Below are 72,089 nucleotides of genomic sequence, written 5' to 3' on the forward strand. Positions count from 1 at the left end.
CTACCATATAACTATGTTACATTCTAAATAAAATGTCTATTCATTGCAAGTGAATCAAATGAATATCATAGTTCAGACTTAATTGAAGAATCAAAAGATGGTCAAACTGATTCTTATAATCTTATGAGTTCTGAATTTCTCAATTCATTGACAACATCAGGAATTCCAAGTCACATAATTAAACTGAAAATTGGGGCACCAATAGTGTTGTTGCGAAACATAGATCAATCCGAAGGTTTATGCAACGGAAGCAGATTAATAGTAACAAAGCTTGCAGACCATGTCATAGGAGCAAGAATGATTAACAACAATAAAAATGGGAACAAGATATATATACCTAGGATGTCTATGTCACCATTCTAGTCGTCTTGGCCATTTAAGCTAATAAGAAGACAATTTTCAATAATATTGTCCTATGCAATGACAATAAACAAATCTCAAAGGCAGTCATTATCCTCTGTGGGTCTTTACTTACAAAAACCTGTCTTTAGCCATGGTCAACTTTATGTAGCAGTGTCCAGGGTGTAGAGTAAAAGTGGTCTAAAGATCTTATTTCATGATAAGGAACAAAAATCTATGTCAACTACAACAAATGTTGTTTTCAAAGAAGTTTTTGACAATTTGTAGACAAATATGTGCTCAAAAACATATTAAGTTTTTTGTAAATTATGTATGTTGGGTTGACGAAAGATAATTGGTTTATAGTTCAATATATTAACATCGATCAACATACCTGAATATTTCATGTGTAACATTCATTATCATGTCCTTGCAGATGAAGCACAACCCTTAGTATAGTTTGGAATTGATGATTGAAAAGCGAATATGTGCTATATAAACACGAAAACTGTGGTACACCATTCACACAGATTCATATCTACTTTAGGTCCTTCACAACTCTGATTCAGTACTTATAGAAAGATATACGTACCACTGAATAAGCTATTTCTATTGACAACCCTCGATGTACTATATACACCTCCGGCCTTTAGTACAAATATAAATATAATGATATTAATTTACTTATCCTAAAACTGAATGATATCCTTTAGTACATTTCCTTAATAAAATACGGTAACTAAAAAAGAACAATATAGAATGAACTACAATTATTTAAAACATGAAAACATTCTATTAACTACATCATGAATAGCTTTGTAGGTTATTCCTTATGTTAAAAATGAGTTGATTTCAATTATGTATTATATATATATATATAATGGAATATAAAAATCAAAAAAAGGAAAACATTATTAAAGTACATGACGAAGAATGAAACAAAAGTAATGTATTGTATTAGAAAAGTTCAACATCCAAATAATTTATAAACTAAAATATTGTTAAAGATGTCTATAAAGCAAAACAAACAGATACATACTACATTTTGTAATTTAACTTTTACGAAATAGCAATATGGTACGTGACCTCCATTAGCTAATTTAATTATTGTCATGAAACCATCCTGTTTCATAAACACTCCAATCCTGATGGTATCTCCTTCTTGAAAACCATTTTTCATGCAGAAGAGTTTCCATATGGATCCTAACATGCTCTTCTTTGTCTTGCAGCCCATCTAACATTGCAAAAGAAAACCCTTCCTTTGTCATTGTATACAATACATCTAGTTCTGCTCTTCTTTAAGGCTTGCCTTACAAATTAAACTTCTAAATACTGAGATAAAAAAAACAAAAAAAGTTAGTCGTTACACAAAAACTTGAAAAAATATTCTCGAATATATCTGAGTTCAGAATATCATTTACCAATGAGGAAGACTTAACATCATTGGCAAACAAAGTTTTATCTGTTGAATAGAAGAAATCATCAGGTTTGTACTGCTCATTGTAATAACGGCGTTGAACTTCGGGTGGGTTGGAGCAGTAGAAAATATTTTTGTATAGATCATAATATATTCTAAACTGAAAATTATTAGACCCTAGAAATTTCAAATGAATGATATGAGCATTCTTCAACTTATAATAACTAGCCATTCGTAAAACGCCTCTACCAATTTGTAAAGATCCAGAATCATTTTCTTCCACCATTAGAGTGTGTTGTTTACCCATTGGATCTATCATTCTTCCTTCTCCTACTACTATTTCATCTTTGCAAAAATTTAGGAACAGATCACTTAGAACAATGTAATCCTGCAAACAATTGCTCCATGCTAATCACATCATCCATATGACATCAAAATAATTATATAAAGCATATACTTCATTTTTTACCATCTTTAGTTTGAAGGCACTTCCAAAACAGGTGAAGAAATTTGTGGAGAAAGAAGTAGACAGTGCAAAAATATTATCTTTTCTGACAGGATATTGTACCTCTTTCCAAATCATATTAAAAATCTAAAACTCAAACACAGTGTTGCTTGCGTATTGAGTAACTATGAAATGATCACTTTTCAGATTATACATTGCAACAATTTATTTACCACTGGAAAATGACTTACCACCCACGTTATCGTCATGGACTCTGACAGTAACAATGTTTCAATTTCTATCTATTAATTTATTACACCCCATACACATTTCTTTACCCCAATACATAAGAAAGATATCTTTGAAGATGACATCATCCTAATACAAGATATAAAGACTTGTTACATTTTCTATTTATAAAAGAAACACCATAAAGATGAGACCTTTCGCATGAATAGCAACAAACATAATCTATCTTTTCCAAAAATCGCATACTACAAACACTGTCCAATGTCAAGTTACAGAACAAATAAAAAATTAAAAAACCTTAACCTACCAATATTAAACACTAAAGATCATAGGTGTTTGATGAAGATTTATGAAGATCCACTCAAAGATGAAGTTTTAGTGTATTAAATCTGAAAATAACATGAAAAAAATGTAATGTTTTAGTGTTATATCATGTTGGTAGGCTATATGACATAGGTTAGATGTCTTGTGTGTCTCTTTTAATCTGTTAAAATGGGTTTTAACAAGTTAAAAGGCTTGTTGTATATAGTTTTTGGTATGAATGCATTTAGTCAGTTGAATTATTTTTCAATCGACTGATTTCACTTAAGTCAAGTGAAATCAGCTGATTGTACGGAAAATTCAATTGACTATTTTCACTTAAACTAGACTATATAAGCTGTGTTTTCGAGAGCAAAGGCGTAAATCTGAGTTTTTGAGCACGAAACTTTGTCATTCTTCTCTAGAAAACTCTCTTTCTCTGCAATACACAGCTGCAACTCGTGGTTTGAAGATCTTGGTTGATCTTGGAGGTATTTGGGCTTGTGAGTAGCTTAAAGAACACGTGTATGGTTGGCTAGGAACAACCACCATTAGGTTTGGATGTTCTTGTACCTTTGGTTGGTTTGCCTGATGTGATTTTAGGTTTGTAAGTGTGATTCTTGCAGGGTGTGTGTCTAGATTTTTGTGTGAGTCAAAAATCTTGTGTGTTTCTTTGTTCAAAAGTGTAATCTTGGTGTGATTTGTAAAACTTTTGAATATAGTGGAAACCAGGCTTAAGTTGTCTTGGTAAATTGGATATAGCTCTGATGAAGGATTATCTTGTTCCCTTTTAGAGTTATGAATATGGTGAAGTTGTTTAAGAAAGCTTTTTGAAAATTCCCACTGGACATTAAGATAGCATGCTATCTAGATGTGAAGGTTCATTTCTCAAGCTCATGAAAGGAAGAAGAGAGTTGGATTCAAGCTTAAACACACACGGCAATAACAACACTAAAGAGCAAAATGAAAGAAGAAACAATAAAAATGGAAAGCATAGAAGATGAAGAATGGAAGAAGCACGCCACTCATAGGGGGGGATCTAAGCCAACCAAGCCCTAGAGATGAGTGATGGTGCCGCCACTTGCAAGCAAGATAAGGCAAAGGTGAGTTCACTTCTAGGAAGGAGAGCTCACGAAAATTTAAAGGTTGAAACACAATAGTTTAGAAACAAAATGATCAACCCTTTTACAAGACAAGGAGCACCCTTTAAATAGGAGTTCATAGGGGTCCTTTAGCAAATACAAAAACATGAAAAAGGATTAACTAGCAATCCCTAAACCTAATGTGAGAGTGAGTCTTGGCCAAGTGAAGGGAGATGATTGGTGGAGGCATTCCCATGAGGATTCTAGGCCAAAAGAGGAAGGAGACCAAGTGACCTTCTAAGGCATAAACCACAAAGGCAAAAGGAGACAAGGTACATGTCTACTTTTGCTTTTGCTTTATGCTTTTTGCTTTCCTCTCTCTTCCACTTCATCCAAGTGCTCCAATCACCAAGTGCCACCTAGCCATGCTCTACTTTCTCTTAATTACCTACAAAACAAGACAAAGAAGGATTAGCATGTTGGTTTAAGTTAATCTAATCTTGGTCAAAGGTCAACTTTGGATCAAAGTCAACAAGTCAACCAAAATAAATCAACTAGAAACCAATTTAGGGAATTCAAACTAAAGTAATGCAAAACAAAGATAAAGGTGATGGAATAGAAGACTCCCCTCTAGACATGCTTCTAGTGATCCTTCTTGATTGAGCTTCTAAGGAGGTGGTCATGCCTTCATCATCCTCCCCTTCTTGGAGAGAATTCGACCACGAATTCTTAAACCCTACATCAAAAGGAGAAAGGTCACAAACATTAAATGAGTTACTTATGTTGTAGCTTGGGGGTAAGTCTAACTCATAAGCATTGTTGTTAATTCTCCTAATGACTTGAAAGGGGCCATCCCCTCTAGGGAGGATCTTAGACTTCCTTTGAGTAGGGAATCTCTCCTTTCTCAAGTGAAGCCAAACCCAATCTCCCTCTTGGAAGATGACTTCCTTTCTTCCCTTATTACCATCCTCTTGTTGTTTCTTAACTCTCCTCTCAATGGTTTCCTTAACTTGTGAATGCAAGTCTTGGATGTACTTGGCTTTGGTCTCACCATCTTGACAAGTCCATGCCTCATGAGTGGGTAGGGGAAGAAGGTCTAAGGGAGTTAGGGGATTGAACCCATACACAACCTCAAAAGGGGAATGAGAAGTAGTGGAATGCACAACCCTATTGTAGGCAAACTCTATGTGGGGAAGAAGTTCCTCCCATTCTCTAATGTTTTGCACTATCATACATCTTAGCATTTGCCCTAGGTTTCTATTAACCACCTCGGTTTGGCCATCACTTTGGGGATGACAAGTGGTGGAGAAAAGAAGCTTGGTGCCAAGTTTACCCCACAAGGTTCTCCAAAAATGGCTTAGGAACTTGGAGTCCCTATCACTTACAATGGACCTAGGTAGGCCATGTAGTCTTACCACTTCCTTGAAGAAAAGATTTGCAATATAAGTTGCATCATCAATCTTATGGCAAGGAATGAAATGGGCCATCTTAGAGAACCCATCCACCACTACAAAAATGGAATCCCTACCTTTTTTGGTCCTTGGGAGACCTAAGACAAAATCCATAGAAATGTCAACCCAAGGCTTGGAAGGGGTAGGCAAGGGGGTGTAAAGACCATGGGGTTGGACTCTAGACTTGGCTTTCATGCATGCTATGCAACCTTTGCAATGCCTATCTACATGTTTCCTCATGTGAGGCCAATAGAAGTGTTCTTTCAAGACTTCCAAAGTCTTGTTTGGCCCAAAATGCCCCATTAATCCTCCCTCATGTGCCTCTCTAATGAGTGAGGCTCTTAAGGAACCTTGGGGAATGCAAAGTCTCTTACCTTTGAAAAGATATTGATTGAGAAGGTAAAAGTCTTTGTAAGCCCCTTGGTGGCACTCACTAAGAATAGGGGAGAAATCAACATCCTTTGGATACAATTCCTTAATATGATCAAAACTAAGAAATTTAGTTTCAAGAATGGAAAGGAGGGAATGCCTTCTTGAAAGTGCATCCGCCACAATGTTAGCCTTTCCTTGCTTATGTTTGATCACATATGGGAATTGTTCTAAGAACTCTACCCACCTAGCATGTCTCTTGTTTAACTTGCCTTGGCTTTTCAAAAATTTGAGTGACTCATGGTCACTATGTATCACAAACTCCTTTGAAAGAAGATAGTGTTGCCAAGTTTGCAAAGTTCTCACAAGAGCATAAAGCTCTTTGTCATAGGTGGAGTAGTTGATGTGACTCCCCTTGAGTTTCTCACTAAAATAAGCTATGGGGTGCCCTTCTTAGAGAAGCACGTCCCCAATGCCTACATTGGATGCATCACACTCAATTTCAAAAGTTTTGGAGAAGTTAGGGAGGGCTAAGAGTGGTGCATTGATCAATTTTTGTTTTAAAGTTTCAGAAGCCTTTTCTTGATCTTTGCCCCACTTATAGGCCACACCTTTCTTGACCAATTCATTGAGAGGGGCAGCTATGGTGCTAAAGTTTAGCACAAACCTCCTATAGAAACTAGCTAACCCATGGAAAGACCTAAGCTCACTTACATTCTTTAGGGGAGGCCAATCCTTGATTGCCATCACTTTTTCTTGGTCCACATGGACCCCATGTTGATTTATTTTGAAACCTAGGAAGATCACATGATCCATCCCAAACACACATTTCTCCATGTTAGCATACAAGGATGCCTTCCTTAAGGTTTCTAACACACTCCTTAAATGATGCAAGTGGTCATCTTGAGACATACTATAAATGAGAATGTCATCAAAGTATACCACAACAAACTTCCCTAAGAACTCTCTAAGAACATGGTGCATGAGTCTCATGAATGTACTAGGTGCATTGGTCAAGCCAAAAGGCATGAGTAACCATTCATATAATCCAAACTTAGTCTTGAAAGAGGTTTTCCATTCATCACCTTCTTTGATTCTAATTTGATTGTACCCACTTTTCAAGTCTATTTTGGAAAATATGGTTGCACCATGTAACTCATCAATCAAATCATCTAACCTAAGAATGGGATGCCTATACTTGATGGTTATGTTGTTGATAGCCCTACAATCTATGCACATTCTCCATGTTCCATCCTTTTTGGGGACTAGGATCACGGGCATGGCACAAGGACTCATGCTATGTTGCACCCACCCCTTTTCTAACAACTCATTCACTTGTTTTTGAATTTCTTTAGCCTCCTCGGGACTAGTCCTATAGGCTGGCCTATTAGGCAAAAATGAGCCTTGTATGAAATCAATTTGGTGTTCTATACCTCTTAGGGGTGGGAGACCCTTTGGAGGTTCTTGAAAAACATCTTTTAACTCATCTAAGACTAATGACAAGTCTAAGGGACATCTAGAGTGAGGATTTTGGAAGGAGGGGGAAAATTCACTAGGATAAGCTAGGAAGATGGGTTTTTGGGCAAGCATTACCTTCTTCACCCCCTTGAGAGTGATCATGCTCTTCTTGGACTCATGCCCTTGCGCCTTCTTTTGCGCCTTCTCTTCTTTTCTTTTCTTAATCATTTGCAATTGGTCCTCATTGACTTCTCTTGGTGAAAGAGGTAGTAATGTGATCTTTTTGCTTTGGAAGCTAAAGGTAAACTTGTTAGCATGGCCATCATGAAAAGCTTTTCTATCAAATTGCCATGGCCTTCCTAATAAAATGTGAGTTGCTTCCAAGGGCACTAAGTCACATAATACCTCATCCTTGTAGTTTCCAATGGAGAAGTTAATAAGGACTTGTTTGTCCACTTTAATTTCACCTTCCTCACTAAGCCAAGAAAGCTTATAGGGCTTGGCATGAGGGATGGTTTTCAAGCCAAGCTTGTCCACAACCCTTGTGCTAGCCACATTAACACAACTTCCACTATCAATTATGAGGGAGCAAGTTTTGTTGTTGATTTGGCACCTTGAGTGAAAAATATTTTCTCTTTGGTTTTCAAATTCTTTAGGCACTTGGCCTAGCATGCGCCTAACCACCAACAAACCTCCTTCATTAGGTTTGATTTCATCCTCACTTGAAGATTGAGAAGTCTGGGAGGAAGAACTTTTAGGGGAGGGGGGAGAAGAATGTTCACTTTCAACCTCTCCTTTAGGGTTCAAGATCATGTTCCTTTTTGTTGGGCAATTTGAAGCAATGTGACCATAGCCCAAACACTTAAAACATTTGATGGAACTAGTTCTTGAACTTTGAGAAGAGTTTGCATTTTCATGGGAGGTTCTAGACGAATTGGTCCTAGGTGGGTGGTCTTTGGAAGGAGGTTTCTCATCCTTTCTTTCTTTTCCTTTCCAAGTTCTAGAGTAGTATTCATTGTATGAAGTATTCCTCTTGGCCTCTTGTTTCTTTTTCAATTGACTTTCAACTTTTAAGGCCAAGTGTAAAATTTTGTCAAGAGTGGAATACTCATACAACTCAACTACATCTTGAACTTCTCTTCTAAGACCACTCACAAATCTAGCTACCTTTTCTTCTTCACTTTCAAATTGGAGTCCTACTTTGAGAAGCATTGACTCCATCATTTTAAAATATTCATTCACACATATAGACCCTTGTTGAAGCCTTTGGAGCTTCAAAAGAGTCTCCCTCCTATAGTAAGAAGGAACAAATCTAGCGCGCATCAAAGTTTTAATGTCCATCCAAGAGGCCGCGGGTGGCTCTTGGTTAATATTGTCCATACACAATTGATGCCACCATGTCATGGCATAATCTTCAAATTCTAAAACTACTAAATCTACTTGTTCTTGATTACTAACTAAATGAATATTGAAGATTTGGTCCACTTTTTGCTCCCACTCTATGTAGAGGTTTGGATCATTCTCCCCCTTGAACTTTGGAATCTTGATTGGTGGAGGTTGTCTTTGTGGGAGTTGATTGCGCCTTCCACCACCATCATAGTCGTGTCTTCTTCTTCTTCCACCATGGCTAGAGTCCTCGGAAGAGGACCTCCTCATTCTCCTCTCATCTTCCCTAAGCTCAAGTCTTTGGATGTGTTCTTGTAGGAAGATCTCACTTTGCCTCCTATCCGCCCTCAATTGGTCAAAAGTTTCTCTCCTACTCACTTCCATCTCACGTAAGATGTTGACAAGGGTTATTTGTCCACTTTCTTGGGCCATAGGAGTCACCATGGGAGGGGAATAAGGTGAGGCCGACTCCTCCTCTTCTTCTACCTCCAAGATTGGATCCATATTCATGTTCCTACACCAAAAACTCACCAAAAACCGAGACAAGGAAGAGGTTAGCTAACAAACAATTCCAAACCCTAGACCAAGTGTGGTCTTCTCAAGCACCCAAGTGTTTTTGATCACACTCCCAAAGCACACAAGCAAGGCTAGCACTCAAAAACCTTCCAAACAAGTGAAAACACCTTTAAAGAGATGAAAACCTTTTCAAAGCTCAAACAAGTGGCTCGGCCACAACACTCTAGGAAGACAAGGAAAAGAAAACTACTAAGACAAAACAAAGATTACCTAAAGACAAGCAAGCAAAGCTAAAAAAAACAAGAAAGTTTAACTTCTAAGGAAACTTGTTTTTAAAGACAAAACTTGAACAAGACTAAAACAATGAAAAGCACTTTTACGGACTCTATGGAAAGCATTTGAACAAGCCAAGATTATACCTCAAATTATGCATACACCATGAAAGATCATAACCAAGTCAAAGCATGGAACTAATTTGCCAATATCACCCAAAATCCAAGTATAAATTTTGGTAGCATAACACCTAGTAAAAATGGCCAAATGGATTCACCAAGCATTGTAAAAGCTCTCGGCCAAACTGTTTTTGGTCTTGAAAACACTTTTTCTTTTCAAAACTAGGTACTTCAAATGATGAGAAGGATGTTTTAGGGTGTCTAGTTCCTTAAAATTAGGTCAAAATCAATTTCAAGGAGCATACAACAACACAAGGCATAGATCTCATGCAATAGTTCAAAAACTTAGAAACAAGAACAAGAAAACTCAAAGAAGCATATGACAAGAGACTCAAGCAAAAGTTAGACACATTTAGAGACTCAACATGACATACACAAAGACACAAACATGTAGCTATCATGCATTTAAACTCATGGATTTGAGGCTCAAAGAGTAAGTATCAAAAGACATGTTATCCAACCACATTTAGGAGCAAAAGAGTCACAAAACCGAAGCCAAAATTGCCACAACATAGCCTGAAAACGTTGTTTTTTGTATTCTCGGCAGCTCTGACCTTTGCTCACTCATTTGATCATAACTCTCTCCACAGAACTCCAAATGCGTTAATTCTTTTTTTGTTGGAAACTAGACTCACAGAGCTTTCTTTTGATATAAAGAACGTTACTTTTGGACCACTGAGCTAGCTGCAGTATTTTTTTCAAAAACGCACACGTTGCTGCCAGCACTATTTTTTATGTGGACCACTCAAAGATAGCTACACAAGACAAGGTTAGAACATGAAAACACCATATTCAAGGACAACCAAAGCTCTAGATACCAAATGATGAAGGATTATCTTGTTCCCTTTTAGAGTTATGAATATGGTGAAGTTGTTTAAGAAAGCTTTTTGAAAATTTCCACTGGACATTAAGATAGCATGCTATCTAGATGTGAAGGTTCATTTCTCAAGCTCATGAAAGGAAGAAGAGAGTTGGATTCAAGCTTAAACACACACGGCAATAACAACACTAAAGAGCAAAATGAAAGAAGAAACAATAAAAATGGAAAGCATAGAAGATGAAGAATGGAAGAAGCACGCCACTCATAGGGGGGGATCTAAGCCAACCAAGCCCTAGAGATGAGTGATGGTGCCGCCACTTGCAAGCAAGATAAGGCAAAGGTGAGTTCACTTCTAGGAAGGAGAGCTCACGAAAATTTAAAGGTTGAAACACAATAGTTTAGAAACAAAATGATCAACCCTTTTACATGACAAGGAGCACCCTTTAAATAGGAGTTCATAGGGGTCCTTTAGCAAATACAAAAACATGAAAAATGATTAACTAGCAAACCCTAAACCTAATGTGAGAGTAAGTCTTGGCCAAGTGAAGGGAGATGATTGGTGGAGGCATTCCCATGAGGATTCTAGGCCAAAAGAGGAAGGAGACCAAGTGACCTTCTAAGGCATAAACCACAAAGGCAAAAGGAGACAAGGTACATGTCTACTTTTGCTTTTGCTTTATGCTTTTTGCTTTCCTCTCTCTTCCACTTCATCCAAGTGCTCCAATCACCAAGTGCCACCTAGCCATGCTCTACTTTCTCTTAATTACCTATAAAACAAGACAAACAAGGATTAGCATGTTGGTTTAAGTTAATCTAATCTTGGTCAAAGGTCAACTTTGGATCAAAGTCAACAAGTCAACCAAAATAAATCAACTAGAAACCAACTTAGGGAATTCAAACTAAAGTAATGCAAAACAAAGATAAAGGTGATGGAATAGAAGACTCCCCTCTAGACATGCTTCTAGTGATCCTTCTTGATGGAGCTTCTAAGGAGGTGGTCATGCCTTCATCAAGCTCTGTGATTGAGTGAACCAATATAAAAACAACTATGAAATTCTCTCTCCCTTATCTCACTCACTTTGAATCTCTTTAAAAACTCAAGAAAACCAAGCAATTCGATCTTTGTTGTGATTTAATGTGTTCTTGTGTAATATGAGGTTGTATACTTGTTAAAAATATTGATTGGAATAAGTCTTGTATGTAAAAGATTGTTGTTTGAGTTGAATTTGCGAATTCTACATTCTGCATAAATCTCCAATATTTTAACCAATTGATTTGTCTTTTAATCGAGTATTTCATACCTTAAGAACAAATTATTCTGCTATTTTATTTTTTAATCGATTGATAGTGTACTGATTTGTTGCTTTTACATCATAACCTTCTAGTCTATTTGATTCAACTGAAAAGAGGTTTAAGCTTTCAGAAAAGTTTTATAAAGGCAGTCCAACCCCCCCTTTCTTGGCTTAAATCACCATTTCAAAACTAACAATTGGTATTAGAGCAAGGTTAATGAAAGGTATTCAAGTTTGATCAAAAATATTTTGAAATGGCTAAAAGTAAACTCCCTTTTGCTGAAGGTGCCTTTATTCATAGACCACCTATGTTTTGTGGCCTAAACTATCAGTTTTGGAAAATAAGGATGCAAATTTTCATTGAATCTATAGAAAAAGGAATTTGGGATGGAATAGTGATTGGACCATATACTCCTAAATGTCTTGTTGAAAATAAGCAGGTGGACAAGCCATGGATTGAATGGATTGATGGAGAAAGGAGAAGAGCTCAATATGATTGCAATGCCGAGAACATCATCACTTCATCTTTGATTATGGATGAATTTTTTAGGGTCTCCTAATGTAAGAGTGCAAAGGAAATGTGGGATGTCCTAGTACACATGAGGGGACGAATGAAGTGAAGAGAGCAAGGAAGCATGCCTTGATTCAAAAATATGAGCTTTTCAAGATGCAAAAAGGAGAGTCCGTAGCTCAAGTTCAAAAGAAGTTCACTCACATAGTCAACCATCTTATGGGTCTAGGCAAAGAATTTGACAAAGAGGAGCTAAACATCAAAGTGCTTAAGCGTCTTGATAGAAATTGGCAACCAAAGGTGACTACCATATCTGAATCCAAGGATTTATCCATCATCACCATAGCTGCATTGTTTAGCAAACTAAGAGAGCATGAGATTGAAATGCAAAGGCTAAGTGAGCTTGAATCAAGTAAGAAAAAGGTAAAAACCATAGCCTTAAAGGCTAGCTCCAAGAAGGGTAATGAAACTGAGGAAGAGGCTGCTGAATCAAGTGATAATGAGAACTTGAATCTACTAGTCAAGAGGTTTGGAAAGTATCTCAAAAGGAAAGGCAACAAAAGTAATCAAAGGAGGTACGTTTCTAAACAAAATGATTCAAGTAATACTTCTAAATTCTCATGTTATAATTGTGGAAAGCAAGTACATATCAAGATTGAATGTCCTAATGTTAACAAAGAGAATGAGAAGGTTGGTGACAGGAAAAAGGAGAAAAAGACCAAGGAAAAATGTGCCTACATAGCTTAGGAGGACAATGATGATTCAACAAGCACTTCATCTCAAGAAGGAAGTGTGGAAGCAAATCTATGCCTCATGGCTGGATATGAATCATCCTCATCAAGCCAAGTAAGTTCCTTGTCATCTAAAGATAAAAATGACTATTACCAATTGTTGCATGACTTTGAAGAGTTGCATAGTGAGGCAAACAAATTTGCTGTCATGAATAATCGGCTAAAAGGATTAAATAGTTGGCTAGAAAATAGAGTTAGCCAACTAGAACCAGAAACAGTCATCTTAAAAACTGATTTCGAACATTTGGAAGTGATTTATAATAATTCAATCGATTGTTCTAAAAAAACAGCTAGGTATAAAACCTTGTGAAAATTGCACTACTTTGAAAAATCAAGTGAAATATCTTTGGAAAACTTGTGCAAAGTTCACAAGAGGAAAAGCAAACTTGGAAGTTGTTCTTGGCTCTAAAAAATTGTGTTTTTGGGAAGGTTGAACTTGGTTATACACCTATCCATGAAAAGAAAGGTAAGAAGTTCTATAGTTTCTTTTCCAAGAGTGATCCAAATGTTATGCCATTCACTTCTTGCAACTATTGTATGAAGAAAGGTCATGTTGTCAAGAATTGCTATGCTAGAAAATATGATGTACCTAAGGGATTTATGAAATGGAGCCCAAAAGGATCTAGAAAGGCATAACCATGTTGGACCCAACCTAGTAAAGGGTACCATGCAATATTAATTTGTTTTGCAGGTCATAAAACATGAAAAGAAAGGCCTATGCTACCTAGATAGTGGTTGCTTGAGGCATGTGACAAATGACTCGTTCAAGATTGCAAAGTTGGAGTTAAAGGATGAAGGACTTATCACTTAGAGTTTACAACAAGAGGCTAATGATTGTTGAAGAGTTAGTGTATATTGTATTTGATGAAACTAACCTTGTGCGGCAAGATCAAGAGCCTAAGATTGTAGATGAGGAAGATATATTGTAGGAAAAACAAACTACTGTAGAATTGGAATCTACTATAGGAAATCAACCAGCTGAAAAGGAAATTCAGTTGGCTGAAATAGCTGCAGACAATAACTTACCCAAGGAGTGGATTGAACCCAGGGGACTATCAAAGGACAATATAATTGGTGACATAGAACAGGGAGTATCCACTAGACGCAAGCTTGCATTCTTTCAACATGTTGCATTTATTTCTCAAATTGAACCTAAGAATGTGAATGATGCATTATGTGATAGTAATTGGATTGTTTGTATGCAAGATGAACTTAATCAATTCACTAGGAATGATGTGTGGTCTCTTGTTCCTAAGAATGATGCAATGAATGTGATTGGTACAAAATATGTGTACAGGAATAAAATGGATGAAAATGGTAACATTGTTAGGAATAAGGCTAGGCTAGTTGCTAAAGGTTATAATCAAGAGGAAGGCATTGATTTTGATGAAACATATGCATCTATAGCTAGGCTAGAAGCTGTGAGGTTATTGTTAGCATATGCTTGTATGTGTAATTTCAAACTTTCTCAAATGGATGTGAAAAGTGCATTCTTGAATGGTTTCTTGAATGAAGAAGTGTATGTATCTCAACCCCCTGGCTTTGAAGATCACCTCTACCTTAATCATGTTTTCAAGTTGAAAAAGGCTTTATATGGTTTGAAACAAGCACCACGATAGTGGTATGAGAGGTTAAGAAACTCAAGCATGTGACATTTTTAAGCCAGTCAAAATACTATTTTGACCTACTAAAAAATTTCAAAGTGGAAGATTACAAAGAGGCTGCCACTCCAATTGCTACAAACTGCCTTATGGAATCAGATGAAGCTGGACAACAAGTTGATTCAACCAAATATAGAGGGTTAATTGGTTCCTTGCTTTATCTAACCGCTAATAGGCCGCATATACAATTTGTTGTTTGCTTGTGTGCAAGATTTCAATCTAATCCAAAGGAATCGCACTTCAAAGCCTAAAAAAGGTTTCTCAAGTATCTGAAAGGGACAACTAATGTTGGATTACGGTATCCTAATGAATCTAACATTGCTCTTAGTGGTTTTTCAAATTCTGACTATGCAGGGTGCAAATTGGATAGGAAAAGCACATGTGGTACATGCCATCTACTTGGATCAAGCCTAATCTCATGGAATAACAAGAAGCAAGCATGTGCAACACTATCTACAGCTGAGGCTGAGTACATAGCAGCTGGACATGCATGTGCTCAAAGCATATGGTTGAAGCATCAACTTATGGATTATGGTGTAAAGCTAGAAAAGGTACCTCTTTATTGTGATAATACAAGTACAATCAACCTAACTAAGAATCCAATTCAGCATTCTAAAACTAAACACATTGAAATCAGACATCATTTCATAAGAGATCATATTCAAAAAGGTGATATTGAAATCATGTTTGTGAAAATTGAAATCAATTGACGAATTCATTCACTAAACCACTTGCACGTGATAGATTTAATAAGCTTAGAACTAAATTAGGTATTCTTGACATGAAGAATGTATGTTGATATCTATTTGGCTTGTGAATCTTATTAGATCATGTGTGTGTTGCATTTAAAGTGGTAAAATCTGCATAATTTGAAAACTGCCAAAATTTCAGTCAACTAAATTTGCAAATTCAACACATAGATTTCACTTAAACTGTCAAAATTTGCATAATTTGTGTTTTGGAACTATTTTAATATGTTAAATCTCACAAAATAGTATATATTTGATTTAAATTGGTCTGGTGTGAATTTTTTGTGATCTGAAATTTTTAGTTAGCTAAAACTGCAAAATCAACACATAGATTTCCCTTAAAATAGCCACTACACCAAAAATTAGTTTTCTGGTACAGTTTTAGTAGACTAACTCTGTATTTTTATGTGTTAAAATCACTTATGCTGATATGGAATTGCTTGAATTGATTTTAATTGATTGACCCAGTCAAAGAATCCATCACATGACTGTTTTTGGAGTGTTGTAGCAGCATGTAACAACTATTACATCAGCTAAAATTTGTACAATTTAATTGACTGATTTTGAAAATCAACATGATGATTCTATAAATACATGCATAAGCATCATGCATTGGCATTCTCATTTGCTAGTAAGAGCTAAACCTACATTTCACCATGCCTAGAAGACAACGAACAACCACCTCAGATGATGAAAGTTCCACCCTACCTACTTCATCGTCTCCCAATGCCATGAATCAAGGAAGGCTTGAAGTATGGTTTGAAGGCTATGAAGACAGAATTCAGACCTTCTTGATTGAGATCAATAGCAAGCAAGTCATCCTTCCTAAGGTGATTTACATGTCATGGCTAAAGCAAAAAACTTTAGAAACCTTGAGCAACATCTCAAAGCTCAAAAATTGAAGACATTCCTTGAACTTTCGGGCAAGGTGTATCCGGATTTGGTGAAGGTGTTTTATGCCAACCTCAAGTTCAGCAATGGCATTCTCAAAAGAAGTGTCAAAGGCATGGAGATGGAAATCACTAGGCAAACATGGAAGGATGTGGCTGGCCTAAGGCAAAGAGGTGTGCAAGTTCGCAAGGGTGAAACTAATGTAGTGGATGAATTCAACAAAGTGCAATACTTCAACCAATGTGTGCGTAATCAAGGTGAGGAAACTAGAAATTTCCATGTAGGAAAACTTTGTGTGGAGGAAATGTTGCTAGTTGTGGTGGTGACCAAGATCATCATGCCTAGGGGGAGCAATCATGCAACCTTAAATGAAGGTGATCTTGTGGTGATGTACTGCATTCAAAATGGTGTAATGGAGGACTAGACATACACCATACGTGACCACATGATGAAGGCAAAGAGGCTCACAAATTTCAAGCTTCCATATGTGGTGCTCATTTCCAAGTTCATTGAGCATTTTGGTGTGGATGTGGATGGAAAGCTTGAGGAATCTACTGGTCTTCTAAATCATTTTTCAACACTGAATATCCACAAGATGGGATTCACCAAGATAGGCAACACTTGGCTGGTTGAAAGAGATCATGGTGCAAATATTGAAATTGGAGCAAATGATCATGAAGCGGGAACTAGTGGAGGAAACCCAGGGGAAGATGAACCACAGCCCATGGCAATTGAGCTTTATAACCCTCCGGAGAATACTGGACCAACTGCATAATGTTCATGACCTCTTTTTCAATGTCTACAACAGAGACAACCCTAGGAATGAGTGAAGGGGATGGCTCATAGGTCATGCATTGCATTTTCGTGTTGCATTTTGTGTGTCTGTTTGTCTGTTCTAGTTTTTTAATCGGCTAATTTCCAATTTCAATCGACTGATTATATCAGTCTCAGCTTCATGATGTAGTTTTCATTTCTATTTTTATTCTGCTCTTTTTATATTGTGTATCAGTTGCCCTGATACCATCCTATGTTACTGTTTTTAATGAAAATTTCATCTTTCCAAAATGATCTATGCATTTACTTTCATTTGATGAATCCAAAGGGGCAGAAAAATGAGTAAAATTGTGTTAAATTTGGAAAACCTGAACTAAATCTATTGGACATGCAAACTTAATCTAAAATCTGAAGTTAAATCACATTTTTAGTGATAGGGAGAGCATATGCATATGTGATATGTATGTATGTTTGTGTGCTTTTGCTTGGTTGTATGTTTGGAATATTGGTATCTTGTATGCAAAAGCTTTTTCAGGTTTCTCTATGGATCTTAGCTCATCAATTCAACTTAAGGATGTTGGTTTCATCAATTTAGGGGGAGATTGTTGGCACAAGCAAGCTTAAAGCAAAGAGTTAATAAAGCTACATGCATGAAGATCATAGGTGTTTGATGAAGCTTGATGAAGATCCACTTGAAGATTAAGTTTTAGTGTATTAAATATGAAAATAACATGTTAAATGTAATGTTTTAGTGTTATATCATGTTGGTAGGCTACATGACATAGGTTAGATGTCTTGTGTGCCTTGGTGTGTCTCGTTCAATATGTTAAAATGAGTTTTAACAGGTTAAAAGGCTTGTTGTATATAGTTTCTAGTATGAATGCATTCAGTCAGTTGAATTATTTTTCAATCGATTGATTTCACTTAAGTCAAGTGAAATCAGCTGACTGTACGAAAAATGTAATTGACTGTTTTCTCTTAAACTAAACTATATAAGTTGTGTTTTCGAAAGCAGAGGCATAAATATGAGATTTTGAGCACGAAACTTTGTCATTCTTCTCTGGAAAACTCTCTCTCTCTGCAATATACGACTGCAACTTGTGGTTTGAAGATCTTGGTTGATCTTGGAGGCATTTTGGCTTGAGAGTAGCTTGAAGAACACATGTATAGTTGGCTAAGACAACCACCATCAGGTTTGGATGTTCTTGTGCCTCTGGTTGGTTTGCCTGATGTGATTTCAGGTCTTTAAGTGTGATTCTTGTAGGGTGTGTGTCTAGATTTTTGTGAGTCAAAAATCTTGTGTGTTTCTTTGTTTAAAAGTGTAATCTTGGTGTGTGATTTGTAAAACTTTTGAATATAGTGGAAACCAGGCTCAGGTTGTCCTGGTAAACTGGATGTACTTCTATTATTGAGTAACCAGTATAAAAACAATTGTGCAATTCTCTCTCCTTCATCTCACTCACTTTGAATCTCTTTAAAAACTCAAGAAAACCAAGCAATTCAATCTTTGTTGTGGTTTAATGCGTTCTTGTGTATTCTAAGGTTGTATACTTGTTAAAAATATTGATTGGAATAAGTCTTGTATGTAAAAGATTGTTGTTTGAGTTGAATTTGCGGATTCTGCATTCTGCATAAATCTTCAGTATTTTAGCCAACTAATTTGTCTTTTTAATCGACTATTTCATAGCTCAAGAACAAATTAGTCTGCTGTTCTATTTTTTAATCGATTAAAAATGTACTGCTGTGCTGCTTTTACATCATAACCTTCTAGTCTATTTGATTCAATTGAAAAGAGGTTTAAGCTTTCAAAAAGGTTTTATAAAGCCAATTCACCCCCTTCTTGGCTTAAATTACAATTTCAAAAATAACAGAACAAAAATAAAAAAAAAAACTAAAACCACACCATCGTACTAGTCTGTTTCCAAACAAACCCTAAAAGATTAACATATATTACTAAATTGTATACAAAGGTCTTTATATGAACACATACGACTGATTAAAATAGATATAGTAGAAAAGGAGACATCATCACGACAGAACACTTTTAAAACAACAAAATAAACTTACATCATCAACACCAAGAACTCCAACAGAGGTCTGGAACCAGTCCTTGAAGTAATGAGGATTATTAGACACCATAGTTCGACAGGTTATCTGAATATCAAATGGCTTCTCCAATTATGTTTGACGATGAAGACAAAAAGTCAGTTGCCATTCCTTTCCACGTTTTAAAAAGTTTTACTCTGTTTTTGGAATTTTGACTTTCTAAATTCTTCTACTATTTCATTTATTTCAAAAGTAGTTCTTATAAAAAAATATTACAGTGTCAGTTATTTACTTAATAAAACTGACAAATTTATATACAACTTTACTTTCATAATATAGCCTGAATCAATATAAATCTTTTTCTATTTTACCTACAAATTGATTTAAAAAAGATTGTCAGATAATTAAAATTTAAAAATAACTATCACAAATAATAGTACTTGCTTAAAATAAACCTTTATAATTTTGTATAATAACACAAAACTAACTCCGTAACTATCTTATTATATATATTTTAAAACAACTTCATTGTTATACTGACATATCAAATACGCAATTTTGCATCAAAAATAAAGATGAGCATAATGTATATATGTATTCAACGTTGAGATTTAGATGTATTGTGATACAATTTTTTTATTAAAAATATTATTTATATAACATGGATAACAAATCTTTAATTGAAGATAAAGACTCTAATGATTAACTAGTATTAGATGTTAAGCATGACAACCATGTCAGAATATTTAAAAAAATGTACAAAATATCCCATAATTTATCAAACCAACACTACATCATTCGGTTACAAAACATATGTTCCATATCACTAATGGATTAGCAGAAATAGAAATATTAATGTTTTGCAAAAGTTAAAGGTGCAAATAGTAAATGCATCTTCAAATACGAATTACATTGATATACTTAGTCTTCTCTCTACAAATACCAAATCTTAGAACATCTCCAACTTGATCGTCATTGTCAGAACAAAATTTCTTCCATCCACTTGTCAAATAGCATTCGTTCCTGTTTCTGCGCGCCCATTTGATATCACATAATGAACAAATTCCATAACTGTTTACCAGATATATCGATTTTGTATTACGATCCAATCCACCAACAACAAAAGAAGTTTCCAAATACTAATTCAATGGACAACATATATAAAGTTACAAGAGTCAATAGCCAAGGTCGAATAAACAACACATATAAATAATAAAGTACACTTAGATGGTCATCGCTACTTACAAGCTTTGAGCTACTGATATCATTCTTAGTCAAAGTCTTGACTATTTAAAAGTGATAGTCATCTTCATCATGTGCCTCATCATCATCAGACTCACTAAATTGTGAACTACCTTCCCAAGTACTATTGTTCATACCTTTAATATAGTCGATCTTTTCACCAGACAAATTGAATGCTTTGAACTCAAATTTGTTCCTATTGAGATAGTGAACATGCAGGATGTGATTTGTTTCCAATTCATAAAAATCCATCACATGTCCAATGCCAGATTTTATGAAAACATCTTTCTCAATTCTTTCAATTGGAAGCATGTGAATCCTGCCCTCTGGATCCATCACCTTAATCATGTTGTCTGGAAACTATGTGTTGCAATACTTAGCAAACAAATCATCCAATGACGTATAATTCTGATTGACATATAGATAATTAGAGCAATGCCTATATAACAAGTTCAGTTTGTAAAATTGGAAAAATTGAGTCCAAACTAACCTTCATATGATTCAGATGTATTGTAAACCAACTGAAAAAGTGTTTCCAGGAAAAATGATCCACAGTAGGACGTATTTGAACAAAAACATGATATTTGATTTCATCATATGACATACTCATTATCCTAAACTGGAAAAACACAGAACCCAAGAACATTATGCCAATATAGTGTATATTGTCCAACTTATAAAAATCTAGAAGTTGATCCACACCACAAAAATAGCCCTTTATCAATCAAACCTTTTTCAAATGAAATTTTCAAAACATTTCCAACAGGATCCATGAAATAGTTCACTCCCACACTCAGCTCATTTCCCTAATACAACATAAAAAGTTCTTGAAACTCAATATATTCCTGTACAGAATCAGATTAAGTATTATGAACAACATTCTCAAAGAACACATAAAAATCATCCATTACATCAAATTCATTCCAACTTTCTGATTAGTTCTCAGAAACAAAAATGAAAAACAACAAACCTTGCCCGGATGAAAGCACCCTAAAGAGGTCTGAAAAGGTTTGCTTAACATTGCATCACCATCAACCATTACTTTAACCGTAATTCCCCTTTTCACCTAGGGTAAATGTTTAGTACTAAGACAGATAAATAGCAAACCCTATTACCTTTATAAACTACAACAAAATGGCAATCAAACGAAAATCTATTTAAAATAATAAGAGTTATTTCATTACACAACGGTCCATTGTTAGTCCAAATATTTTTATTAAATATTAGTATAGCTTTTATAAAATAACTAATTCAAATCATAATATTTTACACATATATTAATGAAAAACTAGTAATATTACTATAACAAATTATACGATAATTTAAAAAAAAAAGTTGAAAAAAAAATAAAATTATTTTAACATGTCAAAATACATATAGAGATCAATATTTTTAATAGTATAGATACGAAAAAGAAAAATATTTAACCACCAAAAATTTTATTATTACACAATTTAACTTCTTCTAACGTTATAATTGTCCCATTAATATAAAATTTAACAAAATTCCTTTCCTAAATTATAAATTCATTTCAAAATTAATAATATAAGAATCTAATAATTGCAAAGTATCCGATCCGACCGATCATCATAACCGCACGACCTGTGCATACGCACTGGTCTAAAACTAGTTTCAAAGACTAAAACTAGTTTTCGCTTCTCTTCATAAAAGTTGACATAGCTCTAGAATCTTTGAAGACCCGGTTAAAAAAATCGTCAAATTTAGTCACTAAACTTATCATATGTGAATAATTATTTAAAGCAATTAAATTAAGGTGAAGTATTTAAAATTTAAATAATTAATTTAATTAAATGACACGAGAAACTCTAATACAAAATCAAATTTTACATACAACAACTCTCTCATCAATCTTAGAACTAAAAAAAAGTCATATTTAATGAATGTATATATAAATAAATTTTAACTACTCTCAATCTTATACTATTTCAAAAATATCTTTATGTCTAAATATAAACATAATTTCCAATAAATATAAATAGAAATAATTTAGAAAAAAAAAATCTTTTACTGTATAAATATTAAATAAACTTAAATATTGTTCTTAATTATTGTAAACAAAATTTAATTTCACGTATATTTGAATACAGAGTAATATTCAATTTGTTTTGGTATGAAACTCAGATAAAGATGTACAATGATATAATAATGCAATATAGCTTTTGCTTCTTTTAATAAAATTTTCCCATTCATCCAAATAAATGAACAAACTCACCATTATTATCATCCATTTTAAAAAATATAGTTCATTTTTTTAAAATATTCTTCTTTATATATTAATCTATTTATTTCTCATTCTTGATAATTTAAAAGAAGAGACACTATTAAAAATGTAGGAAAAGATAAGTATCATCTCTGAAATTCTTCTTATATAGTCGCCTGATGTTTGTATTGATGTCTACTACCTTCCCTTTCCATTTTTATTGACTATTGCCACCTTCCATTGCTTTTTCTTTTTTTTACTTTGAACCTTTTCATATTCTTCAATAACCACCCAATCCTTTTGCACTTAGAAACAAAATAAATTAAGCTAAAAATCATGAAAACCCTTCCAATTACTTGACAATTTACATGAATGCAAAAATAATTCAAACCTATTTTACATTTGATATAGTACTATTACATATTTGATTTGCTACTCCACTTCCAAGAAACAACAGAAGTTATTGTACAATATTCCTCTATGTTAATTTATTCTGAAAGAGAAATGAATATGGATGAGCAAACATCATAATTATGAGTTTAGAGATTAATAAGGTTATGAGTGTGAGTTTGAGTGGTGGAGTGAATAGGATTGGAGAGCATACGAACGACTTCTCTCGGGGCCAAGAGGGAAGTAATGTAAATATACATCAATCACCTATCCTTAAATAAATCATTAAAACACTGTTAATGTGATCTTTATCTATCAAATCATAAAACATTATATGAATATGAAGAGAAAAAGAGAATTAATGGAACCTGGAGCAATGTAGCCTTAGGAGTAGCGATGGGGGACATGGAATGAGAGACACCTGGGTCATGAGGAACTTCGCGAGTCTGAAATCAGTGACATGAACCTCGAATACTATGCATAATTTCTTTATGTATACATTGAATTCCCCTGAATATTAGCAATGTAACGTCTCATTTCAGAAAAGGAAAAAGGAATTTAGTGGGCCTTACAGGCCATATTCATGATACAATGCAAAATGACTTGAGGTCGCCCTCTTATCGAAAATGTTCCGAGACATCCAATAAGTCCAACATCACTTAGGAGTCAAGATCAAGCAAAATTTAAATACTCTTCCTTTCCTTCACCCTCTGAGATGCCTTTTAAGGACAAAACTGTGACAGAGCTCAAACACTCCAAAGCGAACAATACTTCGGGAACGCGATGCTTAATCCTAACAATGACGATGGTTGTTCCTAACAATGGCTGTCGGACGAACTTGGGTCGAAATCAGAACATGTCTAAAACTAAAGAGAAATAAACTAGAAAAACAGGGAAAAAGAAGAATTCCAAAAGAGAGAAACATGAAAAAATCGAAAACCATGAAATATCTATGCAATATGATATTTTGACTACTAAATTTTGAAATATCTATGCATTTTTTAAGTGGTCTTAGAATATTGAAAATGAGAAAATAAAAAAATGGGAAACCACTTAGAAGATGTCACTTAAGGTTGTAAGAGAAAGTTCTCAAAATTTAATAGTCAAAAAATCATTTTCCTATTTGAAATTGCTTTGATAAAAAAACAGCACCCTAACCTAATTCCTCTTAATCAAAGCCGATTTGAATTATTTTTTAAAAATAATCTAAAATTAAAAACCACATAGCATTTACACAATTTAAATAAAAATGTTTAAATGATATGAAATTTGTATGTAGCGTTCAAAATTATCGACAAAGAAAAATTATATTTTAGCAATTTAATATAACTGTTACAAATATGTTGTTAATAAAAAATGTATATTTTTAATATATATATATATATATATATATATATATATATATATATATATAAAAGAATTACTACAATAAGTAAAATTTATATGTTGTAACATTTTAATAAATGTTACTAAAAATTATATATCGTAACATTTTAAATAAATGTTATTATGAAAATGTTACCAAAAATAAAAAATATTGTAATATATCAGTAAAGGCTTCTCAAAATTATATTTTTTTAATAATTTTTTATTTAAAATCTATATGTAAATTTCGTATAAAAGGTATGTCTTCATTAACATACTGTAAACCAACTTTATTTTCTGTCATAATTTTTTTGGGGCTGCCCCAATCTATTGGGCCTAAGGGTGGCCCATAGGGTGCCCCAAAGCCCCCTAAACCAGCTAACACTCTCATTCTCTCCACTTTTCAGAAAAACCTTCTCTTTCCTCTCTTAGAACAACAACGTTGCTCTGCTACGGTTTGGTCCCAAACTTGGTCAAGTTAGCTCAGTCTCATTTTCTTGCTCCATGTAAGTATTCTCCAGCTCATACTTCCCCTCTCCAGTCATATTTTCGTACTTCCAATTAGGGTTTCGTAGTAAGCTCGTTCTAAGATCTGTTCTGCTTATTTTTCCAACTCTTTTATCTGTTCCTAGAGTTGTTGTGCTTCGCTGTTTGGTGTCAAAGTATTTTGCTAGCATATTTCCAGGTAAGGGAAGCTAGGGCTTGCTTGTTTACTTCAATTTTTGCTTGCCTTGCCACTGTTTCAAGATTTTATGGCTTGTGTGCTATTGTTAATGTATGGAATGCCTTGTATTGTTGTTTGGGTATGAACGTATGGTTGTTGCAGGGAGAACAGTGACGAGATCTGATGCTTTCGCCCAAGCGAGCCTGTCTCACCTAGGCAAGACTAACAGAAACACACCTAGGTTCATACTCGATCTCTCGCTCAAGCGGAGAGCTCTCATTTTGAGTGAGGTACTATCTCGCTCAAGCGAGAGGGGCTCGCCTAAGCGAGAACTCCTGGGAGCTTGAGGCTTGTCGCTGTAGTCGTAGCCCAGACGAGGAACCTCACCTTTGGGCAATGGGTGGTCTCACTCAAGCGAGGAGAGCTCGCCTAGACGAGAACTCGCGATATCAGCAAAGCTCTCTCTTGGTAGTATCGCCTAAGCGAGGGCTCGTAACTTAAGCGAAAGACCCCTTTTGCCTTAGCGAGGGTCTGTGGCTTGAGCAAGACTGGTGCAGCAATTTGCTCTATGCCTATTATGCCCTCTCTTTTTGGTTGGTGGTCGCTTGTATGATTGTATTTCTTTATTAAGGCATGAATTTGTCAAGTATGCATGAGCTGAGTGGTTATGGACTGGAAAATAATGAGTTTGGTATGATCCTAGTATGGAATATGAATGAATGGTTGGTTATATATGTTGACATGGAATTGGTATGAGAAATAATGTTATATTGATTTATGGAACATGATGTTGGTGTGGTTAGGACGTAATTCCACGATAGTTTCGTGGTGATGCCTCATTGGTCAGGGCGTAATTCCATGAATCACTAGGTGAGATCTCATGGTGGTGCCTCATTGGTTAGGACGTAATTTCACGTTGGTTGCGTGGTGGTGCCTCATGGTCAGGACATAATTCCATGACCCCTGTTAGTGAGAGTTTCGTGGTTGTGCCTCATTATATAATTTAGTAAGGATTCAAGGTAAGGATTGCATCCTAACACTCTAAAGAGTCAGTTAGTCTCACGTAGAGCGTACTGACTCAAGTGGTGAGAGTAGCAGGAGGCCTGGGACACTTTAAGGCTAACCTTGTGAGTGGTAGGATGAGACCCTTTGACGATTAGCTCGGTAGAGCAGTAGAGGCCACCACAAGTGCAAGCATCTGGTGAATCCGACTAATTATATGTATTCGGATAAGTCGTGTCTTGAGTCTTAGTGTATTGTTTGCAAGTTATCACATGATTGGTTGAAGTATGTATCTTTGATTATGAAAATGTATGAAATCGTGTGATAATATGTTTTCCCTACTCTAGCTTATCCTTTTTGCTTGTTGTATGTTCTGTGTGTGTGACTTTGTCTCTTTGCGATAATCATCAATTTATTGATGAGAGCAGATGCGAGAACGCCTCATGGTCAACAAGATAATTGAGATTTCGTTGCATAGCTCATCTTGGGCCGAACCCCACTTTTTTTGAATTTAACTTAAGGTTGTAACCCATGTATTTCTTTGCCCTTAGGGCACTTGCTTTGCTACTGTCAAACTTCTTACTCTGTTTTATTGGCATCGTGGTGTGTCTTAGTACTTTACTTTATTACCTTGATTATTTGTAAGGAGTGACGTTAATACTTTGAGACTTTGCTCTTTATATTATATTGTGTAATGTTTCATTTAGTTAAATTTATTTATTAAATGAGACGTTACTGATACGAATTATACATATGAAAGAATAAAAAAAATAGTTTGTTGTTACATACAGAATAAATATGTACCGTATGTAACAAAATTTTACATAAAAAAAATTCTGTATGTAAGATTTGTATGTAATACTTAATTTGTCTACAAATTTTAATTCGCATGTAATTATTTTTAGACAATTTTGATTTTTTTAATGATAATACCCTAAATCATTAATTCAATTAAACCCCTATTTCAGTTGAGGTTTGCATTAATCATTTTCCCTTCATTAAATATTAAAATCCACAACAATGATTTCATTATTGCTTTGTCACCGATAAGGTATTATTGTAACATCATTATGTCATGCTTGTGCATGATCTTTGATGTGTTCCCACTAGCTGATCATTGTCTCCATCATCCATGATTCGACTCATATCAATATTTTCTTTAGCAATACTCATGATGATTCTATCATTCTTATTTTTTTTTTTATCACTAACTCATCATTGCACTTATGGCATCGTTGCCTATATTTTATACTCTTCCAACATAATACTTCTTTATATTTATACACACAATTCAACATGCTAGCATTATTTGAGAGCTGTTTAATATTTTTAATAATATAAAACAATAAGTGTGCATTTTAGAAGAATGAGTCTCTATATTATAATTATAAAAGGGTATTTTTTTCACTTTAAAATAAACACATATCACTTGCAATAAAAAAAATCAAGTGGGCTATTATTATTATTATTATTATTATTATTATTATTATTATTATTATTATTATTATTATTATTATTATTATTATTATTATTATTATTATTATTATTATTATTATTATTCGATATTACTAGTTTTCGAGATCAATCACATCTTGCGACTGAAGATATCATATCATATACAATAGAGCATGACAAATATGGTCCCAAGTTTATATTAAAAAAAATCAGCAATCTCATCATGATTATAATTGTGAAGGGCATAAAGCATAAATTACACATCCTTCAAAATTCAATGCCACATCCGAAAGGTTTTGTTTAGATGATAGAAGAAATAAAGCATACCAAAAATTTTAAAAAATAAAATAAAGGTGTGTAAGAATGGATATAAATATATAGTAGAAAATAAGAAACAAAATGATTCTCTACAGGAAAATAGAGAAAAGTATTTTTTTTTTTTATCCTCAAGAATTTCCTCTTCATTCTTATGTTGTGTCAAACGGGATCTTATCTCCATTCTCTTTATCTCTTTTTTAGCCTATTTTATCCAAAATAAGCATAGCAAAAGTCACTTTCACGTATGAAGCTTCGTACAACTTCAAATGAGAGTTCAATTCAAGCCAGGGATCATTATTTGGGCTTTATCCTCTTTCTTTACTTCACTCATAAATGAAATTAAAAAGGTACATTAATTATAAATGGTAATATTAATATACATTAACAAACAAATATTCTAGTTATAAATTCAACGCCTTATATTTCTTGGTGCATCAAGTAATAGATGATAGTTAAATTATTCTAGTTAATTGACTCAATCGTAACAAATTGATTATAATTGGTTTAATAATTGTTTGATATAATAGAAGTGTATCACTATTACATCATTTTCACGCGGTATGTAGTACGTAGTTGCCATGGGTTTTAAGATTATCGGTGAAATATATATTTTGCATTAATCTAAAATACCTATAATTATATAACTATATATAAAGAAAATTCTTTTTTTTCACATTTCATAATTATAATTTTATTTTTTATAATAATATTATTTGTTAAATTTTTAAAAATTAATATTTATTTTATAAATCTTTTATAAAATTATCTATCTTTTCTCATTCTTCTTTTTCTTATTTAAGTTATTTTCTCATTTTCTCTTCATCCATTTTATTTTATTTTTCATAATTATAAATTTATTTTATATATTAATTTAATAACATTATAATATCATTATTTACTAATATAATATTATGTATATTTAAAAAATTATGATTATGTAATATAAATAATTTAATATGGGATGACTAGGATAAATGGAAAAGTGGGCATCAAATCCGACATGGCTCTTTATTCATAACACACACATCACTATCTGATGAAAGAGTAGCACCGCTTCTTTTTCGTGTGGTGAAGTTGAAACTGGTCAAAGAATATTCAAGACGTCAATGGGCAAACGTGGAAACAAGGAAGAAAACAATTATAGAAAAAAAAAAAAAAAAAAAGAGGGATAAGGTGAGATTTGTGGAAGGAAGAAGCCACCACATCTATTCCAGCATACGTGTCTTTTTTTTTCTTTTTTTCTAACATTGCACACTTATTTGTAAGGTGAGACGGTTTAGGCTACCATGCCAATCATAAAAATTAATGGCTTCACAACACCCATTTATATTATAAACATTGATGTATATCTTCTGCTTCAAATGTTATGTAGTATATGTTTCTGAATTGGACCCTCTCCCACTTCGTTGGCATATATATTTCTTGTGTATCCGTTGTCATGATCATGAAATTTCCCAAGTAGCATTAGAACACCAACGATGTGAAAGGTGTTTTGTGATGTAATTCAATTTCCATTAACAAAGTTTTGAATGATAATGTAATATTTGAAGTAAGTAAGAAAAGAGAAAATAGTTCGACATGGGTAATGCCATTCTAACTTTATCATACGCGAGATTTGAAGAAAACCACATCATTGTCAATATATTTTCTTGTGAATATTGTAGTTTTGTAATTGTGAAAGATTATCATGTGGGTAATAATTATATAAATAACTAAATAGTGTAAACGAAGAAAATTTAGAAGTTGATCGAATCGCATTATTAAAGTCTTTAAGTTCTATAAATTTTTTACTTATTTTTAGTATCGAAGAAAATTTATATTTACGATTTGGATTTGAAATTTGTACTCAAACCTGAACACATCTTGATCACTTAAAATGACGATTGTTAGGATTAAAGAGCTAAGCATGATTATATAGATAACGTAACTGATCGATAGATAATTGATCTTTAGAAAGAACAAATCACTATAATGCAGATTTGCTTGAAACTTTAAGGTTGATATTATATAACTTTGAGAGGACTCAAAAGAGCATTTATTACTCATATGACTTTAGTGTCCGAGTATCTCTTACCGATACATTGTCTTCATCCTACCCAAAAACTGAGATCTTGACCATTGAGATAACTAGATATTTTAACAAACACTACTAGGAAAAATCATTTTAACGACCACTATCTTGGTTGCTAAAAGGTTTAAAATCGGCCGTAAATCATTCAGTGACTAAAATAACAACCAAATTGAAAGTTTATAGTAAAATAGCCACCAAAATTTTAGTCGCTAATTTGTCGCTAGAAATATTAGTTACCTTCTACTATGGAGACCAATTTAGCCACCAAAATTCTTATAGCTAATTCAGTTGCAAAATGAAAAAACTTAGTGACACTTTTTTCGGTTGCTAACATGTAAACATATAGCTAATTCAGTTTGGTGGCTAATTTAGTCGTAAAAGTAAACATATAGAAACACTTATTTTTCGGTCACTAATAGATAACTTTTTTATTTTAATTAAAATATTTTTCGGTATCTAAATCGGTGACAAAAAATAAAAACATTTAGCGACCAATATATTTTGGTGATTAAATCAGTGATAAAAAAAATCTATATATTTCAATAGTTACTTTTAAGTACATAATTTTACCTGCTTATATACAATATTTTGACATGCTTATAAATTGTTCCTACAAAGAATAAATAAGAGAAGTCAGACACAAATATCACCTTACCTCAATCCGCAATCTCTCTAGTTGGCTCTGCCTCGACTTGTGTATGTCATCTGCTGGTATCACGACTTGAACCCATGGGGGGTTACCTGCGGAGAAGACTCCGAGATCAAGTCAGCCAAAAGATTCTCAGAAAGTCAAATCTCGTGATTAAGGGATTAATGAATGCGTACCTTTAATTGTTGGGGTCCACGCATATTTATAGTTTATTAATTATGTTTGGCCTTGTCATGTGATGGGCCATTGTTTGGGTCGTAGGTGGGCCTAGGCCTGGCCCAGGCCCCTTAGTTCAATGATTGTTGGTCTTAGAGGTCTTGCTTGTAATACTAAGTTTGGAATGGTCGACAGTCGTTTTGTCTTCTGAAGTAGGCGGCCTAGGCCGCTTACGCTTGCCCGTTGATTTGTTTGATAACTGATTGCGTGCTTGCGGGGCTTTATGTAGGCAGGTTTAACCGTGTAGTTTTTTGTTAGGCCGCCTAGGTGTAGTAAGCTATGTTAAATAACAATCAACACAAATATATAATGTAATAAAGAGTAGTATAAAAATTAAGTATACATGTTACACACTAACACAAAAAGCCCATTAATGTCACCTCTTTAACGTCAGGTCAAAAGAAAACCAACGTAAAAAATGATCGATGGCGCTATTGTAAATAAGTGGACAATTTCGATGTCTACCCTTAGTATCCTCGACATCACTTAACGTCGGTCCAAGCACACCCCAATGTCATTCAAAAAAGCACGTCGGCGCCCCGCTCCCCCAATGTCCATTAATGGCAGTACCACTCTCCCCCGACGTCAATTTCTATTTTAAAACCAACGCAAAAACACAAACCTTTCCACTGTTGCTTCGCCCCTTATTCCCTCCATGCCGGCGACGACGAGGACGTCCTCCGCATGTGAGTTGGTTTCGTTTACCACATCTGAAAGTTGTTGGGTTTTGATTTTTTGATTGATTTAGGAGTTTTGAACTGAATATTTTTCGTTTTCGTCCCCATTTTGTAGCATTTTAAATTTTATCCCTATTTGGTGTTGTTCTTTGATGTGATGCCAACAAGGCTTATAGCTTGGGCAACGCCTAGGCCCAAATCATGCACAAGGCCCAATCCATGGCCCACATGCATCTCAAGCCCAAGCCCATCAAGAGGCCCAATAACAAGGAGCATGCTCAAAAAGATCCAATTGGGCTTCATTCTAGATGGCCCAAACCCACATGGGCTTCTCACACTCTTCACATTGGCCAAAGAAGATATAAAGATTTGAAGAGGTGTATCAAAGAGCAATAGAATAACAATAAGATTGGCCCATTGTTTAGGCCTTGCTTTCTAGAATAATAAGTCAAACAATGAGTAGTTCAATTGATAAAATTGGGCTTGACTAAGCCCAATAAGAGATTTGGCCATGAGCTATCAAAAGAGCCAAGGTGGACTAAGTGGAAGTCAACACTTCTTCCTACACCTCATGGATCCAAAGCATCTAAGGGTTAGGAATGCTTTCTCTTTTTCCAAGGCATCATCCAATGGCCAAGATCAAGCCTCCTTCTCCAAGCTTGATCTAAGGGCCATGATCAAGGCCCACTCCATCCAAGGGCTCTCCTTTCTCATGTGTAAATGGCTTCATATAAAAGCCAAAATTTCACTCATTTGTAGACACTCTTGAAATTTTATGCAATAGATGCAACTTGAGTTAAGAGCACTCCTCCCTCTATTTCCTTTGAGAGTCACCACTTTCTAGAGATTTCCTCTCTTTACCTCTAGCCACCTTTCTTAGGCTAGCATAGATTAGGAAATCCTATCACCTATTTCACCTTCCATTGCTTGCAAGTGCCTTCCAACTTGCCTCCATTCCTTCATCCATTTCTGCTGCCCATGGAGCTCTTCATTCACCTTTGGAGCTCCACCATTCTTCTTCCCCATTTAGCCAACAACACGTCGACACCCCTAAGGCCACTCTCCTCCAACTTTGATTTTGGTTTTGCTACAAGAGGTTAGATTTAATTATCTTCCTTTTTGCATTTTGTCTTTTGTTCATTGTTCATTGTATGTGTGTAATTGATTATATTTTTCTTTCCCGTTGTAGTTTAAAATTTTGAATATTTTTTAGTTATTTTTTTGCGTCTATTTTTTTATTTGAAATTTTATAATAATATTTTGATAATTTGGAAAGAAATTTATGTTTATTGTTAGATGTTTTGCCTATTTAAATATTTTCAATTTTGTTTGATTTTTTAATACTATGGTTGCATTGTTATTTTATATATAAAGATTTATTATAATTTTGGTTAAACACTGAGCAAACCTTAGTTCCCGTTTGAGATTTAGTACAAATGATTCAATTTTTAATCGTTTGTATTAAATCTTGAATTGTTCGATCGGACAGTTTGAAAGAATTGTTTTTCATAATTTGCTATAACGTGTACATTGAGGTTTATGCATAAATTTGATAAAATTTCAATTGAGACAATTTTGTGTTGTTCTCTAGATGTATACTTGATTGTGATCATGGGTCATCACTTTCATTTCATGTACTTCACAGACAAATGCATATGTTGCCAAAATTTTATCCAATTTATGATGTTTGACTTCTTCATATACGCATTAGCAAATTATGAAAAATAATATTTTTGAATGGGTAGGGCCTCACTTTGTGAGAGTTAAAAGTTTGGGATTGATGGAGTTTTTTACAAACATAGTATGGATGGAAGCTGTTTAAATGAATGTCACATTAATGAAGAGTATGAAAATGAGATTTCTGAGTTTTTGCAATATGCTTAAGAACACACAATATCTGTTAACGAGACATATTTTTGCCCTTGTGTTCGTTGTCTTAATCAAATTCATCTTCGGTATAATGAGGAGTTATAAACTTTGGACTTGGCATGGAGAAGTGTTAGACAAACCTACATCGTCACGAACAACATATTATGTAGACAAATGAATGGGTGATCATTTAGAAGACATGGTACGTGATGTTGGGGAAGAAAATTTTGTAAAAGCTCATTTATATGATTCTCTTAAGTCAGATCAAACGAAGATTTGTACTTAGGATGCGCTAACTTTACACGACTGTCAAAAACTTTAAAATTGTTCAGTTTAAAAGCAAGGAATGGATGGACAGATAGAAGTTTCACATAATTGTTGGAGTTGTTGAATGAGATGCTTCTAGAAAATAACACATTACCCATCCATAATTACAAGGCAAAGAAAATTTTATGTCCAATAGGTTTGGAATATCAGAAGATACATGTATGCCCCAATGATTGTCTTTTATACGGAGACGTGGTTTATCGCGGTTTAAAAAGAAAATTAATGGAAATAGTGGTGATGAAGACAAAGATGGTCCACCTGCTAAGGGATGTGGTACTTGCCTATAATACCTTGATTCAAATGATTGTTTTTCATTAAAGAAGATGCAAAAAACCTAAAATGGCATGTTAATGGAAGAAAGTGTGATAATGTTCTTCGAAACCCAACTGATTTTCCACAATGGAAGAAGATTGATGAAACATTTACAGAATTTGGTGCAGAGCCAAGAAACATAAGACTTGGACTTGTTATAGATGGTATGAATCTTTATGGGAACTTAAGTAGCAAACATAGTTCATGGTCAATTTTGTTGATAATTTATAATTTATCTCCTTTGTTGTGCATGAAGAGAAAATATATGATGTTGTCTGTAAGACCTGAGAAATTTAAATAATTAAATAAATAATTATTTAATAAATGCGGGTAGTATGAGCCTTTATGGCATTTAATGTGAATTTGTATGACGTGGAAAAGTACTAGCTCAAAGGGTTGAGAGTACTTAGTTATGTTGAGAGGACTTGGGTTCAAGTCCTATGTATGCTAAATTGTATGTTATTTTAATATGTGTATTATTTTAATGATATGTTTGAATGTGATTAGTGATAATGTAATTCTAAAATTATAGGAATTATCACGAAACATGTATTGGTTGTGCATTGGCTTTGTAATTGAGTGAATGTGTGTTCAAATCTTGCTAAGAATGAATTTAACTTTATTTTTGCCAAAATTTCTTTTAGCATGGAATTGAAAAGGCAGAGAAATCCTAGCTGCCAAGAGAGGCAACCTAGTGGGCTGTGAGACAACTAATAATGGTCTTTGAATGGTCATTAACACCTAATTCAAAGCCATTTTCGTTTTCCCTAGCATTAACAAGCATTAAGGCTTAACTAATGGTCTAATTAGTGTAGTTTTAAAGAAGAGAGAGAGGAAAACGTGAAAGGGCAGAGGACAAACGAATTTGACAGTGGAAAAGAGAGTTTGTAGGTGATTTTTGTGTAGAATTGATAAGAGCATCAAATGCATTGAGAGAAGGCCAATGTTGGATTTGTGGTGGCACAAGAAAAGTCTTGATTTTTTCCAAATTAAGCAAGGATTAACAGGTTAGGGGAGTTCCTTCACATATATACATGCTTTATGGTTGTTTACGTATTGTATTGAATGAACATGATGCCCTGCATAATCCAAATCATGTTGTTTCTGAGTTTTTGGAAAAATTCCAAAAACCGCTTAGCGGCTTTGAATGTGTCACCGGGTGACACATGAGTGACTAACCCAACTCTGGGTTTTTTAGATGAACCGCCTGGCGGTAATGGGCGAGCCCGCCAGACGACACAAGCTTGGAATGTTTTCTACATTTTCTTTGGATTCTATGGTTGGCTGGTTACTCTGGAATCGTTTAATGATACACCTCACGTACTTTCTCGAGGTGGCTATCAATTATTAGAGAAAAAAAATGAAAAAGTCTCGTGCACAGTCTTTAGGACTTGAGTCCCCTTACCTAGTACTTGAAATTCCTAGGTACGAGATGTGGAAAGCTGCTCGGACTAAGTTTGATGGGCACATGACATCACAATAAGCTCAAATTATATCTGTAAGAATAGTAAGTATAAACCCTATTCAACACCCATAGTTCATACACTTCCCCTTTATGACGAAACTTGCTTATGTGGTGTAGGATAAGTTAGTTGAGCAAGAGACTCAGGGTTCGTTTGTTGATGAAGGATTATCTTGTTTCCTTTTAGGATTATTGAAAATGGTGTTAGTTGATTAAGAAAATTAAGTGAAATCCCCACTGGACATTAAGATAGCATGTTATCTAGATGTGAAGGTTCCTTTCTCAAATCTCAAGAGAAGAAGATGATGGCTTGATTCAAAACAAAAAGGAAATGGAAAGCACATAAACCATAAAAAACCAAGAACAATTAAAGGAAGAAGAAAACATAAAATGGAAAGGAAAGAAATGATAAAAATGTGAGAAGCATGCCAACATAAAAACTAAATTAAAAAATTTCTAAATAAATATGCATGTTTTTAATGTCACCAAACAATTAAAATTACAACTAATGGTCAAGTGATCTACCATCACTAGATTGGTTACTATATCAACTACCAAGAGGATCAAAAGGAACTAACAAAAGATTCTTTTATTAGATGTACTACAAAATAAGTTTCATGGGTTCCTCTTGTTGGCCCATCTACTCATTTTGTTGGCTCATGCATTTGCTTGGTTGATGATTTTGATAGTAACCTATAGTTGGTAGGCTATTAACATCTAGGATTTTGCTTGTTGATTCTTACTTTTACATGTCAGCACACTAGATAACTATTCTTCTTGCATATATATATATATATATATATATATATATATATATATATATATATATATATATATATATATATATATATAAATTTAAAGTTTGTAAGACTTAAACAAAATTATAACAGTTAAAAAATATAAATTTAAGGTGGTTTATTTTATTTTTTAATTATTTTTTAATTTAAAAGATTTATTTTATTATGATAACATATATAATGGCTTATTAATTATTTTCAAAGATTTATTTTATTTAAAAGATTATGATAAGATATATGATGGTTTATTAATTTAAAAGATTTATTTTATTTAAAATATTTTCTAAGAGATTGGATTTGGTGAATAATTATTCAATTAAGAAGATATATATTAAACAAATTTTCTAAGAGACAAAGTGGTTATAAGGGGTGAATATCTAAATTAGAAATTTATATTGGTTCACCCAAATTGTGAGGCTAAGTTTAGTCTCTTGAGCAACCTGTTTAATATGTTCCATTAATCAAATCCATTTACTTACATGAGTATCAACTTCTCCAAGTTATAACAAGTATAAACTTTATTAAACCTATTTAGTCATATCAGATTCAAACAAAAACCAAAAAACCCCTAATGTAGTCTAGGGAAGACCTTAGGTCCCACACATTTATCCCCTCTAACCCACCTCCTTTTTCCACCAATAAATCCTTTCCATGTATATTCTCAAGTTAGTCCACATATCCCATAATTAATACCCACTTACCCCACCCACAAATGTAATTCTCTCAATTTTCACCCCAATCGGGCCAATAACCCCTAAAATTGTTTCCCCTTCCAAAGCTAGTTATCCAAGTCTACATACACAAAAAGCAAAACTTTCACCCAATCCTCTAATACAATCCAACCCAAAATTTTAACATCACCTAACTCCCATTTTCTCATTACTACCCCACCTTTTAACCCAATCAACTATGCCCTAACTTAAACCTTCCTAACCCCATGGCATTGATAATAACCACCCCCTTGATAAATCTTTTTTATTGCCTAAAAGACTTAGTCAAAACCAATTTTCCCTTAAAAATGCAATATAGGGAGAACCTTGGGAATCAATCCGTGGACATGGCTAAAGTCAAATGCAATATTTGTACTTGAATTGTGGTGGAGAAATTTATTCTAAATCAACACTTAAAAATAGAAAACTTAAAATCATCAAATGCAAAAAATGCTATGAACTATGCATGAATGCTTGACATGATGCACAAAATGGTAAGGAATGATGAATTAGTTAATCCTAAATGTTCAAAACATGTTTAATGATCAAAACTAGGCTAGTGCAATGGTTAAATTGGTCCAAATTCATAAAACTTGAAATCTGCCCAAAATGAAGAACCTGTTCATGAACAAAATGCATGGTAGCCTCAGATTGGGATCTTTTGATGATACAATTGAAAATGAAATGACGCAAAATGATTATAAATGATCTCAATTGCATTTAAAAACTATAATCACTCGATTCGGTGCTCTACACACAAAGTTCAAATTTTCATGAACCCTAATTCCCAAATTTGAGCAGAAACGCGATTTTGATTAATTCGACCAACTCGTGCAACGAAATGCAATTAAATGTTATAAAGCTTCATCATGATTCAGAGAATGAAACCCCAAATCAATTTACATCAACAATCAGCAAAATCACGCAACCACAAAATTATGTAGAAATAAAAAAAGGAAGTGAAGTGCGATTCGAACTTGGTGATTTGTGGATGGAATCGTGAAATTGTTGATGCTAATAGCTTTTATAGCATAAGAAGGAGCTAAGCAAAGCCACGGGTTGAACCAAAACACAAAAATGATGCTAAATTCGAATGAAATAGTAACATGGGTACAAAATTATGCACAAAAACACGAATTGATGAAATACTGATGGAAATGGGTGTGTGATGGTTCGAATAGCTTGGGAATCATCCCAAGAGTGTGCACGAATTTACAAAAATCAAAATGATTAAGAAGTGAATGAGAAATCTAATGGAATAGTAACTAGTGGTGTGTGTGTGTGTGTGTGAACGTGAAAATGGTGTAGAATTGGGGTTTTGGTGATGGAAACTCAAAATTAATCTTGCCAATAGTTAAAGGAACTTAAAAGTGATGTGTGTGAAGTGGTGGAATGATAAGAAACTCAAAATTGTAGCAAGAGTGTAGAAATATAAGTGAAATGAGCTTGGCTACTATCATTGGTCTTGAATCCAACGTATTCATCTTGTTTACTCCGAAACAATGATGTATAAAGGTCTTTTGGACACACCAATTCATAGGCTTGGTTCCAGAACCTAGATTTGGTAAGGTAGGGTGGAGTTCAAGCTCAAAAAGTGGTACTCAAGGTGGTAGTTTAGTGGAAAATGATGATGAACATTATGAAACTATAAACCAAATGAACAATACTGAAATTTTCATTCATTGAAGCTCAAATCCAGATTACAATACCAAAAACGAGTACAAGAAGTTGTCCCAACCCTCCTCGCACCAAGGCTTGAGCTATCAAGCTTCCAAAAGCAAAAATGGAGTGAAAATGGGTGATTTTAGAGGGAATTTCGGGTTTTCTAGATGAGGTGGTGTGGTATAGTCAAAAACTAGTCCACCATGGTCCCTGAATGTCCAGAAAAACCTCATGGAAGGTTTACGGGTCGTGTCCCTATGACACCTCCCTAAATCTACCCTAAAACCTACCCTACACTAAGCCACCTCTCACTAAATTAGCCCAAACTCTAATGTGCAGCCCCTTCTCAGATTTTTGGAAATCCCAAGGCGCAAACTAGTCACATTTAGTGTCCTAAAGTGTTCTAAATGATTAGCTCTTGATTTGGAGTCCAAATGACAAAAGTCAACTCTAAGGTCAAACATTTCACTTTTGCACATTTCATGCTTTGCCACCAACATGAATGTGCACCCCCCTCTCTTATTTTTGGCAATCCCAAGGCCCAAATTAGTCATATTTAGTGTCCTAAAGTGCTCCAAATGATTGGCTCTTGATTTGGGGTCCAAATGACAAAAGTCAACTCTAAGGTTAACATGCCACCTTTTCACACTTCATGCTTTGCCACCAACTTGACCTTGCTGCTATGTAAACTTCTAGGCCTTCAAATCTTCAATTAAACCTTGACTAAGGATAGAGGACCTGCAAATTGATCAAAAACTCAAGTGGAAGGAATAGCTTTACTTAGACACTACTTGACAATTAAGCTAAAATGACCAAAAACATAAAAACTAAGAATTTTGCTCAATTGGTCCTAAACCTCAAATTTTAGTGTTTGACCACTTCCAACAAGTGTAATTAGGCATTTATAATGATTTCACAAGGTCAAATCATTCAATTTGAAAGAATTTCAAAAAGCCAACTCTAAAGTGAATTATGTCATGGTTTAAAGGTTAAATGACCAAAATTTGACTCTTAACACTATAACATCCTAACTAGAAATTACTTATTTAAAATTAAAATAATAAAAATATTAATAAACTGCATTTATTAATGAAATCATTTTACCAAACCACGAGAAAAAGTAAAAATTTATTTCAAATGCGCCAAAAACAAAATCCATAAGAGCATTCACCTCTTACAAATATAAAACGATTCATAATACTGATTACAAAAATAATTCATAAAATCCATAAGATTATTTCTACGTAAAAACTCCAATGATGGCCCCACTTCGGCTCTAAGTATCCATGTGCTCACCTGCATCAACATCTGCTCCCATGTAACGAGTTAAATGATCATTGCCAAACACACACATACACACACAGAGATAGGATGAGCTCAAAAATAAAATATACATCACAAGGTACATTATAATAACAAATTAAAACCCCTAACACTACTAATACACTCCAATATCAGACCCAAACTTTCACATCTTCCTCTAGACGCCTCTTGATTCTATACCCTTTTGATGATTACTTTGATCGATCCTTACTACCACGAGTGTCTACTCACCCCTCCAACTACAAGCCACAACCTATAGTCCACATGCGGAAATAGTAATAATAATAGTAATAATGAAAATAATAATAATAATAACTCTAAACATCACGACAAGTCAAAAAAGAATAATCATAATAATCACAATAGTGGTGGAGTCACAAAGAGAACTCAATACAATGAAAACCACAAGCACACACATACTATCTCTAAAACCACATACAACAAACATTAAGAGGTTAAATGATAGAAGAATTTGGTTCAGGAGAAGGCTTCCATGCATCAATATATAAGGCAATTGCATATAATATCATTAAAACAGGAAATGGTAGCTCCCCTAATCTGATTTCCTTGTTCCAAGAGTGTTGATTTCCTTGTTCCAAGAGTGCTTCTAAGCTTCCCCCTTGATCCAAAATCACTATAACTTCAAGACCTCTCCTAGCCTTTGTAGAAAACTCTCCACACTTTCCTTTCTCACGTTTTAGTACTCTCCTTTCTCACATTTTAGCATCCAAGCAGAATAATAAAATAATTAATTAATTCACTAATGGCATACACAGGACTCAAACCCAAGTCCCTTCAACATGCCTAAGTACTCTCAACCACTTAAGCTAGTACTGTTCCATGTCTTCTCTCTCCACATTAATTAACTTAGGAATTGCTTCCCTTTCATTTATTATTATAAAGATCTCACTATCCGCATTTATATTAAATAAATATTTATGTATTTATTTAATTTTCCCAGGTCTTACAAACACTAGGTTTGACTAACCTAAGACCCTAGGACTCAAAATATTATGCAACCACACTCAAATGATGTTTAAAAACACTCTACAAACAATAATTCTATGAAAATGTGAAAATGGTCCTAAGTGAAGAATTTAACCTAATATGCTCAAATTAGCTATTCTAGAATGGAAAAATGAACACTTTAACTAAGGAAAACTAACAAAATTCAAGACACATCACTCCTCCCCATCTAGGCCCTCACACATCATCATCAAGCCCAATGAATTTAAAGATTATATTTTATAGAATTGATTGGTTTATATACGACCATTGTATTCTTCCGTCCTAAAAGAATATTTCTGTTAGAGTAGAGCCAAATATCATTATAAGACACCTTTAGTATATGCAAGAAGTTATAAAAGGAAAAAAATAATAAATAAAAGACAAAAAAAAATCTTTTTATTCGGATAGTTTTTCCCCTTTTGTCTATTTTTTTTTCAATTTCACATATTATCTTATCACTTCCATATAGATTTTCTCTTAATACATGTGTGTTATGGGTAAAATACAAATTATTATTTCTATATATATATATATATATATATATATATTTATTTGAAGTATATTTCAATTTTCAACTATATTATAGGTTAATTTTGGTATTAAATAATTTTGTTGGTTCAATATTAAATTTAAAACCAAAATTGATCCTATTTAAATGTATAATCTAAGATATTTCCCATTGTTTAATTGTATTAGTTCAAACAAAAAACTTATAAATATATATTAATATTAAATAAAATAGGTCATTATTTATTTAGAGTAATATTCAAGAATATCGCTCTCATTGTTTATTTCAATCTTAAATAATCTTATACATCGAACATAATAATAATAATAATAATAATAATAATAATAATATTATTATTATTATTATTATTATTATTAGGATTTTTATTTTTATTATTATTATTTTTTTGGATGCAATCCAATTGACTTGTTTTTTTAACATGTACAGGACATTCGCCATTCTTCTTCTTAATTTGGGCTGAGGGGGCCATTTCTATTATATACATGTAATTCAAATGTTACCCTTCTTTCCATTTCTATTATATACACCATTATACAGCCTGGTTGTTTAGCATCACTTTCAGGGTGTTGAAAAATTGTTCCTACACACCAAGTTTGGAAAACTTTTATCATCTAAAAATTAATGACGCAATTGTCTTGCAAGTTACATTTAAAAGGCTTTTAATATTTTTCTCTTTTTTGTATAAGTGGTATTTTAGTATGAATATTGCCAAATATTGTTTTTCTTGGTTTTTTCCCTCAATCACATTGCTATTTTTTAATCTGAGTACGGAACTTGCATTGCTTATATTGGGAATTTATACATTTTACGCATATAACAACTTAATTCTTTAAGCAAATGTCAGAGTTAAACGTAATTTGCCCTTATAAGCGGTTTTCTTTTTTCTTATTCATTTTCATTTGTTTCGTGTATGGATAGCCATCATTCAGAAATTATAAAATTGGGGAAAATGAAGAAATTTTGGTCGTAATTGACAAAGACAGTCAGCAAGATTGGGTTAAATCCATTGTGGCACTCACCAACCATGAAAGAAGCTTGAGTTTGAGTTTGAGATTGAGAGGGACACATTAAAAATTAGAATTATGAAATGAAATTTGAATATATCTTTGATATATACTGAAATGTTAAGTGTCAAATTTGCCTCAAATAGTCATAAAAATAGTGATTACGAAACCTCTAATACTGTATGCTCCAAGTATTTATTGTTATCCATTCTAATTGATTTAATTTATTTCCTCTATTATTTATCTTCTTTTTCACTTTTATTCTAATCTTTGTTAAAGTACATATTCACATTTATATTTGATTTTTTCATCAAGTGATTTTCTTTATAATAACTATAATAACAACTAAACTCGTAACCTTATGAATTTACTTCAATATTTCACTTTCAAAAATATTTCACCTCTAGAAGCCATAATGAGCAGATTGGAAAGTGACAACACTCGCATCTCGCCATGATTCAAGAACAAGCTCTTGCACGGACACTATGTAGCCATACCATATCTTCAAATCAAATTCATTATTATTATTATTATTATTGTCATCATATATATATATGAAAGAAGAGAATCACCATCTTCACTTTCTTCACGTCCCACATGCATGAAATATATTTATATATATATTGTCTGATTTTTGACTGTAATTAAATCACCAGAGTTAACACCATCAGATTCACTAGTTTTGAAGGAAAAAGGGTATATATGTTGTCGTATTTATGAAGTATTCAGGTTGAGAAACATCCTTAAAGTAGGAAAACTAGAAAAGAAAGGTAAAAACCATTTATGGTATAAAATTGTAACCTCGGAAACCCATTTTGTATTGACAAGTGCCCTGATATACCTCTTGCATATCATGAAGCTGCAATTCTCTCAAAATGTCCAAGCCTATTGTCAGCCAAGCGTGAACCATAGGTTGAATTCTTGTACTCGAACCACGTAAACTCTTTGTATAGGCTTTCTTTTCCTTTCATCAGAGAGGGTAACGGTGCTATTTTCTCACTCAAAGGTGGACCTCCAAAGTAAATCATTGATAGCCTGGACTTGAACCCATTTGCTAAAACCCTGTGTCTCACACTCCGAAACCGTCCATTAGTCATAACCTATGTTCATGCACCCACCAAAACCAAAAGGAAAAACACACGAAATCAACACGTTAGACTACTAATCACAAACAACCATAAACCAATATCATAAAATCATGTGACAGACCCCTTTTCAAATATAATATTATTCCATACAGACATAACGTGAAAGCAAAGTCTTTTCGATTTCCTTTTTGAATTTTTCTCCATGCTGTTCTGGAAAGGAGAGGGAGTTTAAAGACCAAGTGGAAATATAAACAACTAATAAGTCAACCAAATTTTGAGCACACACATTTTCAAAAAGGCATTCAAAAGGGGAATTTTTGTATTGTTTTTTCGACTTATCCATATAAATAGCAAGGTAACAAGGAAGATGGGATTTTTCTTTTTGCTGGATGAACTTTTTGGTGTGCACCAATAACATGGTTTGTGTTGTACCTGAAGAGAATCTCCAACATTGATGAAGAAGGAATTGTGATCAGGTGGGACTGAAATCCAGCTTCCATCTCTGAGATAAATTTGAAGACCAGAAGTGTTATTAGACCTAAGCAGAGATATGATTTGTGGGTCTGTGTGTTCTCCAAACCCAATCATGTTCTGACCATTCACAGCAACTTCAGGGCAAGCAGGGTAGTGATTCACCCTGAAAATAGAGTCACTTTCTTTATCCCTCAGAAGCTTGCTGAACGCATTCTTCTGTTGAATCTTCAGCCCTTCTGCCATCAGCTCAAGAATATCACAAGCCATTTTCTTAACAGAACACATGTAGCTGTTCAACAGACACCTGCAACATAGCACCAACAAGAGATAACAAAATCAATCATTTTCTTAATTTCTTTAGTTCATTTATACATACGAGTTAGTTGAAAGGTTCTATTTGGACATGGCACCTGAATTTCTCGTGATTTTTACCATTGAGAGTAAAATCGTGTTCTTGATTTTTGTTTAGAAGAAGATACTCAACCCAACCAACATCACCATTGGGTCCAATCCTCTTGCTACCATACCCAAATGGATTGGGATGCCCTGCTTTTTCCTTCTCATTGAGTGGCAAAGAGAAGAACTTGAGGGCCTCAGTTTCCAATTGGGATATAGCTTCCATGGGGACTCCATGGTTGATGACTTTGAAGAATCCAAACTCCTCACAAGCATTCACTATGAGGGTCTTTGCATCGGGTTTTGAAAGGTCGACTATGGGAATTGTGGAGGCGAATGTGGATGCCATGCAGTTCTTGATATAAGAGTATTGCTCTGTTGTTGTTTTGGACAACGATGCCATTTTTCTTGCAGATTGCTCTCAACTTGTTTTGCTTTAGGTGCCAAATGGGAAGGAGAAGAAAGTGACGATGAAGAGGTTTTGGAGAGGTGAAAAAAGTGAAAGAGAGGTAGAAGTTGAAGAGGAGGATTTGAGTTGTGAGAACAACAGTTTGGTTATAGGCTATTTATACCCAAAAGCTTGGTGGGGCATTGAAAAAGAAACACAAACATGATTCAATGTCTAATTTTGAAATTGGAGACATCATGTGATCTTAGTAGATAATCATGTCCATTAAGCAGGTCTATAGAATATTATATTATTTTATGTACTAAAAAAATCTGCTTAAAGTTATTAGTTTTCAAATATTATTTTCATCTTAAAATCTCTAAGCTGGGTGTAATTGTATCCATCTAAATATAGTTTAAATTGATTTTTAATATACGTGGAAGAACTTTAAATTTTATTTACTATGGGATTAGAATTAATTTAATTTTAGTTTTTTAATAGCTTTTTCCCATTCTGAATTACCAACCTTTCCTTTAACAGGGTATGACCATCAGAATATGGTGAAATAGTAATTGAGTCATCACCAACATAAGCATTATTTACATTGCGATAGATTTTCTTCCACTTCTTTTTCTGGGCTATTCCTTGGATTTGGTGACACTGCATCTCTGGAAGGTACCTTGCCAAAGGAGCAATGGTAATAAAACTTAACATAAGGGTGAAGTAGTGCATGCATCTAGTAAGCAATGGTAAATAAAACTTAACATGAGGGTGAAGTAGTGCATGCATCTAGTAATGTTTGAACCGAGAGGTTTAGTCAGAACCATACAACATGCGTGGAAACATTCTAAGTGTAGAAAAAAGGTAAGACATTGGTATAAAATTTTGATGCCGTGATATATTTTATTTGTATTCCTTTGTACATTCACCCAAAAAACTATATTCCTCCTTATCGACATCCATACTTTGGGTTTCCCAATACAATGTGCTTGTGTTGTTCATTTTGTTCCATGTTTTGCTCATTCGGTTCCTTTACACCCATTCTACCTACCTGTCACCCTCTTCTGCATGTGTCTCCAAATATATTATCTAAATCTTTCTCTTTCCTATCCTAGATTTTCATCGGCTCATACAACAAGGAGTTATCTAGTAGCAACTATCAATAAAGTAAAGCAAAAAACTTCTTTAAAACATTTTATATATATATATATATATATATATATATATATATATATATATATATATATATATATATATATTTTCATAAGTTCCTGTTGTTTATTATAAAATAAATTGTGTTTTTAGTTCTATCCTATTAATAATATTTCACTCTTGTAGTAAAAAAAAAAAAAGATCTAGCTTATTATTTTGTAAGAATTTATCATGTATTTTAAGTAAGATAAAGTAAATTCACGTGTTTTCAAGTTTAAGAATTAATAAATAAGTTGATATCGTAAACATGTGTAACAAATTAACAATATAGAAATAGAAACATGTTTTTTCCTTAGATAAAATTTTAAATTTATTAAGTAGCTCGTATAAAATAAATATTCGAACTAAAAAAAGCATTAATTATTAAAATGAAATCCAGATTATAAGTAGAATACCGTTTGTCAAGTTAAAATCCGACTTAAATCGCAATGTTGTGAACCGTAAAAAAGCACAGAAATAAATTATATACAAGCATAATCTGCTGACAAACAGTATAAAAGAATATGATTTTTTTTTCACTAATTTAATTCTGCATGGTTGAACTATTTTTATATTTTCTTCCTGATTTTCTTTCCACTTTATAAAGCTACTCATTTCGTGATTAAAAGAAACCCGAGAGACTCTCATTGCAATATAAATCTGCTTTCATTACTTGATTATCTCATGAACAAATGTAGAATGTATGCTATTAAAATAACATTTTTCTATTGAAACAATTGATCTCAAAACCTTTTTAGTATAAAACAATTAAATTACATCACGTTTGAATATACACTCTGCAATACATTACTCTTAATTAAAACAATGTTTTCAACTAATCCATTGTTGACACGGAGTTTTTCACCGAATGGGTTTCCTTGTTTTGCATAGGCATTTAAGTCGCGGGAATGCATTTATCGATGCACTAGAGGCTTGTAGATTTTTTCAAGATGCGATGAAAGCAAAGTTCTATTTGGAAAAAAAAATGGCGACGTTAGTTAAATTGATAACAAGGTTGGATATTATAGAGGAGAAAATAGAATAAAAAGCAAAAACAAAAAACTCCACCATGGAGCTAATGTCAAAAATGTACAAAAAGATGAGCATCATCTCTGAAATTCTTATCTTATGCAGCCGCTTAATGTTTTGTAATCGTGGCTCTCTCTTTCCCTTCCATTTTTCTTGACTATTGCCACCATCTATTGCTTTTCTTTCTTTACATTGCACCCACCTTTTTCATAACCACCCAATACTCATAAAACCCTAAATCATTAATTCAATTAAACCCCTATTTTAATTGAGGTGTTACATTAATAATTTTTCCCTTGATTAAGTATTAAGACCCACAACAATCATTATATTAATGCTATGTCACAAATAAGGTATTATTATAACATCATTATGTCATGTTTGTGCAATGATCTTTGATGTGTACCAACTAGCTTATCATTGTCCCATCATCTAATCCATAATTGAACTTATCACTTTCTCCTTTAGCACCACTCATGATTCATTCTTATTTTTTTATCACTAATTCATCATTGCACTTATGGCATCACTATTTATATTTTATACTCTTCCAACAAAATACTTCTTCTTTATATTTATAATAATAATCCAACATGCTAGCATTATTCAAAAGCTGTTTAATATTTTTAATAATAGAAGAATTTAAAAGAATGAGTGTGTAAGTGTGTTTTTTTTTTCCTTTTAAAATAAACATATCACATGTTGTAATATTATTATTCGATGTTACTAGTTTTTGAGCTCAATCAATTTTTGTGACCGAAGGTATCATATGAATTATATAATAGAGCATGACTAATATTGTCCCAAGCTTACAGTCAATCTCATTATTATAATTGTGAAGTGAGCATAAAGCATAAACTACACATATCCTTCAAAATTCAGTGCCACATCCCAAAGGTTTGTTTAAATGATAAAACAAATAAGAATATATATTAAAAAAAGTGAAAGAATGGATATAAATATATAGTAGAAAATAAGAACTAAAATCATTACTTCAACAGGAAAATAGAGAAAATTAATATTTTTTTTTTATCCTGAAGAATTTCCTCTTCATTTCTTATGTTGTGTCAACGGTTAAATGGAGATTTTCTACGATCTTATCTCCATTCTCTTTATCTCTTTCTAGCCTATTTTATCCAAAATAAACATAGCATAGGTCACTTTCACGTATGAAACTACGTACAACTTCAAATGAGAGTTCAAATCAAGCCAGAGATCACTATTTGGGCTTTATCCTCTCTTTTTTGCTTCAGACATAAATGAAATTAAAAAAAAAAAAGGTGCATTAATTATAAATAGTAATAGGAATACACAATAAGAAACAAATATTGTAGTTATAAGTTCAATACCTAATATTTCGTGGTGCATCAAGTAATAGATGATACTTAAAATCGTTCTAGTTAATTGGCTAAATTGTAACGAATTGATTATAATTAGTGTTACTGATTGTTTAATATAACAGAAGTTAATCACTATTACATAATTTTGCCAGTATGTAGTTGCCACGTGGGTTTTGAGATAATCGGTGAAAGATATTTGAATTAATTTGAAGAAAATAAAAAAAATGGGAGGTAAAATATCTGACATGGCTCTCTATTCATAACACACGCGTTCATTTGGAAGTGAAACGCGGAGATTGAGGCGTCACTATCTGGTGAAAGAGTAGCATCATTGTATTGATGTGGTGAAGTTGGAAATTGGTCAAAGAATCTTGAAGATGTGAATGGGCCAACGTGGATACAAAAGAAGAAAAAGAAAATATAGAAAAGAAAGAAGGATAAGGTGAGATTTGAGGAAGGAGGAGGCCACCACATCTCTTGTTGCAAACGTGTCTACCATAGCACACATTTATTTGTTAGGTGAGACGGTTTAAGCTACCATGCCAATCATAAAAAATAATTGATTCACAATACCATTTATTATAAACATTGATGTATATCTTCTGCTACCAATGTTATGTAGTATATATATTTATGTATTGGACCCTTGCCACATATGTTGTTGCCACACACTTCACTAGATCATCTCCAGATTTTCATGTTTTCTTGTGCATCCATTGTCATCAAATTCCCCAAGAAGGGTTAGGATTAAGACCCACAGTTGTAAAGTGTTTTCTCAGTCACTACAAAATTTATATGTGTGAAGGTTAAAAATCATGATAAATAAATTTTAAACGTTGATATTGTTGTAAAACATATAGTAACCGCTACAAAATTTACTCTTATTTGATAATATTTTATCATCTTTGACAATTAAAAATCGTCACAAAATATATTATATTTTGATGGTTAAAAATTATTACAAAATATATTATATTTTAATAATTAAATGTCAGAAAAAAAATTAATTTTTTTTCTAAATTGTTTTAAATTCTAAAAATATTTATTAAACTTTTTCCATTGATAACCAATGTTTTAATTATCTATTTTATTTAAAATCATTTTAAAAGATAATAATAATAATAATAATAGTACTTTTAACATAGTAAAAAAAATCTAATTTTATTATATAAGAGTATCATTCTATTTTACAATTCTCATACACATTACATGAAATAAGAAAGGATAATATTATAGTGTCCAAGTCTTATTATTCTTTATTTACTTATTTATTAAATTATTAAATATAAGGACAAATCCTTTCACATGGATGGGTCAATGAAAGAAACTTGAAAATTGTTTCCTCTTTACAAGTATTCACTTGCCTAATCAAAAGGACTAACTCTATAAATCACTTTTTTCTTTTCAATTGCATTATTAGACAAAAACAAGTTTTAATTGTTATTTCATACATTTGTGTTTCTAATATATCATAATTTTACGATTATAAAAATAAAGTATAAATAATCCAACTAAGACACTTCCCGCCACACCCACCCTTCTGAGGATTATATTCCATATGCAAGATTTTTTAAGATTTTGCACTAACTCTACCGATAACTACACCAAACAACATTACAAAGTATTTTTTTAATACATGATTTATTATTGTTAATAAATCTCATATACTTTTAGCCAATAAACAAGGAAATAATATGTTGCAATGCAGATTGCAGAGTATAGAGTGCAAAGTGCAGGTGGGGAAGATCTTGGTGTATATCACAAGATGCATGTCAAATTAATTTAACTCTTGAAATATCCTAACATATATGTCAAAGTCCATGAAAGTTACTATCAAGTGATGATCCTCCTCGTGATGTTGGAACTTCTTGTCCATTCTCTTCATGTGATGAAATTAAAATCATACAATGTTAGCACATTTTAAAATAATAGATAAGATATTAAATTATACACCCAAAATATAAAACACTTACAATTACATGACTCACATTACCAAACATTACACCTAACTTAGGAAGAATATGTCCTTCTTTCATTTGGATATATGCAACATGACACCTTTTAATGTCTTTACATTTTCTTCATAAGTTGTTAACTTTTCCCTCAAACTAATAACGTCCTCTTTCAATTGAGAACTTCTAGTCAAATTAAAATTTGAGAAATTGTGTCCTGCACTACTAAATCTTGTGGTGGACTGAAATGCAACATTATGAAGACCTCCTAGTCCTAAGCAACATACACCTCCAAGATGATCATTTTCAAACACTTTACTAACACAATCATCAGCTGAGATTTCAATAAAATTAACACTTTGACTCATTCACTACAAGAAAAACAATAATTACCTACGGTAATAGTCCGTCAATAAGAGCATAAATCTGTCGATAACTATGTTTTAAGGACGAATTACCGATGGCCAGAAATTCATTAGTAAACGCATCATCGGTAATACTTTACCGACGAATGCTCTAGATCCATAAATAATTACTGACGGAAAAATCCTTCGCAAAAACCATCAATTATTACAGACGAATTTGGTTGTCAATAATTACCGAAGGATGTTGCCGTTGTAATCACCGACGTAATAATCCGTCAGTAATGATAATGTTGGAACGACTGCCTTTTTCGATGGATTAGGTTGTCGATAATCCATTTGTAAGCTAACAATTTTTTTGGGTAAATTTGTTTATTTAACATTACACAACACATGCATACAAAAAACTCTAAAACAGACAATTCTAGCATTCATACCAAATGTTGTATCATATCAAACTCCATCACAACACCTATATTGTTTTCTGTTCTTACCCATTTTAGAAAGTTAGGTTATCTAGTTTAGGTACTTTTTTTTTTTCAGTTTTAGGATTTTTAATTTTGTGAAGCATCTGTTCTCATTCAATTCGTTGTTCTATAATTCAATTGCCATGATTTTAAATCACTTTGCATATTCCATTCATGATTCAATCATCTCATTGTATTAATTCATTTTTCTATATTGAACCTACATATCCAAAAAAAAAATCTTGAAATTAGGCCTTTAGAAATTGGACCTCTAATACGAATCAGAACAAAAAAAAAAAACTAAAAATTGGCGAGTCAGCCTGTTAGCCTGCTAGCCCGCCTGCCCCTCTTTGGACCGGGTTAAACGTTCCAACCCGTATTCACTTGGCGGGCCAGCCTGACCTCACCCGTTTTAGGTGGGCCAAAATCGGGTTGGGCCTGAAACGACCAGGTTGGCCCATTTTGCCATCCGTAAATAAAATCAGATTTTGCTACCCCTTCTTTATGAACAAATTCAAAAGATGTGGGAAGTGGCAGAAAATCTACTAGAGTGAGAGGGTTAAAGCCATAAAAACCTCAAAAGGAGATAACTTAGTAGTCCTATGAACTACTCTATTGTAAGCAAACTCAATATGGGGAAGGTACTCATCCCAAGATTTGTGGTTTCCTTTCAAAATTGCCCATAGCATAGTAGAGAGAGACCTATTGACAACTTCTATCTACCCATCAGTTTGGGGATGACAAGAAGTAGAAAACTTAAGCTTAGTTCCTAGCCTTGACTAAAGAGTTTTCCAAAAGAGGCTAAGGAACTTAGTGTCTCTATCAAATACTATGGTATGGGGTATACCATGAAACTTTACCACATCTCTAAAGAATAAGTTAACAATGTTGCTAGCATCACCCACTTTATGGCAGGGTATAAAATGTGTCATTTTGCTAAAATGATCTACCACCACAAAAATGGAATCACAACCAATTTGGGTTCTTAGGAGTCCTATAAGACAAAATCGATACTTGTATCTTCCTAAGGGACTGAAGCAACAAGAAAGGGGTTATAAAGTCCATGAGAGATTATCCTACCCGTGAAAATTAATTAATTAAATAAATAAATAATTAATAAATGCGGGTAGTGGATCCTTTATGACATTTAATTTTGATATGTATGACGTGGAAAAGTACTAGCTCAAATGGTTGAGAATACTAAATTATGTGAGGGAATTTGGGTTCAAGTCCTATGTATGCCATTTATGAGCTATTTAATTTATAATTATTTTAATAATGTGCTGGATCATGATGAGTGACAACATAATTATAGAACTATATTAATTATCACAAAACATGAATTGATTAAATGGTTATGCATTGATTTGACTTTGATATAGTATGGTGTGAACCCAAATTAAACTTTCTTTTTACTAAAATTAGTTTTGGCATGAAGGTGAAAAGGCAAGGAAACCCTAGCAACCAAGGGGGCTGGAAAAACCAATGGCCGTTGAATGACAAATTAACTCAAGTTTAATGGTATTTTCGTTTTGTATCGCTGTGAGGATTGAGTGAAGAAGGGAGCTGCATTGAGATAGAAGCAGAGGAAGGTCATTGGTGATCAATAGGGAACTCACAAAAGGTCCAAAAATCGCCTAGCAAAAGATATATTGGTTGTTTTGGGTTCCTAAAGAGGAACCGCCTGGCGGCATACCCCTGGTCGCTAGGCGACCCATGGCTGCAATCTAGATTCTAGGTTTTTGGTTGAACTGCCTGGCAGTGATGAACACCCGCCAAGCGTTGAGAGTCAATTTGACTCGATTTTGGTGTTTTGGGATTTCTGGGCTGATTCTAATCGGAGAAAAGAGAAGTTCCAAGTGATTGTAAGTGATTAGAAGTGTTACATTGATGAATTGCTTGTGATTGGAAGTAAAATTCGATAAAATTGCCATGAACATTCTTTAGGGTTGAAATTTGGGGGTTTTGATGAATTGAGAGTAAGGTTTGTTAATTGCAATTGAATTGTTGTTGGAGATAGCTAAAATTGAATATTGAGTTAAGGTTATTATGTTTGTGTGCGAAACAGCTGAGTAATGTAGGGAAAAGCAATGGGAAAATGAGAGGGGGTCTTCGTTGGTGCTGAGATTCTAGGAATTTGCCAGAAACGCATGCACCGCCTGGCGGCACGGGGCCTGCCGCCAGGCGCCAGTGTAGATATAGTGAGTCTGTGTGGCTGTGTGGTGAATTTCTGATTTTTGGGTATTTTGATATCCAATGTTGGGGGAAAATTGGATTCGAAGAAATTCTGAGGAGAATTGGGAATGAATAAAATTGAGGGTGGAATGGAATAGGAAGAATTGGAATTTTTGGTACTTTACAGTTAGTGCCTAATTAGGAGAAGGAATGAGATTGGCTGGGAAGAATCAAGAAGAAAGAATTAGGCATTTGAAATTAAAATTAGGTGCCTATTAGCCAAGAGTGTACCAACTTGTTTAAGGAATGAATAATGTGGCAGGAGTGGCAAATGGTAACTGAATATGACAAAATAGGTTTATATGACCAAGTTGATCAAAGGGTATAAAGCTGGTTAGTGGAAATTGACAAGAATGAGTGTATTGACTAGAACATTTAGGATAGTATCAAGTTAATGAAAGGTTGGTGGTTCAATTGATCTTAGAAAAATTTACTTATGATATAATGGAATTAAGAACCTATATGGGTGTATAGACATTAATAATAAGACAACTATTAGTAGATTCAATACTATGGAGATGGGCAATTACATAACTGAGGGGAGTATGGGAACGAAATGCAGAAAAAACCAACACTGAGCAAGGTACTGGTACAACGCTTAGCGGTAGGACTGGATCCGCCAAGCGACAACTGCCAAAATAGTGGGCCCTTGGAATGAGTGCGCCTAGCGGTGAAGGTAGTCCTGCCAGGAGAGATCTGCAATGTTTGGGTTTCAGAGGCGCAAGGCGCCTGGCGGTATGCGTCCCCCGCCAGGCGGTCTGGAAGTTGGCAACGCCAGGCGCCTCGTGAGTGGTGCCAAGCGATGTTGCTGCAGTAGATGTGGTTTGTGCTTACTTTGATGTGGCTCGGAACGTATCCCTTGAGTTGTGGCTCGGGATGACGGATGAACACGAGGAACTCTTGAGTTGTGGCTCGGGTTGGCGAGTGTTGTCGATGTGAGTGTGCACGTAGCGCCGTGTACGGATGGGTGCAATGAGATTGTCCTCCTCAGTAATAACTAACGAGTTTGGTAGTTTTAGGACGTACGAATGTTATTCATAATGGGAACTCCACCTGGCATTACGATGTATGATCGGTAGCATGGTTTCCCACACGTGCTCTATCAGTTGTAGGCGATAGGTGTGGCAGCAAGACATCTTGAGATATTCATCAGAAGACATAGAACATGGTGAACATGGTTGTGGCCATGTTTTATGGTATCAAATGAAGGAATTCCTTTGATGTGATTGTGATATATGTATCTGTTGTATATATATATATATATATATATATATATATATATATATATATATATATATATGTGTGTGTGTGTGTGTGTGTGTGTGTGTGTGTGTGTGTGTGTGTGTGTGTGTTGTGTGTGTGTTTATTTGGTTAGCTCACCCTATCTGCTTGTGTTTGGCGATGATCATATATGTGGTATACGAGAGTAGATGATGTTACAGGTGGACCTAGTGAGGCGTAGAGTCGGAGCGGGGCTAGTCTTGGGAGATTTTATCAGAAATTTATGTTTATGATTTCAAATCCGTTGTAAACTCTTATGTTATCAGACTTTAATTTTATAATGTATAATTACCCATTTTGGGTTTCAGTTAATTTTATGATTGAATAAAGTTCTAAATTTTCCACGTTTTTGGGAAATGAAGTTTTATTAATTGAATCGTATTTACTATTTCTTTATTTTATTATTTAAATCCGTAATATCTAGTCGGGATGTTACAACGTCCAATTGGCGCATTTGAAAGGGAAAAACAACTGCTTTTTGACGTCTGTCAGTGCCTTGCCAGATGTCAAAGGACGTTAGCTATTGCACAGTCCGATGTCCTTTAACTTATGTTAGTGAATTGACAAACGTCAAAAAGATGTTATTTTTTCTTTAAATTTTTGCTGTTTTTACAATTTCCCCATGCCTTAAAAGTAGAAAAGTTCCATAATAGTTCATAAATATTCCAGGAAAGTTCTGGATTTACCGTTTTAACTAATAACACTAAAGTATTCTAAACTACTACAATTAACACAAAACTAAAAGTTTCATCATGTCCTACAAAGGTTTTAGAGAATGTTCTAATGGTATTATAGGTCTTAACTCCACTATTTGATGACATTCTCTTCGCAGATATTCGTCGAAAATGCGTTCTGAACAGTGAAAATTCCATGTGAAGCTTCCAAATGTTGATTCTTTGGTGGAAATCAAACAAAATAGCAGCAGAAGACTTAGATCTCTTGGTGAGAGAGATTGATTCTCTCTCGAACAAGTTCCAATGAGGAACTCACAAACTCTCATTGGTTCAGAAACCCTAGGAGGAGAAATCCTCAACTAGAAGGTGAGTTGTTTAATAAAGAAGGAAAAATCCACCATCCACTACTAAAAAAATTCATATTTCCTGCCAATTTTGTTTTGAATTTTTTTGGTAGAAAATACTTATAAATTTTGTTATGAAAAAAAAAATTGCAGGAAATTGCTGCCATTTATTTTTTTGCAAAATATTTTGTATAAAACACTTTTTGCAACAAATTTTGTAGGAAATACTTGCGTATTTTATAATTTTGTAGGAAATAATTACCCATGAAGGAATTACCTGCCAATTAAAATTCTTGAAAAAAATGGCAAGAAAAAAATTTTTCTTGCAAATTTGTTGAAAAAATTTGCAAGAAAATTCCCATGTAATATGAGAATTTTTAGTAGTGATCATTCATCAAAAGCTCCCATCAATGGTTTGCCCTTTTATAAGAAAGAAAACTCTAAACCCTAACGAAGGAGGCAAAGAACTAATGAGAAAAGTTGTCGGGTATAAGTGAATGGAAAACGTGAACCATAACCTAGCAACTAAGGATGTCACACATGAAGAGAGAGAGGGAGAGAGAGAGAGATAGGACCCTAGCAGCTAAGGGATTAGGTTCCTAGAGTGATGAAGGAACCCTAAGGAGAAACCCTTTTATCTAAGACAAGGGTTGTTGGACGCATACATGGTCCTAGGTTCAATGAATCCATACATGGAACCCCAACCTTGGTCTACAATGACTTTGTCCATGTACCTACAAGAAGACAGTTACGTATAAATTAAAAAGTATCAATTCCAAAAAGTTTTAAATATGAAATATAATACAAAATCTTACATACACCATAGTTGTATGATTGAAATGTTCAACATCTTGTCTCCCACAATGATCTCTAGAGCATCATTCAGGTTAATGTACAATGGGACATGATAGTGGAGGCCAAATACTCTTAACTCTCACTCTATCTCTATTGGTCCTCTCTTCAACTTATGTAATTTGGTCAACAGTTTTCCCAAATGATAATTTTGTGCTTCTACAATGTCATCATCTTCACGTATAATATGTGGACACCTGACCTATTGTTTTTCAGGATGGGAGGGCTCAAATAAAGATTTAGAAAGGTATGACGTGAAAAACTTTATAAATTGTAATATTGAAGTACTAAACATATGATGCCATAATACCTTTGGTGGGCCAAACTATGGCATGATCAATGCTTTAGGCCAAGCTATAAATGAGCGTAAGGCCTCCCCAACAAATTGGATTTCTGAAGTTGGCACAGACACTTGAACAAGTGGATCTCGAACTTCATCAATCGTCACATATGCGTACTGGGGCAGTAGAGGAATACCATGGATAGTCTCTCCGCCTTCAAGTTGTCGTCCTAAAGCCACTATGTGCGAGGGATCTCCATCAATCAATAACTCATACTAACTTGTGTAGTTAGTATGTTTTGCAACAGAGCATGAGCCTTTTGTGCTCACACGTTGTCCTATTGGAGCTTGAGTGGGTAACTCCATATTCTGCTACTGCATTGACTGAAGTTTTTCTTCAACTGCTCTTTGTATTTGTTGTTATTGTTGAAGTTGTTCCATGAAATGTTGCTCCGTAGGTCCCATGCTTTGGTTCCTTTTTCCTGCATTTGTTGCTCAATCTTCCTTAAGGCCTCTTGACTTAGGGAATCGTTACTTCTTTGTGGAGGACTAAAGTAATCTCGAAGACCAATTTCACTTCCAACACCACACACACGACTTGGGTCCTCTGCCCTTCCAATAGCCATTGTGAGTATATCCTCCCAACCATGGCCAACAAACAAACCATGAGTCTTGATGAAGGATTGACCCCAACCAAGGATGGAGGCACATGCTTAAGAAGACTAAGCATGTTTAGAAAGGAAGTTCACTAATCCTTCATCCGTTTCATTTGTATTAGTTATTTTTTATTCCCAAAGTTGACTTAGTTGAATCAACTTTAGTTGACTTGTTGACCTTTGACTAGGTTTGACTTGTTGACTATAGTTGACTTGACTTAAGCCAACATGCTAATATATGTTTATTTGCTTTGTATGTTAATTAGGAGTAAGAAAGCAATGTTAGGTGGTGCATGGTGATTAAGGAGCATAAATGATGTGGAGGAGAGAGTAAAACAAAGGCATAAAGCATAAAGTAAAAGGCATGAAGCAAGTGTACCTATGTACCTTTGGTCTCCTTTGTGTTTAGCACACTTTGGCCACTTTTTGGAGACATATGAGACACATTCTTTGTCTCCTTTTGTGCTAGAACGAAATTAGCCTTGCACACACCATAGTTAGCTCTTTTATCTCTCATTTTTGTAACCTTATTTGACCTAGTTTCTAGAAGCTAAGGTTAGGTTTTTGTAGAGACATCCTCAGGTATCTTTTATTTGCTTAGAGGCCCCTAGACTCTTCTATATAAGGGGTGCTCCTAGACATGTAAAAGGGTTGAACATTTTGAAGTAAAAACACTCTTGTATCTCAACCATTTGTGAGAGTTTCCTCCCTTGGAAGTGAATACTTTTAAGCCTTATCTTGCATAGCAAGTGGCGGCACACATCCACTCATCTTCAAGGTTGTCATGGCTTCTAGCCTAGCCTTGTAGTGGCGTGCTTCTCATTTTTTTACCATTTATTTCCTTTCCATTTTATGTTTTCTTCTTCCTTTAATTATTCTTGGTTTTCTATGGTTTATTTGTTTTCGATTTCCTTTTTGTTTTGAATCAATCCATCTTCTTCTCTTGAGCTTTGTGAAATGAACCTTCACATCTAGATAGCTTGCTATCTTAATGTCCAGTGGGGATTTCACTTAGCTTTCTTAATCAACTCACACCATATTCAATAATCTTAAAAAGGATTAAGATAATCCTTCATCATTTGGTATCTAGAGCCTAGGTTATCTTGAATATGGTGTTTTTCATGTGCTAACATTGTCTTGTTGTAGCTATCTTTGTATAGTTCGAATCCACTTCCATTACACAAAAAAAAATAGTGTTGGCAAAAAACTTGACGATTTTAAAACATTAAACTGCACCATATCAGCGGTCTAAAAATCACGTTTTTGGTGTCAAAAGAAAGCTCTCTGAGTCTAGTTTCAAGAAAAAAAAGAACCAACGCATTTGGAGTTCTGTGGAGAAAGTTATGATCAAATTAGTGAGCAAAGGTCAGATCTGCCAAGAATATGTGAATCAACGTTTTCAGGTTCTTTTGTGGCAGTTTGGCTACGGTTTTTGCACCTCTTTAAGCTCCTAAATGTGGTTGGATAACATGTATTTGGATGCTTAGTCTTTGAGCCTCAAATCCATGTGTTTAAATGGATGATAGCTACATGTTTGTGTCTTTGTGTATGTCATGTTGAGTCTTTAAATGTTCCTAACTTTTGCTTGAGTCATATGTCATATGCTAACTTGAAGTTTTCTTATTCTTGTTTTTCCATGTATTTGAATCTTGTTTTCACTTTATGTCTTGCTTGATGTATGCTCCATGAAATTGATTTTGGCCTAAAACTTGAGGAACTAAGTGTCCAAGCCACCTAAAACTCTTTCTCACCATTTTATGAAACTAGTTGTGAAAGAAGAAAAATTTGCACCAATTTTTGCCTAAAAAACGAGAGCAACCTTGCTCCTTGGTGAACTAAAAGGGTGTTTTTCATGTGTTTTTCTTGTTTTAGTCTTGTTAAAAGTTTTGTCTCAAACTTTTCTTCTTTAGAGTTTAGCTTTCCTTGTTTTTGTGCTTTTCTTGCTTGTTACTAGGCGTTCTTTGTTTTGTCTTAGTAGTTTTCTTTTCTTGAAACTCTTGGGGTGTTGTGGCCGAATCACTTGTCTTGCATTTGAAAGGTTTTGAACAAGTTTTTAAAAGAGTTTGCTTCACTTCTTTGGTAGATTTTGAGTGCTAGCCTTGCCTTGTTACTTTGGGAGAGTGATCTAAACACTTGGGTTACATTTTGGGTTGGATTTGGTCTCGGTTTTCATGTTGTCTAATCTCTAATCCATTTATTTTGTCTCGGATTTGAGTGTTTTTGTTGTAGGAATCATGACAAGTTCATCAAATGCACCTACACCAAACAAAAACAATACATTGATGAGATTGCTTCGGGATTTGGAGTTGTCTAGGAAGGAGGCCTTTGAACAATTGCGAAAAGACAAGGAGCAAAGTGACCTAAGAATCCAAGAGCACATTCAAAGGCTTGAAGCTAAAGAGCAAGAAAGAGAGGCTAGGAAAAGAGGGCATTCTAGGCGCAATCCATCACAAAAGAAGCAAACTCCAAAGATTCCTAAGTTCTATGGAGGAAGTGATCCCAAAATCTTCCATGATTGGGAAGCTAAAGTTGATCAAAATTTCAATGAAAATCATGTAAAGGATCAAGCACAAGTTGATTTAGTAGTTTTGGGATTTTTGGAGTATGCCAATACTTGGTGGCATAAAGTTTGTAAGAATTATGACCAAGGGTCACCCGCGGCTTCTTGGATGGACATTAAAACTCTTATGCGCGCTAGATTTGTTCCTCCCTCCTATAGGAAGGAACTTCTTTTGAAATAAAAGAATTAGAGTCTCAAATGCGTAGGGTTGAAATAAAAGAAACTAACAAAGAGAAAATAAAAAGATTTTTGAGTGGTCTTAGGAGAGACATACAAGACCAAGTAGAGTTGTATGAGTACTCCACTCTTGAAAATGTTTTCACACTTGCCCTTGGGATTGAAATTCAGTTGAAAAGAAAAATAAGGGCAAAGAAGAGTTACTCACCCAACCACTACTTTAGTCACTCATGGAAGGGAAACGATAAAAAGAAACATGATAAGTTCCCTTCTAACTCTCATCAAGAACCACCAAGTAAAAGTAAGTCACCAAGTGATCACATTCACCATTCCACTTCTCAAAGATCAAGTTCCATTAAATGTTTTAAATGTTTGGGTTATAATCACATTGCTTTAAATTGCCCAACCAAAAGGACCATGATCTTAAAGAAGAGTAATGATATTGAAAGTGAACACTCATCTCCCCATTCTCTTTCAAAAGAATCTTCTTCCTCTAGTAAAACTAAAATTTTTGAGAAAGACCCATGATAGGTCAAGATCAAAGTGAGATTGAGCCAACTCAAAGAGAAAACATTTTTCAATCTAGATGCAAAATTAACAAATGAGTTTGCTCTCTAATTATTGATGGAGGAAGTAGTACCAATGTAGCTAGCACAAGGTTGGTGGAAAAGCTTAGCTTAGAGACCATTCCTCATGCTAAGCCCTACAAGCTTGCTTGGATAAGTAAAGAGGGAGAAATAGATGTCAATAAACAAGTCCTAATTAACTTCTCCATAGGAAGCTACAAAGATGAAGTGTTATGTGATGTTGTTCCCATGGACGTCACACATATCTTACTAGGTAGGCCATGGCAATTTGATAAACAAACTTTACATGATGGCCATACCAACCAATACATTTTCTTCATAAATGGGAAAAAGACAACTTTACTACCTCTATCACCTCAAGAAGTTAATAAGGATAGAAATATAATAAGAAAAGATAAAGAAGAAAAACAAAAGGGGCAAGCTTTCACCAAGGTGTTACTTGCCTACAAAAAAATTCTTCCAAAGTAAGATGTGCATCACCCTTCCTTCTCTTCCCAGGCCAAAAAGGAAGGTCCAAAGCAGAAACAAGAAAGGAAGAGTAGTCTAGAAAATAAAGATGGCCTAACCAAAGCTAGGGGTCATACCCTTAGAAAGGATGGAACAAGAGCTCATAAAAGGGAGGCGCAAATCCTACCCCAAATCAAGTCAAGCTCCATCTACAAAGGCTTAAAGAATTTGTGGTCAAATTCTCTCCAAGGAGGGGAGGATGATGAAGGACTGACCCCAACCAAAGATGGAAGCACATGCTTAAGAAGACTAAGCATGTTTAGAAAGGAAGTTCACTAATCCTTCATCCGTTTCATTTGTATTTGTTATTTTTGATTTCCAAAGTTGACTTAGTTGTATCAACTTTAGTTGACTTGTTGACCTTTGACTGGGTTTGACTTGTTGACTATAGTTGACTTGACTTAAGCCAACATGCTAATCTATGTTTATTTGCTTTGTAGGTTAATTAGGAGTAAGAAAGCAATGTTAGGTGGTGCATGGTGATTAGGGAGCATAAATGATGTGGAGGAGAGAGTAAAACAAGGGCATAAAGCATAAAGTAAAAGGCATGAAGCAAGTGTACCTATGTACCTTTGGTCTCCTTTGTTTTTATCACACTTTGGCCACTTTTTGGAGACATATGAGACACATTCTTTGTCTCCTTTTGTGCTAGAACGAAATTAGCCTTGCACACACCATAGTTAGCTCTTTTATCTCTCATTTTTGTAACCTTATTTGACCTAGTTTCTAGAAGCTAAGGTTAGGTTTTTGTAGAGACATCCTTCGGTATCTTTTATTTGCTTAGAGGTCCCTAGACTCTTCTATATAAGGGGTGCTCCTAGACATGTAAAAGGGTTTAACATTTTGAAGTAAAAACACTCTTGTATCTCAACCATTTGTGAGAGTTTCCTCCCTTGGAAGTGCATACTTTTAAGCCTTATCTTGCATAGATACTGGCGACACACATCCACTCATCTTCAAGGTTGTCATGGCTTCTAGCCTAGCCTTGTAGTGGCGTGCTTCTCATTTTTTTACCATTTCTTTCCTTTCCATTTTATGTTTTCTTCTTCCTTTAATTGTTCTTGGTTTTCTATGGTTTATGTGCTTTCCATTTCCTTTTTGTTTTGAATCAATCCATCATCTTCTTCTCTTGAGCTTTGTGAAAGGAACCTTCACATCTAGATAGCTTGCTATCTTAATGTCCAGTGGGGATTTCACTTAGCTTTCTTAATCAACTCACACCATATTCAATAATCTTAAAAAGGAATAAGATAATCCTTCATCAAGTCTCTTGGTCAAATAACTCATGCTTCGCCACATAAGCAAGTTTAATCATAAAAAGGAAACATACAAAACTATGAGTGTCAAATAAGGTTTGTACTTACTATTCTTTCATATATAATTTGAGCTGATTGTGATGTCATGTTCCCGTCAGACTTAGTCCGAGCAGCCTTCCACATGTCGTACCTAGGAATTGCAGGTACTAGGTCAGGGAACTCAAGTCCTAAAGATTGTGCACGAGATTTTTTCATTTTTCCTCTAATAATGCATAACCTCCTCGAGAGAGTATGTGAGGTGTATCATTAAGCCTTTGTCTTTCTTGGGCTCTTATCTTGTTTTCCTGTCACATATAAACATTATTTAATAACTAATTGAAAAATGTATGACTAGTGTCACTATAAACAAATTTCAGAAACAAACCTATAAATCCTCAGACTCTCTAGCAGCACAAATTACCATCCAATCCTCCTTAGAGAAGTTGTACTTGAGAAAAAGAGTGTCATGTTGTTCGTCTCCGAACATATATAGACGTGTGAGCCTTGCCTTGAAGTCCCTTCATTTGGTTACTATATGAGAAAACACATTCTTCCTAATTTACTAAGTGTTCGGAGTAAGCTCGAAATTATGCTATTCAAAAGAGAAAATATGTTATGTGTTAAGTAACATAATAAACATATAGTTGTTTTAAGTAAACATACCATAATATCCTACCATAGGAGGTTCATCTCGACCTCTACGACGTCATCCTAAGATGCAATCACAATAGAGACTTTCATTTTGGCCAACATTCCTATATAGTTAAAATACTTTTTTTGCCATGGGCCATTGGGTTCACCTGAGCAAGGAACATTTTCGACCAACAACCTCAATGAGGCCAGCCGTCGGTATGTGACATCCGGTAACCAAGTCACAGGTCTACCAGGTCCACTCTTTCCTGATCTAGAGCTCGTCATACCTAAAATCACATTGTTAGGAAATGCTAACAAAGAAAATATACTCAATTACCACTATTATATTAGAATAGGAAAAATAAAAAAAATGTAAATGTGACAATATTAATAAATAAACACCTATTAAGGTATTGTTTTCTCCCATATGCCTTCATTGTGATCACTTCGAATAACATGAATGTCATCAGTTACGTCATCAACCTTGTATTGAATAATTCTTGATGAGAAAGACGTTGTCTCATGTATATCTAGACATTCTTCATCATCATTTCCGTGCATGCTTCTTCCTTCTAATACAAATGACCATTTTTTATTGGTTGGATCAATAAAAATTTGTCTTGCTTGACTAGCAATAATAAATGATTCATCCGTATAACTCTTGCTGTCAAGATCCACTAAAGTGAAGTCAAGGTCATCTGTTCCCACACCCGAATTGTTATCAACCCATTTACACTTGAAAACTGACACTCTAAAAGTTACATAGTCAACTTCCTATATTTCTTGTATTATTCCGAAGCAACTCATAGATACCGTAACAAATTTTTTGTCCTTGGAACTTGGAAAATGTACAACTTTAGCTTGAAGCATAACCCCACTATTTTGAACTTTGCTTTTGTCATTTTTCATCTTTGAATATAAATAATAATTATTTATGTAGTACCCGTCATATATGATGACATCAATGTTCGGTCCACGAGCCAGTCTCAATACAAATCCAAAAAGATTTGAAATTGCGTGAACATTTTTCTTAAACCATAATAAGAAAGTTTTGTTATGTTTCTTAAGTGCCCATTTTTTACTCATTCGTGGGTTTGCAAACTTGATTTTGTAACATCTCGTCCGGATATTACGGATTTTAAATAATAAAATAAAAACATAATAAATATTTCTCATTTATTTCAGTTCATTTCCCAAAAACGCAGGAAATTGAAAACTTTATTTCATCGTGAAATATCTCAAATTCATAATTTATAAAATTCAAATATAAAAACCATGTTCAATAATCCAAACGTTTACATAATCCTTAAAATACATAAAATAATAAAAATCTGAGAAAAATCTTCTCCCAACTAGCCCCACTCTGGCTCTATGCCTCACTAGATCCACCTGTAACATCATCTGCTCCCGTGTACCGCGTACACGATCATTGTCAAACACAAGCAGATAAGGTGAGCTTACAATTAATACAAACATATATATAAAACATACATATCATTACAAGCACACCAAAGGAATTCCATCATTTGATTTCATGTCACATGGCCACCACCATGTTACCCGTGTTCTACGCCTTCTGATGAGTACCCCAAGATGTCTTGCTGTCACAACTACGAGCCACAACTGGTAGAGCACGTGCGGGAAACCATGCTACGGACCACACTTTGTAATGCTAGGTGGAGTTCCCAATAGGAATAACATTCGTAACGTCCCAAGACTACAAAACTCGTTAGCTTACTACTCAGGAGGGCAATCTAATTGGACCCATCCGTACACGCTACAACGCGCACACTTACACCTACAACACTCGCCAACCTAAGCCACAACTAAAGAGTACCTCGTGTTCATCTGCCATCTCGAGTGACAACTCAAGAGATGCCATTCTGAGCCACAACTCAAGGAATGACACGTGCTTAACCCCTATTCAGAGCCACAACTCAAGGGATGCGTTCTAAGCCACAACTCAAGGAACACCAACAAGTCAGCCTTTGAAGTATCACCCAAATCTTGTAGATCACGCACATCCAAAACTAGCAATATAATTTCTACTGTTGTACTATCGCTTGGCGCTGCTCACAAGTCACCAAGCGCTACACGCTTTCAAATCGCCTGGTGAGGGACACGTGCTGCTAGACGTCAAGCGCCTCTGATGCTACTATTTCTGCAAGTATCGCTTGGCGGGACAACCCTTACCGCTAGGTGCCACACGCTTCAATACCCCACTGGTTTTGTAGCTATCGCTTGGCGGTCAAACACCACTGCTAGGCGCTACACCAGTATTTGTGCAATACTAGTTTTCAAGCACCCAAAGCAAAGTAAAATCAATCCTACTCTTATAATTATGCCTATCCATGATCAAGAATATAGGCTTCTAAAAATCAACATGACTCCCATGCATAATCTCAATTTAGATGGCTTCATCATACGCGTAAACTAGTATCTTTGTGGGTTTTTCCTTCTTTGATTGAGGTTTTTCCTATATTGATGCAATTTCAATTAAAATGGAATATAATTTAAGTTTGAATATAATAAACATGTAAAATTAAAAATGTAGTATATTTGTGGGTTTAGAGTCTATACCAGCGGGTCAGTAACAACCAAATCTCTAGGCCAGGCGAGGAAACACTGGAATGCCTGTGCCACAGTATACACCTCATCTGTTGGCACAAGAACTAAAGCAAACGGCATGAGAACCTCCTCTACCGTGACCTTAACCTCATCCTCTGATAACTCCATGCCATGAAGAACTGTGGCTGCCTCAAATACTTTTTCACGAGCCACTAGTGTCTTCTATGTACCATCCCAAATATATAGCTGACATGGATGAATGTCATCCATGTCATCCCCAGGTGGAGCTGAACAACTCTCATTTCCGCTTCTACCTATTACAGTCAACGATTTATTAATGTTATTCAATTACTTTATTAAATATCATTTATTCAATTCATAACTTATAGAAAACAAATTTACCCGTGGGAGGCACAAATGGGTGTAGTTTTGGCGGAGGATCCATTAGCGAACGAATGCCATAATGCTCAAATTGGCGCATAAGTTTTTCTCTCACCTGCGTCGTGATCATTTCATTCATTCTTTGTTCATAATCAGCACCATGACTGCATGAAGACTGACAAGAGGAGGAACCAAAAAATTGGCATATGCCGACTCCTGATCTAGCACCACGCACACGTCTAGGGTGCTCAGGTCGTCCAATTCCAGCAGCAAGTATGTCATGACAACCTTTTGGAATGAATCCTTATTGGGAGGTCTGCTCAACCAACGAACCCTACAATGTAACAAAAAAAATTATAAAAAAATACAATATAAAACATGAACGAGCTATTTAGATAAGAATTGTATCTTACAATTTTCTCAGAGATTTCTCGTGCAGATTCAGAAGTGTAGTTGCCCGATGAGCGTAAATGGGCTAACTTCCACTTTTAATGATGTGATGGTGGTGAAGGAGGCTTAGTATCTTCACCCTCAGAAGGTGGGGGCCTAGATTTTTTCTTTTCTGACATTATCTTCTCTTCAAGTTTTATATACCCATCACGAGATAATATGTGCGGGTTTTTATTTTGACCACTTATGTTTTAAGCCTTTTTTCTCTTTACCTGTAACATATAAAACCCACTTTATGAATTAGTTAAAATTTTGCATAATTATCAATTGTGCTATTGATGATTTCAAATAAACATACCTATCATCCCTTAGATGTCCAAAGCTCAAGAAACTGACGCCATGTGTCTTCATCAATCCAAGTGTATTTCAACAATGGATTTTCATTCTTTTTATATCCAAAGACATACCTAGACGTCAACTTGGTCTTAAAACCACGAAATTTCTCAGCCACCGATGATAAACATTTTTTTTTAAGCGTCGCCACATTTGGAATATCTAATGTTAGCTGCAATATAGAAAATGTAATCAACAATATTTATCATATTATCAACAAAATCAAAGTATAAAGTTAATAACATTAATATTAGTTACCAATAAATCTTGCCATATCATTTCCCGATCAACTTCAGTGACATGATCAAAAGATGGCGTAAGGATTGATATTCTCTCTCGTGCCAACATTCCTAAATAGCTTTTGAAGACGTCCCCAAAACGACCACTAGGCTCACGAGTGTCGACGTTAATATCAACATGTGTTTTTTGACCTTTAGCTCTTCTAATTAAGAGCTCTCTCAACCTAGTGGCTCCTCTGGTGGGTGTCTTAGTAGGTGCTTCATCCTTTGATGAAGTATAATGCTTAGCCATATATCTGTGAAATGAAAACATAAAAAAAACATTAATAAGCAACATATAAAATAATATATAAAACATTATTTAACAAAACACCTAAATTTTAACAAGAATATGAAATTCATACATAAAGTTATTGATTGTTCATATGTATATTCCTTCATCGTGATTTTCTCGAATTGCATGTACATCATCAACTAGATGGATTTCATCAACATTTATCGTTCTTCTAAATGGGTGAGTGACAACAATATTAAGATCACTCATATTCTCTTCATTAGGATCAATCTATTTTTTTCCATGAAGAGCGACAAACCAATGTTCAGACGCAGGATCTTTAGCATAGAAAACTTGAGATGCTTGTTGTGCCATGATAAATGGCTCGTCTCGATAACCCACCTTTAAAAAATCCACTAGAGTCATTCCTGATTCATCTATTTTGACACCACTCTTATTGTCAATCCACCTACATTTGAATAGTGGAATAGTAAACATGGTATAATCAACCTCCCATATCTCTTGTATTACACCATAGTATGTCATTGATCCTACTACGGGGTTTTGATCTTTAGATGTAGAAAATTGTAGCGACTCAGCTTCAAGACTAACTCCACTATTTTGTATTGTACTTTTATCATCTAAAGACTTTGTATAGAATGTGCAATTATTGATTTCATAACCTGTACAACAAATGACATCAAATTTCAACCCATTTGCTAACCATATCAAAGTCTTAGAGCATTGCAAATCTTTCAAAACCTCAGATTTAAACCAAGGCATGAATGTTCTATTATGCTCCATCAAATGCCATTTCTTTGATTGTCTTGGATTGTTCTCTTTCACAATGACTTTGTGTGCAAATAAGTAAGCATTACCTCATTTGTGTTGTTTAATATGTATAGGTGTGCTTGCATCAACTCTTCGCGATCTTTGGTAACCACACTCACAACTCGGATGTTGTTACTTATAGAACACCTATTCAACCATGATCTGTGAGGAACTCTTATCGGTTTTGCTTTTGCCATGTAATCTGAACAAAACTCGACACTTTCTTCAGCAATATATCTTTCGATCATTGAAGTTTCTGGACGATATTGATTTTTCACATACCCTTTCAAAGTTTTCATGTAACGTTCAATGGGATACATCCATCTTAAGTATACTGGTCCACAAAACTTGATTTCTCTCACCAGATGAACAAGTAAATGTACCATGATGTCAAAAAATGATGGAGGGAAAAACATCTCTAGCTGACATAAGATGATAACAATTTCGGCTTGAAGTTCATCTAACTTTAAAGGATCAATGACTTTGCTACAAATTGAAGAGAAGAATGCACACAAACGCATTATAGTTTGTCTAACATTTTTCGGTAAAATTCCATGAATAGCTACAAATAACAATTGTTGCATTAAGATGTGGCAATCGTTAGACTTTAGGCCAACAAGCTTCAAGTTTTGCATGAACACTAAACTCTGAATATTTGAATAGTATCCTTGAGGTACCTTGACACTCTTTAAACATAAGCAAAAACTTATCTTCTCTTGTCTGGACGTAGTGTAACATGCAGGGGGCAAATAAGTATGCCTAGCAACCTCCCTTGGTGCCAAGTCTTATCGGATCTTCATTTCAACCAAATCCAAACGAGCATTTACTCCATCTTTTGTCTTTCCTTGAATGTTAAGTAGTGTACCAATCAAGCTATCACACACATTCTTCTCTACATGCATGACATCTATGCAATGCCTAACTTCTAACTTCGACCAATATGGAAGGTCAAAGAATATTGATTTTTTCTTCCAAGGGCAAGATGCAGATGACTTCTTGGACGTTTTACCAAATACATGATGTACTTTATTAACTTTTTCATGAATTTGAAAGTCAGTTAATGGAGTTGGTGCTTTGTCATTCTCTTGATGTCCATTGAATGCTTTCTTTAACCTTCGATAAGGATGATTAGATTGTAAAAACCTTCGATGATGCAGATACACGGTCTTCCTTCCGTTTTTCAACTGATGAGATGTTGTGTTTTCTTCACATATAAGACATGCTTTGACCCTTGACATTGTACCCTGACAAATAACCATTAATGATGCAAAATAACATTGCATGCATCATGAAAGTTTCAAAAGCAACAACATCAAATACTTCAACACCATCAACCCATAACAACTTCAAGTCTTCAACTAAAGGATTGAGATATACATCTATGTCATTTTCAGGCTGCTTTAGACCAGATATCATCATAGACAACATCATGTATTTTCTCTTCATGCAGAGTCCAGAAGATAAGTTGTAAATGAATAATATAACAGGCCAACAACTGTGGTTTGTACTTAAATTACTAAATGGATTCATTCCATCGGTAGCTAAGCCAAAACGAATATTTCTACATTCTTCACCGAACTTGGGAAATTCCTGATCAATATATTTTCATTGCATTGAATTAGCTGGATGACGAAGGAGTCCGTCACATCTTCTCTCAGTTGCATGCCATCTAAGGTTTTTAGCGTCTTTAGGATTTGCAAAAAAACGCTTAAGTCTGGGCACGATTGGAAGGTACCAGACTACTTTCAAAGCAAATTCTTCCTTCTCTAATTGACCATTATCTTCACTGTTTTTTTTCTGCTTGTACCATGATGACCCACACTTTGGACATTTTTTCAAATCTTTCTGTATAATATGCAATCATTAGGACATGCGTGTATCCTTTTATACTCCATACCTATCAGACAAAGAATTTTCTTGGCGTCATAGTTTCGAGTGGGTAGAGTATTTCCTTCGGGAAACATTTCATTCAAGAGCACGAGCAATTCTGTGAAGCTTTTATCTGTCCAACCATTGGTCGCTTTCAAATTCATAAGTCTTAAAACCGCTGATAATCGAGGGAACTTTGTTGAACCAACATACAACGGAGTTTCCGCATCAGTAGACATCGTCTCATACACATGCGCTTGTGCAAAAGCTTCTGCGCCAACATCCTGTATCATGTCCTCCATATTGTCTTCTTCTACTCACTCTTCACATCGCTCTTCCCGTCGCTCTTTCATGGAGGAATCAACAAGATATTCAGTTCGAGAAACAATTAGAATGTGTATTAATTCGCCGTGCCATGTCCATATTGTATAACTTCTAAGGAAACCATCACAAATAAGATGTTCCCGAACTTGAGTTGCATTCAATTTTCTTCCATTCAAACAGTTGACACAAGGACATCTGAACTTCACCTCATCATCATTTCTCCCCTCATAACGTTGCGCAAATTTTATAAATTCTTCTACTCCATTATCATACTCATCGCTGATACGTGGTAAATTAATCTAATCTCGATCCATACTGAAATTGCATGAACAATTTCAGTAATCTTTTAATCAATGCTCACGTCGTAATCAAGGTGTGACCCTATCCCATTTAAGAAGATTCACTTTCTTTATTTTATTGGTACATATTAATTTTAAAATACATATCTTAAATTTCACGAAATTTTGCCAGCATTTCGCATTGGCCTTCAGGATACACAAAATAAAAGTGATTATAAACCACAATCAAATATGCACCCGAAGATCAATACAAAACACAATTGACAAATATTCATCAATTTTAAGATATGTATTTTAAAATATATATATATATATATATATATATATATATATATATATATATATATATGCACTAATAAATTACTAGAAAGTGATTAATCTTCTTAAACTGTCCAATCGGACAATTCAAGATTAAATACATTTAAATTATTAGTATTGTATCCCCTTATATCTAATTTAAAAAAAATTTAGTTTTTTCAAAATGAAAACTCGGGGACAATACATAATTTTTGTATTGAATCTCAAATGGGAAACTAAGGCTAACTCACATATAAGAAAATCAAACAACATATTTTAACAAATAATTAATCACATATATAAAGCAAACAACATATTGGCATCATAGGAAAATATTAGAATTAGGTACCTGGGAGCGCGTAAAAAGCATATGACAATGGAAGATGATGCAATTTAACGTGTTCGAGAGATACAAGAGATAACAAAAAACACAAGAGAAAGTCATAAGTAACAAATAAAAGCAAAAACAACAATTTTCTTAACATCATATATTACCTATTTAATTATAGTGTTCTTACAATTATCTTAAATTCAGACTTAATGCTCTACATTTGAAGACACAATACTCTTAAATTGAGATTCAATTCTTTCACAAAATTAATCTAAACACTCCAAACAATTTCAATCTCAATGCAAATTAACACTCACAATAACTAAAATTGAAAATTAACATATACAAAACGAAAAACCAAACAAAAACGCGTTGGAAATTTACCTTGGAGGAACCGCGGTGCGACAGTTGCAGGAAAAAAGGAAAATGTTCGTGCACGAAATGGAGGTGCAGGAGAAAGAGGTGCAGCGACGGTGGTCGGAGCAGTGTGGCTGGAGGCGAGATAGCTCGATGGCAGCACAAGGTTGGTGGAAGAAGAAGAGGGGCTCACGTGGTGGTGGAGGGTCGCCGAAACAGTTGCAGAGAGAGAGAGACACATTGTCCAATCGGAGGGACAACTAGCCAAAGTAGCATGGCCGGAGGCGAGACGTGACAGTGGCAGCACAACGATGGTCGGAGAACAAGGGCCCTGATTAAACTATATGGCCTCGGTTCAATTGATAACCGAGGCATATAGTGCTATTTGGCCCCGGTTCACTGCCACCCGAGACCAAAGACGAAATGGGTAATGGCATTTTTGAAATTTCTGGCCACGTTTTTGGCTTCGAGTCTGTTTAATCGAAGCCTATAACAC

General features: G+C 34.3%; 1 protein-coding gene and 1 long non-coding RNA gene across 2 annotated transcripts; both read right to left on the reverse strand.

The window, feature by feature from the left end:
* Positions 1 to 22,843: 22,843 nt before the first annotated feature.
* On the reverse strand, positions 22,844 to 23,419 carry LOC146886386 (uncharacterized). The gene is made up of 2 exons (XR_014995005.1): positions 23,221 to 23,419; positions 22,844 to 23,119 (listed from the first exon to the last, which is right to left on the reverse strand). It is a non-coding gene; the product is annotated as an uncharacterized LOC146886386 (long non-coding RNA).
* A 19,533-nt stretch (positions 23,420 to 42,952) lies between these two features.
* Positions 42,953 to 44,776, reverse strand: LOC114183480 (gibberellin 2-beta-dioxygenase 1-like). The gene is made up of 3 exons (XM_028070509.2): positions 44,245 to 44,776; positions 43,793 to 44,138; positions 42,953 to 43,372 (listed from the first exon to the last, which is right to left on the reverse strand). The coding sequence occupies exons 1-3, from the start codon at positions 44,631 to 44,633 to the stop codon at positions 43,124 to 43,126; spliced, it is 984 nt and encodes a 327-aa protein (XP_027926310.1). The 5' UTR covers positions 44,634 to 44,776; the 3' UTR covers positions 42,953 to 43,123.
* Between the last annotated feature and the right edge of the window lie 27,313 nt (positions 44,777 to 72,089).

This window comes from Vigna unguiculata, chromosome 5 (assembly GCF_037176805.1).
Source record: "Vigna unguiculata cultivar grain cowpea cultivar isolate G323 ecotype 2 chromosome 5, ASM3717680v1, whole genome shotgun sequence".
Taxonomy (NCBI): Eukaryota; Viridiplantae; Streptophyta; class Magnoliopsida; order Fabales; family Fabaceae; genus Vigna; species Vigna unguiculata.

Coding starts and splice junctions, on each gene's coding strand:
- LOC114183480 (XM_028070509.2), bottom strand. CDS start 44,633: ATGGCATCGTTGTCCAAAACAACAACAGAGCAATACTCTTATATCAAG. Junction 44,139..44,244: donor AAAAATCACGAGAAATTCAG/GTGCCATGTCCA, acceptor GCTATGTTGCAG/GTGTCTGTTGAACAGCTACA. Junction 43,373..43,792: donor ATGTTGGAGATTCTCTTCAG/GTACAACACAAA, acceptor GCATGAACATAG/GTTATGACTAATGGACGGTT.